The sequence below is a fragment of the Sarcophilus harrisii genome, chromosome 3 (genome assembly GCF_902635505.1).
Source record: "Sarcophilus harrisii chromosome 3, mSarHar1.11, whole genome shotgun sequence".
NCBI classification, from domain to species: domain Eukaryota; kingdom Metazoa; phylum Chordata; class Mammalia; order Dasyuromorphia; family Dasyuridae; genus Sarcophilus; species Sarcophilus harrisii.
In genome coordinates, this window is record NC_045428.1 from 83,716,149 (window position 1) to 83,788,237 (window position 72,089).

General features: G+C 35.6%; 1 protein-coding gene across 6 annotated transcripts; it reads right to left on the minus strand.

The window, feature by feature from the left end:
- Positions 1-1,453: 1,453 nt before the first annotated feature.
- CBY2 (chibby family member 2) lies at positions 1,454-38,819 on the minus strand. Of its 6 annotated transcripts, XM_031958387.1 has the most exons (4): positions 38,715-38,819; positions 38,078-38,271; positions 37,526-37,564; positions 1,454-2,845 (listed from the first exon to the last, which is right to left on the minus strand). In XM_031958387.1, the coding sequence occupies exons 2-4, from the start codon at positions 38,150-38,152 to the stop codon at positions 1,625-1,627; spliced, it is 1,335 nt and encodes a 444-aa protein (XP_031814247.1). In that variant the 5' UTR covers positions 38,153-38,271; positions 38,715-38,819; the 3' UTR covers positions 1,454-1,624. The 6 variants fall into 6 exon arrangements, with proteins under 6 accessions (XP_031814247.1, XP_012401772.1, XP_031814249.1 ...); XM_012546318.2 differs by lacking the exon at positions 37,526-37,564 and having other exon boundaries at positions 38,715-38,816; XM_031958389.1 differs by lacking the exons at positions 37,526-37,564; positions 38,078-38,271; positions 38,715-38,819 and adding an exon at positions 33,927-34,024.
- Positions 38,820-72,089: the final 33,270 nt, after the last annotated feature.

Sequence of the window (72,089 nt, forward strand, 5' to 3'; positions counted from 1 at the left end):
CTTACTAGCTTTGTGATTCCCGGCAAGTCCCTTAACCTCTGTGCCTCAGTATTATAATTAATAAAAGGGAAATATTAATACCAGCTCCTTCATGGAACTGTGATGATCAAATGAACTAAAGTTCAAAGAGTTTTGCAAACCTTAAAGTATTAGATAAATATTACCTATCATCATTATTACTCAACAGGTAGAACAGTTTTGAAAGCTATGGGGCTGAGCATATTAAATACTTCAAGAAGCAAATTTTCCCTAACAGAGAGTTGCAATATTTTCTTTTTTCTGTTTTGTTCTGCATATGGAAATGCCGGTTTTATTTGGTATTTTTAAGTTCAGATTTAAAAAACAAAACAAAATATGGGGATTAAATGGTCCCTCCCACCTCTTCTAGATTCAAATCCATGCTTCCACATTTCTAGTAATCTCTCTTACTACTTTCCATCTGCTTATTCCTATCATTTTAGCAGATGGAATATTGAAGTAGGAATTAGAAATTTAGACTTTTTTCCTTTGCCTTTTTCTTCATAAACTTTCAAGGGTGCCTCCCAATTTATTGGACCCTATCATTTCTATGCTTGTAAACTTAGCTCACATTTATATAGAGCCTTAAGATTTGCAAAGTGCATTATGTAAATTGTCTCATTCAATCCTTCACAACAAAAGTAAGTGCTATTATCCCCATTTTTCCACAAAAGGAACCTGAGGGTCTGAGGAAAGTGACATGTCCAAAGTCATACAGCTAACAAGCATCAAAGGTAAAACTTGAATACAGATATTCCTAATTCCAAGTCCAACACTCTTCTACATTATGCCAATTAATTTTTGTAAATTCTATTGTTTGCTGAACAGTTAACTGTGCTTCCAGGCACCCTCCAAAGGCATCTGCTGAATTGCTTGTTTATTCCAAGGCTTGCACCCTGCTCCCAGTTATCAGGGAGATGCACTGAGCCCACAATGAAGATAGCCTGGCATGGGGGTTAGTGGTATTCAAGAGGACAAGATGGGACAAAAAAAGGAGGCAAACACGTGATTAAATAGCAGAGTTCTAACTAAGACAGGACGACTGGGGCTGTGGAGAGAGTGGACAATATTCTCCGGAGCACAAAAATGACTGAGCTTAGGACTTACTTGGCAAGAATTATTATAAATTATTATACTATAAATTTATTTATAGTATTTATATTTATATATAAATTTAATATATAAAAGTATATAATTATATATAAATTTATTTATAAATATATTATACATTATTATAAAAAAGGAAGCGCCAGGTGGTTCATTTTCTACTCCTGCTGCTCTCTCCTAGGAGAGGCTCTCTTTCCATCTCCTCCACTTCCTCTCCATAGAACATCCCGGAGGGACTCTGAGGGTCATTTTGTGAAGTTTACCCCAAGTGAGAGAAACGCTCGTTACAACTCTACTAGTGAAATAACTCTCTCAGGCCAGTCTCCCAAACTCTTCCTCATGCCTTTATTACTTCTCTGGCATCAAGGGGGCCAATAATATGCTCTTTCCATAGGCTCGAACTCCAGAGGGAAAGGGGCCGGGAAAGGGGAAGAAGTTTTCAAGTGAAGCTCTATTAAGTGGGCGACCCCGAGCTCTGGGCCTTGGGGCCTTCCAGCCCTCACACCCTGCCGGGCTTCTTGGGCTCCTTGTTCTTGGAGGGCATGAAGGCATATAACTCTTCCACGAGCATCTCCATCCTGGCAGTGACTTCTGTCACCGTGTCGATCACCAGTTTCTGCTGCAGTTTCAGCTTGTTGTTCTCCCACAGGGCCTTGTTCTCCTCTTGGAAGGCCCGATGCTCCTCTCTCAGGAGCTGGAGGGTCCGGTTCTCCTCGTGCAGGATCCGGTTCTCCTCCCTCAAGGCGTGCAGACTCTGATTCTCCTCCCGAAGCGCTTGCAGGGCTTGGTTCATTTCCCGAAGTAGCTGCAGAGACTGAGCCTCTTCCTGGAGGCCCGGCACAGCCTTGATGTCCTCGAGAGGGATGGAGAGGTTGTTGACCAGCTCCCGGAGGGCTCGAAGGGCTTTGCTGTCATCGTGGAGGGTCGGCGGCCCTTTGGGTTCTTCGCACGGAGGGATGGTGCTCTCCCCCGCCTGCCTCGAAGCGCTGTGGACCTCGTCGTGAGGAGTCGGGGGGCCCTTCGTTTCCTCCTGGGGGTTTGTTTTTTGCTCCGGGTGCGGCCAATGAGCCTTTCGCTGTTCCAAGAGGAGCTGCAGGGCTCTGTTCTCCTCCCGGAGAAACTGCAGAGTGGCGCTTTCCTTCTTGTGCACCTGCATCGCTGTACTGTCCTTCTTCAGGACCTGGAGGGCCGTGTTGTCCTTTTGGATCAGAACGGACGAAGCCGCTCCGGCCGCCCGCCCCAGCTCCCCTTTGTTCTCTTCCCTGTTCTCCTCCCAGAAGGCCTGGAGAATTTTGTTCTCCTTACGCAAGACTTTGTTCTCCTCGCGGAGGGACTTGTTCTCCTCGCGGAGGGACTTGTTCTCCTCCTGCAGGATGTATTCCTTGGCCAGCCTCTTGTGATGCAGCTTATGATGGAAAGACGAGGTGGGGGAGAAATGCGGCGATTGCAAGCGGCAGTTCTCATTCACCCATCGCCCGTCCTGGAAGACGAACATCTCATCGCTCAGCTGAACCCGTGGCAGGTTGTAGTCCACGTCCAGCTCTGCCTGTGACGTGGGGTGCTCCATGCCGTCACAGATGGGAGCAGAGGAGAATCGGTTCAGTGGGTATGAATGTTGGCTTGCAGTTCTTCGGCTTCCTCTTGGCGCGGAGGCCTGTACTGGGCACCTTGGCACGGAGTACAAATTATGGATCTGGAGAAAAGGCTCAACTGAGCCCCGCTGTGGAGCAGAATAAAGGGACACGTGAGGCTTTGGTGAGGAAATCTGACCCACCCAGAACTGACTGTCCTACCCAGATAAAGGAAAGACACTTAAGAGGAAGGAGAGGAGAAATGGACTCTAAAACGCGAGTTCTGACCCTCAGAACTGTAGGATTTTGCTCTGGAAGGGTCCTTTGAGCTTATTTAGTGCAATCTGATACCTTGCCACTGGACCCAGTTGGCTTTGGAGGGGAAAATACTGAGCACCTTGGCCCGTAGTACAAATTATGGATCTGGAGAAAAGGCTCAACTGAGCCCGAATGTGGAACAGAATCAAGTGACATATGAAGTTTTGGTGAGGAAATCTGACTTCAGGTTGGAAGGGTCCTTTGAGCTTATTTAGTGCAATCTGGACTGGACCCAGTTGGCTTTGGAAGGGAAAGTGACTTTGCAGCCTCCCTCCCTTAAATCCAATTCACATCACCTCCCTGATATCATGGTCCTCCCTTAGAGGAAGGAAGGACAAACAACAGTTCTTTTAACGGATGAGAAAACTGAATGCAAATATTTGGTTCTACCCAATGCTTTCTCATTCTCTTCCTCAACAGATCCACTTCAAATTAAATCTAAGTTGTCTTGAGGAGCAGGAACTGAGCCTTAGCCAGGAGATACTCACCTTTTGCATTGCATTTCCTGTGACATCTAGGAAGGTATTGGGGAAACCCCACATCTTATGGCTCCATTTTACTTCCCAGATTTGTACTCATCACTGCACTCCCTTCTCTTGCATTCTGCATTCTAGCAAATGGAACTCCTTACTTCCCCCTGATCTCATCTTTCCCTTGCCCACCAGCATGATTTTACTGTCCCTCATTTTTGGAATAAACTCTTCATGTCTTTATTGCAATCCTTCTCTTCCTTTAAGACTGACTCAAAAGACTTCCCTTAAAAGTAGCTTCTCCCCTACTTGAAACTTTAATAGCTTGGTTTCACTTATATGCACTTTAAAAATGCCTAATTCTAATTTATGTTATAATTATTAGTGATTATGGTAAACCACCACTACTACCCAATTGTTGTAAACTCCCTGAAAGCAAGGGCTTACTTAGCACAATGCTTTGTACATAGTAAAAAGCAAATCTGAAACCTTCAATAAAAAGTATGCTTTTGGTTGGTAAGGACTGCTTAGGGGTTTTGTCTTTGCAACTCCAGTGCCTAGCATGTTCCTTACATGTAGTGAGTACTTAGTAATGCTTTTTGGGTAGGAGAGAACTGAATTCAGTTACCCAATAAGCACTGAGTAGGAATCTGAAATATATCAGACTCTGAGCCAAAACTTGAGGGTGCTACAAAGAAAAAAATTTAAGTCTTTGCCCTCAAGAAACTTACATTCTCATATAGAAAATAATATTAACACATACATCTATATACAAAAATGATGCATTCTATATAAAATTAAGTCAAACAGGGCTTTGTTGCATGTTGAGATCACCTTAGATGGAAGTACCCACATTGGAGACTCCAGCACTTGCTTCTTGGATTTCTGCATTTCAAAATCTTATCACTTGAATGAAAGTAGCCCCTTTCTATTGGCTATATAGCTAAAACTGCCTCTCTTCTCTCCTCTTCTCCTCTCCTTTCCTCTCCTATCCTCTCCTCTCTTTTCCTCTCCTCTCCTCTCTTCTCCTCTTCTCTCTTCTCCTCTCCTCCTCTCCCTCTCTCTCTCTTCTCCTCTCCTCTCTCTCTCTCTCTCTCTCTCCCTCTGTCTCTCTCTCTCTCTCTCTCTCTCTCTCTGTGTGTGTATGTGTGTGTCTCTGTTGTGTGTATTGTGTCTCTGTCTCTGTCTCTCTGTCTCTGTCTCTCTGTCTCTCTCTCTCTCTCTCCTGTGTGTGTGTGTGTCTCTGTTGTGTGTATTGTGTCTCTGTCTCTGTCTCTCTGTCTCTCTCTCTCTCTCTTCCCTGTGTGTGTGTGTCTCTTGTGTGTATTGTCTCTGTCTCTGTCTCTCTGTCTCTCTCTCTCTCTCTTCCCTGTGTGTGTGTATGTGTGTGTCTCTGTTGTGTGTATTGTGTCTCTGTCTCTCTGTCTCTGTCTCTCTGTCACTCTCTCTCTCTCTCTTCCCTGTGTGTGTGTGTATGTGTGTGTCTCTGTTGTGTGTATTGTGTCTCTGTCTCTGTCTCTGTGTCTCTCTCTCTCTCTCTCTCTCTCTCTCTCTCTCTCTCTCTTCCCTGTGTGTGGGTATGTGTGTGTCTCTGTTGTGTGTATTGTGTCTCTGTCTCTCTGTCTCTCTCTCTCTCTTCCCTGTGTGTGTGTGTGTATGTGTGTGTCTCTGTTGTGTGTATTATGTCTCTGTCTCTCTGTCTGTCTGTCTGTCTCTCTCTCTCTTCTCTGTGTGTGTGTGTTTGTTTATTTCCATATCTCTTTCTTTTGCTGTCTCTTGACTCTCTGTTATCTTCCTCTGCCTTTGTCTATCTGTCTCTCATTTTCCTCCCTACTCAGTGAAATCCAGAATAAACATTTGGTCTTATGCAGCTGCATAACACATGCTAGTTGGGTAGGATAAAAGGCTACCTTCTCCTTCCTTTTAGATCCTAGGGATCCAAGAAATGGATTTGAGATTTTGGTTTGTTTCATTTGTTCTTTTCAGATTTAGTTTCAGGGAGTGAAGTCCCCAGATTCATGCTATCAAATCACGGTGACTTTGAAGAAGTTTAATAAGTACAGTCTATAAGAATATTGTGAAAATATATAAAAATCATCATTTGCAGAAGGGCAGTTTTCTGTAGGATGTGATGCTTGATCTTAAAGTGAATTTTGAAAGAAACCAGGGAGAGAGACAGAGATAAAGAGAGAGAAGAGAGAAGAGAGAAGAGAGAAGAGAGGAGAAGAGAAGGAAGAAAGAGAGAGAAGAAGAGAAGAGCTTACATTCTATATTAGCATGAGAGCATGGGGGTGGAAATTGCAAAGTCACAGAGAAGAGAGATGGTGTGTTACAGATGATCAACAGCAAATAGAGGCTGGAAATATATAGAAAGGTTCCAGGTTGTGAAGAGTTTTAAATGCCAAATGTAACAGTTTACATTTGGTCCTAAAGATAATGGGAATTATTGGAATTTATTGATTGGGGAGGAGGGACAGTCAACATAGTCAGGTCTACACTTTGGGAAAAATCATTTTGGCAGAATAATAGGGGTTGGTTTGAGGGGGTAATATGTGTGGCAAGGAGTTCGACAGCAAAATTGTTGCTATAGTCCAGGTGAGAAATGATGAGGCATAGAACTAGCAAGATGGTTGTATGAATGAAGGAAAGGGGATGGATGTGAAAGTTACTGTTGACAAAGAAACTATAATAGCTATAATTGATTAGGTATAGGAGATGTGTGAAAGTGAAGAGTCAAAGGTGATACTGAGGTCTGGAATTCTTGGTGACTGGAAGGATGGTCATGGCTCTTCAGCAGAAGTAAGGAAAAGGACAAACAAGGAAATTCAGAAGAAGTAGATTTACAAAAAAATAATAATAATAAATTATCTTTTGGAAATATTGAATTTAAGACCTAAGGCCCTTTAGTTCAAAATGACTGATATGCCACTGGAAATATGGACTATTTCATATAGGAAATAGAAAATAAGAAACTAGAGCTAAATATGTAGATCTGGGAGTCATACACATAGAGATGGCCATTGATCCTATAGAAGCTAATAAGATCACAAAACTAAATAGTATGGAGTAAAAGCAGAGCAGAGCCTAGAGGGTCAACCAGTGAGTGCAGTTTGACATAAATATGGATGCATCAAAGAAGATTGACAAGTGATCAAGTAAGTAGAAGGCATGAAAACTCAGAGGGGAGAGAGTATCTTTTGGGGGGAAAGATATTCATCAGTGTCAAGTCCCAAGAGATGTCAAGAAGCAGAAGATTGAGAAGAGATTTTTACTAGCTTAAGAGACAGAAGTTTCAATTGAATGAGGTCAAAAACCAGAATGCAGAATGCATATGAGAGGGATGCACAAATTGAAAATGGAGGTAGAGAATAGAATAGATTTTCCCGGGGGTTTAGTTGAGAAGAGAGGAGAGATATAAAATAAAAGTTATTGAGGGAAGAAGGAAGCCAGGTCTCAGTGAATTCCAGAAAGAGGAGCAATAGAAGAAATCCTATATGGAGTTTGCTAATTATGGTGCACCAGAGAGCACTGTGGAAAGAGCAGAGAGATCTGGAGTAGGACATCAGGAAAGATTGAGGTAGGTGGAAATGAAGGAAATGGCAACTGGGATTTGGGAGAGGGATTTATTCTTTTTTTTTCTTTTTTTAGTTATACATGTACAATCATTTAAATCTATTTCCATATGAGTCATGTTGGGAAAGAAAAATCAGAACAAAAGGAGAAAACCATGAGAGGGGAAAAAAGACAAAACAAAACAAAAAACTGGAAATAAGCTTTGATCCATGTTCAGTCTCCATAGTTATTTCTCTGGATGTGGATGGCATTTTCCATGAGGGATTTATTCTTTAGCAAGTCAGGGGTTTGGTATCACTAGATTGAGAAGAGAATAAAAGGGATAGGATTGCTCTAACCTCTGGGGAAATGAGATCAAGTAGAGTATTAGTGAGGTCTCTGAAAAAAGCTGGTGATTAGATTTTCTGGTTTCACACAGCCCTCTACTATTTAAACTACTGGTATGCTGTGTTCTACAAATTCATTTCACAGTAGGAATGACTAACTGATAATGTATCCTGATAATATCCCATCATTTGGGATAGGATAATGGGGGTAGGAAGGATTATTTGGAAGTCTATTGAGAAGACAAGATTGGTGTTTTCCTAGTCTTGTCTTGGGCAAGCTTAAATAAGGTCTGCTTGAGTTTGGGGCTTTGGGTTTTGAAAGTCTAGAGATGAGGCAGGAAAAGGTCAGCCAGAAGAAAGGACTGGTCTTACTGGCAGAGGTGTTCATATATGATCCTAGAGGTAATAAAAAGTCAGTGAGTTTATTGAAAAAGGTAATAACATGGTCAAGCATGGACATTATGAAAAATATTTTGGTAATCTTTTTGAAGATATATTGGAAGTATTTGAGACAGGGAGACCAAATAGAAAGTTATACAATGATCTAAGCCAGAGGTAATGAGAATTCTTGGTCATGTGCCCAATACTAAGGAGGAAAATACTTTCTTCCATCCTTATAACCTTTCAAACTCTTAAACAGGAATTATATATAAGAAACAAAACAATTTTGGTTCTCTCCATAGTCTATAAAAGGTATCAAGAAACCCAAGGAGGTAACATCTCAATGAGCTAACAGTAGAAAATGCTAATCCTTAAAACCTTACAAGAGAAATAAGAAAATGATAACTGGTTAATAGTTCAAATACACAAAAGTAAAAAAAAAAAAAAAACAGTTTGAAAGGGAAAAAAGCTTAAAGTAGTAATTTAGAAAGAAAATATGATCTGTATATAAATAAAAATAATGATTTAGAAGGCAGGATACATAAACACAACTCAAAAAACCTGAATGGCACAATACAGGAAATAATGAGAAAACTTCCCAGAACTTCTGAACAAAGAAAACAAAGTGCCAATAAAAAAAAATCCATAGATTACCTCCAGAAAACCAAAAATACAAATAAAATAATAAACATAATTATAACAATAAATGCACTATTATTCTAAATGTAATATATTTATATAATTAATACATAATAAAAATAAGAAACCTCTATCCTGCAATCTCCAATTTGGTTGTTAAACTGAATAAAATAAAAAATTCAACTAACTATCAGGATAAAGAAATTCAGAGATGATGGAAAAGCAATATGAATGACACTAGACTAATCTTCACCTGCCAGAAGTTACTGGAATGGATTAATGAGTTCATATAGAACAAGGGCTTTCAAGATTCAATCTAAGATGACATCTTGAGTCTGGTCATTAATGAAAAAAATTGTGGTTGTTCTATAAAAACAGATATAAAGAAAAACAGATCTGAACAGATAATTTGCTTTGCAAACACCCCAGAAAATAAAAATACAAGAAAGGAAAAGAAATACAAAATTAAGTAAAGCATAAACAACAAAATTAATTTTTTGAAAATTAGAAAAAAGAAAAAAAAACTTTAAAAAGGAAGTCATAGATGAGGTTGACTACAATAGAAACAAGAATAAAAAACCACAGAGAGATGATTAAAAGATTTCTTTTTAACAGTATATGAAGGAGATTAGAGTAATAGCAGAAGTCAAATAAAAGAATGGTGGTGCAACAATCCTAAAACTTCATGGATTAAACTTCACACCTATAACACACTGCCGCTTCAAGTGAATCAGTGTTTATAGAAGAACTAAATTGCAAAATGGGAAGGTATATAACAAGAGAGAAGAAAACAACATAGAGTACAATATGTGATGTTACCTAATCAAGTCAAAGATAAATAATGGAGGGATTCTGTATTCTTCCATGAAGGAGAGTCTATAGGAGAATGGGTGAGGAAGCAAAGAGTTGTATTGAACGACAGAAGAAAAGAAACAGGAAAATCTTCTTTCAGTGGTGGGAGGGAATCCCACCAAATATGTTTCCATGAAATAGCAAAGATATTCTATAAATGGACCATGGAATTGATATAATTTTCAGCATGGACCATGGAATTGATATAATTTTCAGCAATCTAGTGCACATAGTGAGAACTCTCTCTAAAACCTATCTCAGGAAGAGGGAAATCTGGGGGCAACTGACAGAAGGAGGTGGGGAGGAAAATTGATCCAGAGAGGAGATTACATGATATACATGGGGGATGGATTATCATGGAAAGGGAAAGGCTAATAATGAAGTACACAGTCAGGGACATGGGAAATTCCTAACATGAGACAATATTTTTACACTTCATATCTGGGTGAATCATTTAGTCTTGTCCACCATTTCATGACCCATGGTTATTATACTGGACTAGTTTATCATATCATTTTCTAGTTCATTTTATGGATGAATAAACGGAGGCAAATAGGATTAAGTGACTTATTCAGGCCATGTAGCTAATAAGTTTCTGAGGCTAAATTTGAACTCATCAACATGAGTTTTCCTGACTATAAAGCCTGGCACTCTTTCCACTGTACCACCTAGCTGTCCCTTTATCCTCTGTATCAGAAGTGTCGAAGACCCATTAGTCTAAACCAATCAAAATATTATTGGTAAATATTTAACAAAAGAAATAAAAATGCAATAGAACATAATGTTAACATATGGTTACTAAGTCAATATGTGGTCTACTGGAATCCTTATATGTGGGTTAGTGAGCCCCATTTCTACTTGAGCGCAGAAAACCTGAAACTGATTTTTCTGAGTGATGCACAAGAGAAAAAGGCAACCAAAGGCCAAACCTATTTAGAAAAGAGGTACCTTAGAAGCTTTAATTTCACATAGCATGCAAGACTAATGAAGGAATAAATAAATTTAAGGATCATTAATCAAAGAATGAAAACAATGAAGAGGAAAAGATAAAGAAAATGAAAGTTTAAAAAGTAACAAAACAAATTGAAAGGGAAAAGAGGCAAAATAATTTTACTTGACTTATACTTAACTAAGAAGGGAAAAAAGAGGGAAGAAATTAAATAACTAGATCAAAGGAATAAAAGAAAAAAGAACAAATAAATTGAGCAAAACTCCAAAAGCTAGAGAGGAAAGGGTAACAAATGGGGAAGGAGAAGAAAGCCATTGGGAATAATAGTCTCAAGTAAATTAGCCTAAAATAACTGAAGGGACAAAGTGCTGTCTTTACAAAGGAAAAGAGGAAAAACACTAACTTGGGGAGGAAGAAAACAAATGTTAGAGACAAATGGAAGAAAAATTAAATCTAACTCATAAGTTTAAATATAAATGGCTTAAACAATCTAATTTAAATAAAAAAAGTAACAGATTGGATAAGAAAAACAAACCCCATAATCTGTTGCTTGCAAGAAATACATCTAAAAAGTAAAGACATATACAGAATAAAAATGAGGTTTTAACACAAAATTTTCTATGCTCCAGGTGAAGCCAAAAAACAGCAGGAGTTGTAATTATGTTATCAGAGTAAAAAATAATAACAATTCATAACTGAAAAAGAGAAGTAAACTGTGTTATACTAAAAGAAACCCTAGAGAACAAGTCAATATAAATATTTAGCTTACATGCTCCAAATTCCTTAAATTCACAAAGGAAAAACTAACAATTACAAAAAAAAATAGATAGTAATACAATAGTGTAATTTTTGTTTGGGGCAAATCTAACAAAAAGAAAAAATATGGAATTGAGCAAATTGGTGGAAAAATTAAAACTAAAACAATTATGAGATCTGCTGAGTGAGAATGCATGTATGATGTAATATGATTTTGTGGTCCCTCAATCTCAGGGGGGCTTCTGTTAAATCAGTAATCCTAAATCTTCTGGTTTTAGAGTCTGCCTTAGGAAACTCCCACACCCAATCTGTCTGATTCTGAATAGACCCCTCTTTGGGCAGATAGTTTCTGGCCTCAGGATAGTCCCATAAATTAAACTCCTGAGACGATAGTGAATAGATCACTCCTCAGTTCATTGCTGACTGTCAGATAATCTGTTGGTCAGTAATAACCAAATTCCGGACACCACTCCTCTTGGTCATAGAATTAGTATGTCAATGATAGAAAGCTGGATAAAGGAGTCTCCTCTCAGGTAGAACTTTGCTAATTTCTTTTGGAATTCAGTCCACTTGTAATGGCATTACAATTATAATAAACCTTGCCCCTTGACTAGGAAATGAATTCAAGTCTGCAAATTCTTGCTATATATATAAGCCCAATCTTTTAGGGTTCCCATTCCCAACCTTAACATGTATATATGTATATATTTCCCAACACTATGTGGATCTTTTACAAAAAAATGACCATGAATTAGGGCATAGAGATATTGCAAATAAATGTTAAAAGACATCCTATAGATACCATAACAATAAAAAGAGTAATGGGCAGTATAAGGTAAACAAAAACAAAAGATACAGACCCAAATGGAGACTTAACAATGAAATACTAAGGAATGAGTGAGTCGAAAAAAATTTTTAAAAAACAATAATTATGTGGAAAACATTGATAATGATTTAAACATACCACAAATTTTGAGTTGCAGCTAAAGGAGCCCTCAGAGGAAAAGCTATATTCTGAAAAACGTACATTAACAAAATAGAGAAGGAAAAGATTAATGAATTAAATATGTAATATAAAAAATTAGAAAACCAACAAATAATCAAACCTAAAATCAACACTAAGAAAAAGATGCTAAAAATTAGAGGAGAAATAGATATACTAGAACCTCTTACTCCCCCCAAAAAAGAATTTTTAGAAATGATTATTAAAAGTAAAAAAGAACTTTAGCTGATAAAAAATGGTAGTAAATCAAATCAACAACAAAAAAAGCAAAACCATTACAAAATCAGAAGAAATGAAAAAAAAGTTACCAGAACTAACTATGGATAATTATTTGCTACTAAAATTGAAAACATAAAAGAAATAGAGGGATGTCTACAAAGATACAAAATACCGAAACTAATAGAAAATCAAATTATCCAATTTCAAAAAAAGAAAATTGGCTTTTAAGGAACTATCAAAGAAGTGATAAAGCCCTGAATTTAAGTAGTAGCTGTGTGAGTGGAGAAAGTTGAATTATGTGAATCATAAATGTCATTAAAAGACAGAAAGGACAAAATTAAATAATTTGACTAAATATGTGGTGAGGAAAAGTGAAGAACTGAGAAATGACAGAGGTAACAAACCTCAATAACTAGAAAGATGATAATTACCTTGATAGTATAAGACGAACTCAGAAAGAAGTGGGAAAAGATAATGAGTTCTATTTTGGACATGTTGATTGAGATTCTGATGGAATAATATACAATTTGCAGTGTCTAACAGGCAATTCATGATGTCCACACATTAAGAAAAAGACTAAACAAAAATATTTCTAGAAGCTCTTTTTTGAAATAGCCAAGAATTGAAGGAATGCCCATTAGTTGGGAAATGATTGAACAAGTTGTAATGTATGATTTTGATGGAATACTATTATGCTATAAGAAAGGACAAGGAGAATGGTTTCAGAAAAACCTGGAAAGACCTAGGTGCACTGATGGAAAATTAAGTGAGAAGAACCAGGAGACCATTGCACACAATAACAGCAATATTGTAATGATTTGAAAGACTTAGTTACTCTAATCAATACAATGATCCAAGATAATTCCAAAGGATCAATGGCAAAAAAATGCTATCCATGTCCAGAGAGAGAATTGATAAATTTTATGTGCAGAATGTAGCATGCTTTTTTTCCACTTTATTTTTCTTTCTTTTGCAACATTGCTAATATGGAAATATTTTGCATGACTTCAAATTTAGAACTGATATCATATTACTTACCTTCTCAATGGGTGAGGGAGCAGAGCTAAAGAGAGGAAAAAAATATGGAACTTAAAATGTAAAGAAAAAGTTAAAAGTATATAATTGCTTTTTAAAAAGAGAGAAACTAAGCCAAAGGTGGATAAATACTCTTGAAAAGGGCTCAGCAAGCCCTCACACCAGAGATACCAGTCCTCCCTGAATACTTCCTACATCTCTGACCATGATCATTTTTCTCAATAAAATCTGATGCTTCCCTCTTACCTATCAGATCAAATCTAAACTTTTCTATTTAGCATTTAAAGTTCCTTATGTGTGGTATGGCAAGTGCAATTTAAAAAATACTCAGGTATCTCAGATGAAGAATAGAAGTGTGTGTTTAGGATCTCATGAGCAACAGACATCCATTAACTGGGATTCCCTAGTAAAGAGGAGGTCACCCCCTCAGAAAGTCAGAGGGATTATGTAGTCACAAATCACAAGCATCTATGATACCCCCCTCATCAATTAATTCTCACTTCCTGCTTAGTGGCACGAATTTGCCAAATTCCACTCAGGCCCATATGGTCAGTTTTACTGTGTGCAGGTGTGTTTTCCTAAGCTTATGGATTTATGGTGGTCAGTTTCACAAGGTTTATAACTGTTTGCTTGAGCCAGTATGAGCATCCTATTTCATTTTCCCAAACCCCTCAAATAAACTGAATTCAAGTTATAGGTTCAATCTACCTTAGTAAATTAATTTTTAAGAAACCATATAATCCCCCACAATAAGGAGATTTGTTTAGAGGTAAATACTCCATTAAACTAGAATAATCAAGGAGACTTAGTTTACCTCAGGCTTCCTCAATCAAAAAATAGAGATTAGTCAGTTCATAGACCTCTTAGAATATCTCCAGGCCATTAAATAGATTCTTCTCTAAGTAGTTAAGTAAAGGTCCAGGAGATCACCTCAGATATTTCTACTAGAAGTCTTCAGTTCTTCCCAGAGCCTTAATGAATAACAGAGCTTTGAAATTGGGTCTAGAATTATCAAGTGATTATTCTGAAAGTCCTCAGTTTCCCTTTACACTCACTTATAGCTTATAATAATATCCCTCTCTAGTCTTCTTATACCTCATTGCCTATTACTACTTCCTTCCATGAACTGCATGTTCCAGTCAATCTGGCCTTTTTTTTCTGTTCCTCATACAGAGGAATTCTGTAGGTTCCTCCCTTTTATGTATTTTCATGCTGATTAACCTTAGGGCTTGACTTGTACTCCCTTCTCGCCTCCATGATTTGGAATTCTGGCTTCCTCCAATACTCAAATCAATCTCTGCATTTGGCATGAGATTTTTCCTAGTCCTCTAGATGCTAGTGTCTCCTTTCCTCAAAAAAAGGTCATTTAGTACCTGATTTATATATATTTTATACATATTTACCCATCTACCTTTTGTCTTCTGTATCTGCTAAAATCAAGGAACTTATGAAGAAAAAAATATTAGATTAGTGACTCTTGAATATTCTAAGTTTATTTAGGTACACATTAAGAAGTTATGACCCTCTTTTAAATCAGCTAATTTGTTCAAAATAACTAGGTGACCCAGTAGAATAAACATTGGATTTGTCATCAGAAGATTTAGTTTTAAAATCTTGTTATTTGTTATTTAACAACTAATAATAATTGTTGTTCAGTTGTGTCCAACTCTTCCCGATTTCATTTGGGGTACTCTTGACAAAGATTTTAGAATAGTTTGCCATTTCTTTCTGCAGCTCATTTGACAGATGAGGAAACAAGGAAATAGGATTAATTAAGTGACTTAATCCAAAATCACCCAGCTAGTAATTGTATGAGGCTAGATTTGAACTCAGGAAGATGGATCTTCCTGACTCCAGACCCAGCCCTAAATCCCCATTATTACTTAGCTGATTATAATAATAGCCAGTATTTATATGGTACTTCAAGGTTTTTAAGTATTATCTCTTTTAATTCTTATGTTGATTCTGTGAACCAGATGTCATAGTGGATAAAGTGTTGAATTTAGAATCAGAAAGACCTGAATTCAAATCCTGTTATCAGACACCTACTAGTACTTTGTGATTTGAGGCAAATCACTTTCTGACTTTGTTTTAATATTTGTAAAATGGGGGGTATATAATAGCACTTGTTTCCAGTATTAGTGAGTTAACATATATATAAAGTACTTTGTAGGAACTACATAAATATTAGTTATTATTCCCATTTTATAGATGACAAAACTGAGTTTGAAAGATATTAAATGACTTACACTGAGATAGCTAGTGAATGTCCTTGGCAGGATTTGAACTCAGATATTTGTCACTTCAGTTCTGATACACTATGATCATGCATCACTTGGGTGAATCACTTAATATCCCTGAACATCTGATTCTTCATCTTTCTTTAAAATAGAGATATCTGCTCATGGGATTATCATGAGAAAAGCCCTTTGTAATCTGCAGAGTACTATAGAAATATTTTATTCTTAGAAGAAGAATAGACCTAAGTTAAGTGGATTTAAATGACAAAAGGATTTTGAGAGGCATTTGAAAGAGGTTTGAGCAGGTGGAATAAGATGGGGAGAGAATATAAATGCTATAATATATTTAAATAAGGAAATGATAATAATTATAGTTACTTTATACCTAATATATTTCATCTAGATACATTGAAATGCTTTCTATATATCAATTCTTTGCTTCTTATACTATTTTCACAATTTTAAAGATTGAAAAGATGTGAAATGAATCATTATCCATAATTATACATATCACACACATTATATATATATACATACATATATATATATATAAAATTCCAGAAGTCTTAGGGCAGTTTTACTCTGTAGAAGTTGTGTGTGTATGTGTATGTGTGTGTGTGTATACACTTCATGGTATATAAAGTTCTCTAGAATCATTTAGAAATAAAGGTGCTAGATAAATAGAAAGCATTGTAATATGTCATTAACTTCGCAATAAAAGAATGTCATTAACTTTGCAACGACAGGCTTAATCTTCCAAATAGCAAGGGTAAAAGGGTATTCTGCAATCAGCATCTTATTTACTTCAAATAAATTCAACGTTCATGTTTTTCAGGCATTACAATCAGTGAGATGCACAATAGGTTTTGCAGGCATGAAAGTATGTCATCATATTGAAACTCAAAGTCAACTTTTCTAAAAAAGATTTTCTTTAATGATGGGGATGGGAGATAGTAGGGGATGAGAAGAATGGCCAGGATTAATGGGTAGCAAATCCAGATGGTTTTCATTTATCTTTGCAATAATAATAGTTAACTCCTCCAAAATCAGGTATGACTGGAGTCAATTCAGTCAATGCTTTCCATGTTAATGGAAAAAATCTCCAGAGCAAAATGTTTTGGAAGATAGAATGAGCCCTGCCCCAGGGAAGTCTATATCTAACTGTATGGAGACTAGCACAAGTTCTGGAAGGGTGTATCAAACTTACATGGTTTGGAATATGATAGTGGTGTCAGGCTATGTTGTCCAAGGACAGATAAGTGGTACAGTGGAAAAAGTTCGGGAAAGAGTCAGAAAGTCCTGAGTTTGAATATGACACCTCAGACATTTACTAGACCTTTCCCTGCCTCCATTTCCTGAACAATAAAATGAGAATAATAATAAACACTTGTCTTCCAAACTTTGGAGGATCAAATGAGATAATATTTGTAAAGTACTTAGTACAATGTCTGGAATATAGTAGGGATTTAATAAATGCTTGTTCCCTCCCACTAAATGTAGAGTTTCATCATCAGTAAGATGACTATGTTGTGAGGAATTTTGAGCCATAGAGAAGCATAGGGAGCATTCTACACATGTCATATAAGAGAATGGAAGAGGTATTAAATAACTGTGGCTACCAATCTTTTTTCTGGTCCCTAAAAGACTAACTCCATGGCTAAGAAGCCACAGAGAGTAGTGGAGAGAAAAAAAGACCTTGGAATCAGGAAGACTATGGTTTAAGTCATACCTCTGGCACATACTTAGCTTTGTGATCCAAGAAAAGTCATTTAATCTATCAGTGTAGCAGAAAACTCTGTAAAACCCTAAAGGGCAGTTTATTGTAGAGTTAAAGGAGTTTCCTCACTAGTGAGCTCTCAACATGGATAGAATCAAAGTATCTAGAACAAAGACAAAAAAGAGGTTACTGATGATTTTTTAACATCACTAATAAATCCAATCATTTTGTTTCAAAAACAAAAACAAAAAGCAAAGGTTAGTGCCCAAATTGATTCCTAAGTTTTGTCTTAACAATGCAATACTAAATAAAAATTTAATATATGTATAGAAAAACGACACTAGGTTTTCTACTCATATTCTAGTATGCTGCTGATCCTGAGTTTCTTGGAATTTTACCTGAAGTTGGTGTTGCTGGTAGCAATGAAAATTAACCTCTTCTACACAGGGATTACACTTCCCCTTCAACTATGACCATGGAGAACTGACTTTGAACAAGGTCCAGGAAGAGGAACCTGTTAGGGAAAATATGAGCTAAAAAGTCTTTTTGAGTTCCAACAGCTTCAGAGTGCTCTAGGAATCAAACCCCAGAAGGGACCCTATAGAACGCTGGTTCTGGGGAACATACACTAGAGCCAAGTGGCAAAGCTCCTGCCAAGTAGGAAATAGCCAGTCCATATAACTTAATGATTCTGGATTTGTAGCAATCTGATACGGACTAGTCCTTGAAGACCTGCAAGAACTCAGTATACTTTGTATTCAGAGGATATGGGCAAAGCAGGGATCTGTCAACTCTTTACCTACAACAGACGTTAGCAGAAGTGAGGGTCTAGTAACCAATAGGGACCATTATCCCACCTAAGAATACAGGATTAGTTGGATCCTGTCCTTGGGAGAAAAAATTCCAGTTCAAGAAGTAAAGTTGGAATATGAAAAATCACAAGACATCAATTATAAAGAAAGTTTACGTATGTAGGGACACCTAGGACAGCTAACTGGAGGAAGAAAATGTCTCCACAGCCATTATGCCAGAGCTTCAGATAAAGATATGGTTTGATCACTATGTTTATTAGAATTCCTGGAAGAAATAAATTGAGAGATTAAAAATGTATTATAAATTAAATAAGAACTCTAAAGGAGAAAAATCAAAAAGATAAGTTATTTCGATTAGGATGTAGAAAATCTTATCCAAATAATAGAATGTCTAGAAATTGGAATGAACCCAACAGAAATCAGTATTCTATGAAACAATGAGAAATGACATAATATCTAAATCAAGGGTTTTTAACTTGGGGTCTATGAACTTTTTTTAAATGTGTGTTTTGATCATTGTATTTCAAGTAAAATTGGTTTCCTTTTCAATGTTGCATCTTTTATTTTTAGCATTTTAAAATCCTATTCTGAGAAGAAACTTAAGGTTCCATGACCTAAAAAGAATTCAGAACTTTGATCTAAATATACAAAAGTTAATCTATTTAACAGGAGAAGTAGTAAACCTTTAACAATTAGAGATCTCTGTGAACCTCCTTAGTCAAATCTAATTTAAAAAATAGAAACTAAAAATATAAACAGAATTTTAGAAAATTTGAACATGATAGAGCTTTGCTAATTAGAAATAGAACAAGGTATTTTTCAAGTTGTATATGGCACCTGTACCAAAAAAAAAAAAAAAAAAAAAAAAACAACAACAAAAAACAAAAAAATGACCATGTTAGGAAATTTTAAAACTTCACAAATGCAGAAAAACACATCCATTAAATAAATCCTTGACTGACCACAATGCAGTGCAAAATATATTAATAAAAACACTTTAAAGAAAGGATTAAAATCAGAGACTACCTTAGGCCTAAAGAATTAGTGGGTCAAAGGACAAATCATAGAAGCGAGATTATTCTTAAAGAAAATGACAATAGTCAGGATTAGTGACACATAGCTCTCATCTCTACTACTGGGGATCTTTTGAGTTTGGGAGTTCAAATGTTCAGTGGACAAAATCTAATCTGTCTGACATCAGTATGGTGAATCTGCAGGAACTGGAGAGCCACTAGTGGACCTAAGCTAAACCAGCCCAAGTCAGAAGGTCAAATTTCCTGTGTTCATCATAGTAGAATCAGATTCATTACTGGCTCCTGCTCTTCCAGTCTGGGAGAGATAGGGACACTCAATCTCAAAAAAGAAAAGACAACAATGAGACAACATGCAAAATTTGGGGGTTGTAGTCATAGCAGTCCTTAGAGGAAATTTTAAATCATTAAACACCACCTTCATTAACAAAACAGAGAAAAAACAAATAAATTGAGAATGCAACTTAAAAAGAAACAGCATATACAAAAAAATTCCTAAACACAAAACCAGAAATTTTGAAAATCAAAAGAAGAGATTAACAAACAAAAAGCCAGAGACATCATTTAATTGATAAATAAAAAGCATCAGATAGAATCCTGGGCTTCGAATCAGGACTGTGAGTTCAAATCCTACTAATTATGTGAACCAGAAGTGTTCTAGCCATTTTCTGCCATTTCCTCAAATATACAATGAGGATAATAACAGCACCTACATCACAGGGCTGTTATGAGGATCAACTGAAATAGTATTAGCACAATATCTAGTACACAGTAGGTACTAAGTAAATACTTATTCCCTTCTATTCCCTCTTTAAAAAAAAATAAGACGGTCAACTTAATCTGATTTTTAAAAAGGAGGAAAATTGAATTGTTGGTATCAAAAAAAGAGAAAAAGAAATTCACAATAAATGGAGATCTAATTTCAGAAAAGGAAATTAAACAAACCATAAATCAACTCCCAAAGAAAAAAATCCCTGTATCAAATGATGGATGTTAACAAACTTTATAATGCAATAACTATGAACAAATTAGTCTTGATAACCAAACTTAAAGAGAGAAAAAAGAGGGAGAGAAAGAAAACTATAGGCCAATATACCTAGTGTTCTATGATACAAAAATACTAAATAAAATATTAGCCCAGAAATCACAATGACATATTTTTTAAATTATTCACTGGGATTGGGTTGGAGCTATACTTGGAATACAAGGTTGGTTCAATATTAAAAAAAAAAAAACTATAAAGATAATGGACCATTTTAATGACAAAATTATCAAAACCACATGTTTATATAAATAAAAACTGGAAAAGTTTCTGAAAAAATCTAATGTCTGCTTCTATTTAAAAAATCATAAAAAGCATAGGAATAAGCAGATCTTTCCTTAATATGGCAATTATCTTTTTAAAAGCAAAGGCCACCATTAAATAGAGAAATATCATTCCAATAAAATCATAGGACAAGGCTGTCTATAATCACCATTGTTATCTGACAAATTTTGTAAATACTAACTATAGAAATAAAGACAGGAAAAAGAAATTGAGAGAATAAGCCTAGATCAAAAGGAAACAATACATTTTTGCAGATATTGTTCTATTTGTAGAACCTTAAAAAATCACCTAAAATTTAAATGAAGTCATTCACAACTTCAGCAAAATAACAAAAAATGTAAATTAACCCACATAAATCATGAATTCTTCCATATACTGCCAACACAATTCCAAAGGTCTATTCCTTTGAAAAAAATTTCAGATTTCATTCAAAATAACTACAGAATGAATAAAATATTTCAGAATCTACCTACTAATAGATACACAACATTATATGCATACAACTATAACACTCAGTTCACAGAAACAACAACAAACTTAAAGAACTTGAAAAATATAAATTGTTTATGATTAGGCTATGCCAATATAATAAAAACAGCAATACCCTCAAACTCATATCTATTCAGTGTACCATACCAATCAAATTATTCAAAGAATATTTTTAGAGAGAGAAAAAAATGGCAAAACTTATGTGATGGAAGAGAAGCTCAAGAATCTCAGGGGAAATGATTATTGTTGTTTTTAAGTGGGAAAGAATTATCTGTTCCACTTTTTACATGAAAATGCTCATTTTAAATTTAGAATTAAAGATTTTAAAGATGAATAATTTTATGACTTAAACAACTCTATAAATGGGTATTTTCACTCATCTGTTTCTTTTTTTAATTTGAACTCTAGACAATACTATTTAATAAAGTTCTATGAGGACTTCTTCAGCTAGACCCAGTCACAGTTATGTCTCAAAGTAATAAAATTAAATATACTTTCCTATTTATGCTATTTCACGGACAATCTGTTGTGCAGAATTTTTAAAAGACTTTTTTTTCTAATGACATATAAATAGTCTATTTTCTTACAATATATCAGCAATCTGTGATTTCCTTGGTATGGGAACATCCTCCACCAAATTGTCCCTAGCTATGACAAGTTTTAAGAGAGTTTAATTATTGAGTTGCTCAAAGTCTTGGAAAAGTGTCAGAGGCTGCATTTAAATGCAGATCTTTCCATACCCAAAGCCAATCCTCTCTATACAATTTCACCCTGCACCTCTATTTGTTGTATTAAGAAAAATGAAGAAAGATAACTTGAAAGAAAAAAAAAAAAGTAGAAGACTCTATAAACCAGAGAAGAAGACAGGGACTTCTTTTCTATTAGAGGAACAATAATGGAAAGTTGAAAAGGCATTGGTTCTTTGCTCCTTATTGCCTATGTGACTTTAGGCAAAGCCATTTACCTCTTTAGATCTCAAGTTTTTGGACTAGACAGCCTATAAAGTCTCTTCCAATTCAAGACTCTTTCCTGTATTACTGCTCTCTGCAATGTAAAGAGTCCTTTTTATTTAAAAAAAAAAATTGTTTTTATTCTAAATTGAATAGACATCAAATAAAATAGGCATTTCCACATATTCTAACATGTTTGTCTGACACATATATATGTATATTTGAAAAAAAAGGATTGTGCATAAAGCTGCAAATCACCTTTACAAACAACTTGCTTCTTTTGGTAGCAAGGAATTAGAAATTGAAGGGATGATCAATTGAAGAATGATAAGTTGTGGTATATGAATGTAATGGAATACTGTTGTGCAATAAGAAATGATGAGCTGGGCAAATCTCAGAAAAACCTGGAAAGACTTACATGAACTGATGCTGAGGGAAGTGAACAGTGAGGAGAACATTGTGCACAGTGATAGCAACAATATGTGATGATCAGCTATGACAGCCTTACTTAGCTCTTCTCATCAATATAGTGATCCAAGATAATTTCATAGATTTGTTATGGAAAATGCCATCCACATTCAGAGAAAGAACTATGGAAATGATTGCAGATCAAAGAATACTATTTTCACTTTTTTTCTTATCATTTTTCCCTTTTCTCTGGATTTTTCTTTCACAACATGACTAATATGGAAATGTGTTTAACATGATTGTACACATATAATTCATACCAGATTGCTTGCTATCTTAAGGAGGGGGGAAGAAAAAGCAGGAAAGGAGAAAAATTTGGAACTCAAAATCTTACAAAAATGAATGCTGAAAACTAAAACTAAAACAAAAACCCCTTTTTTTATTTTAAAATATATAACAAATTTCACATGTAACTTTTGAAAGTCATCCTACTTATCTGAATCCTTTCATTTTCTTCTGTGTATTAAAAAATCCTTCAATGACCATCTTCTTTTTATCTTTCTTTCTTGATAATACTAGACCTAACATTCTTTCTCTCCCATTCCCCCTAAAAATTGGAAATACAAATAAAAATCTCACAACAAATATGCAAAATCAAGTTAAACAAATTTCTACAAAGGTCATTTCTGAAAATGTATATCTTATTCAGTATCTTAAATATTTTACTTCTCTGTCAAAAAGTGGGTAGCATTCTTCATAATCAGTCCTCTGGAATCATGACTGGTCATTGAGTTGTTCAGAATTTTTAAGTCTTTCAAAGCTGATTGTCTTTACAAAGTTGTTGTATTTGTGTAAATTAGTTTCCTGGTTCTGCTCATTTCACTTCGCATCATCATACAACTTTTCTTCCCAGGTTGTTCTAAAACTGTGCTTTGCATCATCCATCATTTCTTATGGCAAAATAATATTCCATTTCATTCACGTATCATAAATTGGCCAATCTCAATTTCCTGTTCTGTGACATTACAAAAAGAGTTGCTATAAATATTTTTGCATGTATGTTCCTTTTCTCCTTTTTTGATCTTAGATTATTGGGCTAGTAGTGAAATCATTAAGTCCAAGGGTATATTGAGTGTAATGTTCAAAGGAGCAGAGTTTCAATTTGCTTTTTTAAATGAATGCATCAATTTACCACTCTACCAAAAATACATTAAATGCCTGTTTTCCTGAAGTTCCTTCAGCAATTGTAATTTTCCATTTGGGGAATCTTTGTCAATCTGATGAGTACAATGTAGAACTTCAAAATTACTTTAATTTACCCTATCTCTATATTAGTGATTTGGAGAATTTTTTTCATATAGCATTTGTAACTCAGATACTTACTTTGAAGATCAAAGCAAAGACTCTAAGATAATGGTGTCAAATGCAAAGATAAAAAGGGACAATTAAACCATATTTAAGGATCACTGAAGGTTGCATAATGATTTAGAAAACTACCAAATAAGATTATCTTGTTTACAGCTTTATTTATTTTGTTAAATAGTTTCCAATTACATTTTCATCTAGTTTGGGGCACATGTAGCACAGAGAATGAGTGCTGGATATTTCTTTTCTAAGATGTATTCCAGACACAGCATCAGCCGAGCAAGGTAAAACAATTGAATTTTTAGCAAATGCCATTGATATAAACATATTATCAATATGTAAAAACACAATACAAGGTAAAATGAGATTATCAAAGCCAGGGATGTTTTGTTTTTATTTTCATGTTCCCAATGTCTAGCACAGTGTCTCATATATAATAGTCAAATAATGTCAATTCTCATTTTAATAGAATATTGAAACTTTAACAACCTTGCTCAGGATCGCACAGATAATAAGTGGCAGAGATGGGATTTGAAACCAGACCTTTTGATTCTAAATAAAATATTCTTTCCACTGTTGCTCTCATATGTTTATTTTTTCTTCCCCAATTAAATTACAAACTCCTTGAGGGCAAACAATCTTTTTGTTTTTATCCTGAACTAAATAGGCATCAAATAAAATGGACATTTTCATGTGTTATAATAATATAGAGTTATATATGTTCTAACATATGTGTGTATTCCTCATTGGGTGGTTTGGGAACTCTGAATTGCTCAAGGCTATTACAACAAAAAATCTGTCATGTCTTACTACCAAAATGAAAAGGGTTCAAAAGTACAGACTGAATTATGAGTTTTTGTCTGGGGACCAGACCAGCTAAGTTTTTTGAAAGAATAGTTTACATTCTCTGCCCCCCAAATTGTCCAGAACATGACTTATTTTCCCACATCAACTCACAAAACTGTCCATTATGGCATGGTAAAATTGTAATCCAACTATATGAAGGGAATACCCATATCAATGAAATCTATATTTTAAAATATTGTGTTTTTGGTGTCCCTGCTCCCAAAAGTCAATTTTCCACACCAGTAGGGGCTTCAAAAAGTCTAGGCAAAGTAAATTATGGAAAGAAGAATTCAAAATATTTTTATGCTTCATATGAGTTTACATTCAAATTTCATTTTGTGTACTTCCCATCATATATCAAAACATACTTAACAAATTATGACAATAGTAACATTGCATTATCACTCTCATATTTCAGTAGCTTTCTATCTTCATTTCATGAAATATACATTTTGAGGGTTCCTTAAAGGAACCTGCACTCCAGGAAATATATTTATTCTGAGTCTATAATTCTACTACTTTGAATATCTTAGAATGGCATTTCAGGATGAAAAATATTTTTTAAAAAGCTGCTCTAGTACTTCAGAAAGTTGAAAATCTCTGGCATAATACTTTGGAACAGGATGTGTGTATAATTGGTTTTTTTTTTTTTTTTCAAGGACTTTTTGCAAGTCAAAGATCCTAAAAAGCATTTTACAATAGCTCATAGGGACATCTGTGCAGCCATAGCCACAACAAATTAAAGAATGTTTGGAATAAATGCCACAAGGATAAACCTCTTAGCCCTGGGCTTTGAGGGAACAACTAATTTTGTGTATTTCTGGCAGACAGGATAGCTCTGGACATGTTTTGCAGTTGGTGTTGTTTTACTTTGGATATTCATTTAATCCCAAGAAAAGCTTTGTGGTCTGTCACAGTACCAGACTGTCCATTCACTACAAATGTTCCCATGCATCAACTGATCAAATATTCAAGCAGTTATAACTAATTATTTTCAAAAAAAAAATCTTAAAGCTAGATGAACCAATGTTCTCTGTTAGAGGTAAGGAAAGCTAATTCACAGGGGGAAAAGACTGTTGTTGAACAAAATGTTGTACAAGGGAATGAATGCTCAATATGCATTCCCCAATTTGGAGAAAAAAGAATAGGATTATGAAGAAGAGGGGTGTTGTCAAATATATAAAAACTATTTATCTCTAAATGTATAGTCATATGTGTATATATATATACACACATGTATATATGCATATATGTATACATGTAGATATGTATAATTTGTATGTAGATATACAAGTTCGTACATATATATATATATAGTTATATGTATACCTATATGTGTTTATCTCTGTGTGTGTATAAAATCGATTACTACCTGGATTTTGAGAGCATCATGCAAAAGACAGACATACTTCCAGTCAGCTTTCAGCCAATCAGGATTATGTAATCGTGGGTTTTGGTGGGAACTTGGAATCAGAAAGAGTTGGCTACATGATGTGACTTGAGAGGTACTCTGTCCAAATCATAACCCACACATACTCTAGAAAGGGCTGGAAAATCCACCATTAGAAATTCATTCCTTTGAGTCATCTTATAAGAAAAAGAGGGAGTTGTCATTAAGTTATTAACATTAGTGCAAATGAGTTTGGACAGAGGAACTTTTTGAGAACCCCTTCAAATCATATTATATAGGCAACTCTTTTGGATTCCAAGTTCCCACTAAAATCCAAATACTTACTAATTTGTGTGACCCTGGCTAGTCCCTTCACTCTGTCTGTCTCAGTTTCCTCACCTATAAAAAAAACTGGAGAAGGAAATGGGAAATCTTTCCATTATTTTTGCCAAGAAAACCTCAAATAAGGTCATGAATTAGAATTATTATAAAGACCACAGCAACCCACTCAATATCACTCAGACATCAGTAGTATCTACATCCCTCCATGCCTTTATGCAATTCATATAACTTTTGCCTAGCATATGCTCTTGGCCCACTTAATTCCTTTTCAAGGTCTAGTTTAGATTCCCCTTCCTTTAGGAAGCGCTCTCTGGCACTATGCTCTTCACCACCATCCTTTCCCTCACTTCCATGAAAGCAATATTTTCCTTCTAAAATTTTCCTAGAGCACTTTAGATTGCTGTTAATAAATTCTACCTAAAAACAAGCAGATTGGGCTTAACATAAGGAAAAATTTCCTAACGATTAGGGCTATCCAAAAATGGAATGAGTTATCTCAGTTAGTTGTGGATTCCTCCTCACTTACTGTTTGTCCTGTCCAAATTGTTATGACCCTATTTGAGTGGTTTTTGTTTGTTTGCTTGTTTGGAGATGGCTTGTTTTTGTTTCCAAAATACAGACTGGTTGCCAGTTCCCTCTTTAGTTCATTTTACAAATGAGAACACTTAGGCAAGTAGGGTTAAATGACCTGCTCAGGGTCACACAGCTAAGTAAATGTTTGAGATGAAATTTGAATTCAGATCTTCTTGATCTGGCTCATTCTCCCTGACAATCTTCACAAGCTTCTAGAGATTAACTGAGTGAGAATTTGTCAGCGACATTATAAAGGAGATTTTATTCAACTATAGTTTAAACTCTTGTAGACTAAATTTTAAAGGTTGCTTATCTGCTTTGCTTAGAGAATTACCTTCACAGAAAGCTACCTTTGCCAAGGAAATCATAAATCCCAATTTTTAAAAAAGCAACTTGGACAAGATGACCTTCAAGATTCCCTTACTAATCTAAGATTCTATAATATCATACTTATGTAATAAACTAATGGGGAGATATTGCATTCTCCATTAGATTGCAAGCCTTTTGAAGGCAGAAACCATGAGTAGTTTTTCATCTTTTCATTCCCAGTTCTAATTATACTACATATATTTTATACATGTCTATTAAACTGAATAAAAGTAAATTGGAGAACTAGAGAGGCTGAAAACTCAGAAGGAAAAACCAAAGATGGCATCAGTTTTCACTCTGGAAAGAGAGATAGAGAATAAGAGAGAGACAGAAAGAGACAGGGAGACAGAGACAAAGAGACAAACACACAAGGAGACTGAAAGACAGAGACAAAAATACAGACAGAGATAGAGAAATAGAAAGACAGATGATCAGATAGAGAGACAGAAAGAAAAATGGACACACAGAAACAAGAGAGAAAAGTAGAGAGACAGGGAAGAGACAGAGAGACAGAAACTGGGAGAGACAGAGTTAGAAGTAGAGAGATAAAGTAGAGAGAGACAGAATGAGAGAGACAGAGTGAGAAGTAAAGAGACATAGAGAGACAAAGTGGGAGAGACAGAGACACATACACATAAAGAGACAAACAGACAGAGCTCTTTCCTTAAAACAGGTCTTTAAATCTAACTTGGCTCCAGGTACAATAACCAAGTCTATATATTAGCAGAAGAAAAAAAATTGCAGACAAGTGAAGGATAATAGGCAATAAACAGCACATGTTCATAAATCCCAGGAAGACAAATTTGATTTCAGGGTGTGTTTTTTCATAGAGTTACAACATAAGCAGCCAGAGGATAGGGATGTCATAGATTGTAGTTTTAGTTAAGCATTTGACACAGAATCTCATGAAATCTTACTCAAACATTTATTTAAATTGGCATGGATATGAGTACTGTCATGGGGGCTCAACGGTGTCTGAAGGACAGACACAAAGGGTAATGAGAAATGGAAATGTGTGAGGAAGCGGTCTAGGAGGGAATAGCTGGTTGTTGTTCATTCCAGTTTTATTTAGAATCTTCATTAAAGATCTAGGAGTAAACAATGCTTTAATGAAATTCGCAGAGCCTCCTCCAATTGGGAAATGTTGCAAATACCAGGGAAAACTGAATCTGCTCTCTACAAAGGGAAGTCACAGGTCAGGCATCCAGGCAAGAAATAACAATGACAGCTTGGGAAAAAAATACTGCGAGTCAATGCACTGGGGGGAAATAAATCAGAAACACAAATATTTAATGTGAGAAAGAAAAAGTGGAAATCAATAAAGGCTGAATAGACCTAGAGGTGATAACAAATAGCAAACTGTGTGAATTTGCAATGTAATAGAGGAGAAAGAAAAGATCTGATGTGCCATAGACCCAGAGGTGCTTGTACAGTGAAATGGAGCACAAGTCCTGTAAATCCTGTTGACACAATAGTGGACACTCTCACCCTCTTAAGCTCCATTGGGCTGGCTATAGATCTAAAGCTGGACAGGACTTCAGAGGTCATTTTGCCCAACCCCTGCATTTTACAGGTGACAAAACTGAAGTCTTCAGCAATTAGCAATTTGACTAAAGTCACAAAGGCAATAATAGCCAAGGTAGGATTTGAACCCTGAACTTCAAACCTTAAATTCCAAGCTTTTCCCACTTTTGGTATATTGACTTCCTAACATACTGGAAACACTTTGAAGCAGAGCAGTACCAATAACTAAGGAAGAGGAAAATTTAACCAGGGTGAGATAGGAGGGTCTCCCTTAGAGCAATTTGGAAAGATGCCCAAAGGGCTATCAAACTGTGCATACCCTTTGATCCAGCAATATCCCTACTGGGTATGTATCCCAAAGATACATACATACATACATACACAAAGGAGGGAAAGGGACCCACATATGTAAAAATGTTTGTGGCAGCTCTTTTTGTAGTAGCAAGGAATTGGAAATTGAGTGGATGCTGGGAAATGGCTGAATAAGTTATGGTATATAAATGTAATGGAATATTATTGTTCTATAAGAAATGATGGGGAAGGATTCTGGGAATATGTAGGAATAGGTCAGCAATCTCAACCTCTCCAGATTTCCTCCACAAACAGAACAAATTTGTACTTCAGAGCAAACACTGATGAAAAATTAGGAAGAGCTGGAGCAGAACAGAGGTACTCCTGATAAAACCTAGGCTGGGGATTTACCTGTGTGAAGTGCAAACACCTTTCGGTTAACTGCAGAAACAGCCAGTGGGAGCCCTAAGAGAACTGGGTTTGGCTGGAGCCTCAGTAGGAACTACAGGAACTTCTACCTCCCTACTGCTTGGGGAGTCAGGAGACTGAGTCCAGAACGAGTGAAGGAACCTTGGCTGATTAGGAACACCAGACCCAGTTGTGTGGCCCTGGATCGAGAAGGAGCCAGCATACCCAGTGAGTGCAAGTGCAATGGTGCAGGGACACTATTGGTTGCAGGCACTTGCTGGAGGGTGGAGCCTTTGGTTTGGAATTCCAGGGCATTAGGAGAGCTGAAGTGAAGCTAGAGGAACCATGCCCTTCCCCAGAATTAGAGATACTTACACTAATATTTCTTATTTTAAAAAAACGAACCATTACAGAAGAATCCAACCATAGAAAGTTACCATGGGAACAGGAGAGATCAGGGTTCATCTTCAGAAGAGGATACTGAAATAAAAAAGGCTTCTTCTTCTCCAAAGAATAACATTAAATGACTCCTTGCCAGAGAGAATTTATAGAAGAACTCAAAAAGAATTTAAAAACCAAATGAGAGACATTGAGGGAAAAAAAATAAGAACCAACCAAAAAAATCAAGAAGACTATGAAAAAAGTCAATTAGAAAAGGAGATACAAAGTTTTAAAGCTGAAAGAGTTAAAAATTAGAATTGGGCAAGGGGAAGCCAGTAAAGCTACAAAGGACCAAAAAATAAGAAAACAGAATAAAGAATGAAAAAAAAAAAAAAGAACAAAATGTGAAACATAAGAAAAACAACAGAAAGAACAGATCAAGAAGAAAACATATAAGAATAATTGGATTATCTGAAAGATGTGACCCCCAAAAAGAATCTTGACACAATAATACAAGAAATAATCCAAGAAATTTGGCCTGGAGTGATAGAACAGGAGAGAAAAGCAGAGAAAGAAAAAATTCACTTATCACTACCCAAAAAAAATCCTTTATGAAAAACACATAGGAATATTAAATTATTGAAGAGAAATTTCTGCAAAAAACAAGAAGAAACAATTCAAATATGCTGGAGCTACAATTAGAATTATATAGGACTTATCAGCCATCATAATATAGCAGTCCTAGAATCATATATACCAGCGGTCAGAAGAATTAAGCCTGCAGCCAAAAAATATCATATCCAGCAAAATTATCCATAATATTGAATGGAAAAATGGACATTCAAAGAGTCTGCAGAATTTCAGGATTTTCTTTAAACCAAACTTTAACTCAATAGAAAATTTAACATAAGAGCCAATATCAAATTGTATATTTTTTTACATGAAAATGTTAATCATGTGTTTAAGATTGACACCAGCAACTGGGTAGCTCAAAAGAAAGATTGGAGCAGAGTTGAGTATAATCTGATTCTAAAAAGCAAAAAGGCCTAGAAAAAGGCAAAAGTAATAATTATATTATACAAATGAGGTGCAGAAGAATAGACAGAGGTATTAGAGGGGGGAGGAGGGCTTGTGATTCTGAAAACCTGCTCACGTGGGGAATGTATTAAATAGGCAACACTACATACATACCATCAAGGGTATAGTATGCTTCAAAATCTACAAAGAAATAAGGAGGAAGCAAAAGGTGGGGGGGGGGGAGGAAGTTAAGTAATAGCAAGGCAAGCAAGTTAAGGAGCAGAATTAAAGCAAAAGAATTAGCAGGGATAAAAAAAGAAGTGATAAGCCAAACTTAAAGATTCATTTAAGAGAGAAATGTATATTATATGTCTGCCATACTAATGTTGTTTTAGATGCATATTTATATATAGGTGAATGTGTGTATATTTATGTGTCTGAGTATATATGTAGAGATATATGTATGTTTCTCTATGCGTGTGTGTGTATATGTATGTATGTGTGTATGTGTGTGTTTGGGGTGTTGTGTGCATGTATATAACATATCTGGGATTAACTACATTCCCCCCCCCCCCCCACCAAGCGAGGGGAAAGTGGAGAAATGAAAAGGAGGAAAAAGAATAAAGTAAAAAAAAAATGCATAGTAGAGAACAAAAGAATAACCTATAAGGAAGCAAAGGTGGACATTCATGAATATAATTCCTTCTACTATTATTCTTTCTTGAACTAGTAATTTATTATATATTTTGAATCAATCCTGCCTGATGTTCTGCTGGGCACTTGAAAATTTTCTGTTCTGTTCTGTTCTGTTTTTAATAAAATGAATTTTTTTAAAAATGATGAGGCAAGCTGATTTCAGAAAATCCTGGCAAGACTTACATGGACTGATGCTGAGTGAAGTAAACAGAATTACTGATCACAGCAACAGCAAGATTATGTGATGATAGAAGGTGAAAGATTTGGCTTTTTTCAGCAATGTGATCATCCAACACAATTCCAATAGATTTGGGATGGAAAATGCCATTTGTATCCAGAGAAAGAACTATGGAGACTGAATGTGAATCAAAGCATAGTATTTTCACCTTTTTGGTATTTTTTTTTTCATTGTTGTGGTTTTTTCCCCTTTGCTCTGTTTTTTCTTGCACAGCATTTATTAAATGTCCACTATGTACAAGCCACTGTTTGCTATCTGGGAATAAAAAGTTAAGGTCAGGATCAACTAGATGCCTCAGTGGATAGAACACTAGCCCCAAAATCACATGGACCTGAGTCCAAATGTGATCTAAACACTTAAACACTCATTATGTGTGTGACTCAATCTCAATTACCTAAAAGAAATAAAGCAAAAATTAAAGGCACAATCATCCCATACTTCACAGAGCTGACATTTTACTGGAGAATGAAAGGAGAGGAAGGATGGGTTCAAAATTTAAACCAATGAATAAATATAATTTGAGGTGGCAAAGATACATACTAAGAAAATCAGGAAAGAGGTGTCCTCTGAGCTAAATCATGCTTAGGACAATTTAAAAAACCCCAATAATTTGGCATTTAGAATCATGGGTTTGAATCTTGTACTCTGCAACCTGTGTGATTTTGGGGGCTGTCATTAACCTTAAAAGGTCTCAATTTCTTTATCTATAAAATAAAAGATTGAACAAGATCCCTCCTAGTTCTAAATCTATGACTAGGATTTATATCCACAAGAGTGTAACTCTTCAAATATATATATATATTCTAGTCATCTTACAAAATAAATTTTTCCCCTGAAAAAAATTGCTGGTTCCTGATTTAACCCAGCTCTTTCATTTTCTAAATTGGGAGCTGTAAGTCTCTGAGATGACCTGATGTGCCCAAAGGCACACAACTAGTTATTGATGGAGCCAGGACCAGAAATTCTACTCCAGCTGTTTTCTATACATCAGGCAATTTTTTGCTTAACACAACACAATAGTAATTCAAAGCATTTTAGAAAAGAGTAACCTCTCTTTCTTAGAAGTATTCCTTACACAGCAAGAGGACAGATTATCTCCTGTTTGTGAAAAAGAACATGAATGGCAAAGGAAAATAATGTCAAATGCCTAGGACACCACCCTGTCCTCCCTGTCAATGAGCCCTTGGGAAGATGTAATCCTATTCTCAGCATTTATCACCAGAAAACATTCTGAGAGTTCCACACCTAATCCTCCATGGATTCCTATCCTGTAGAGAAAAGGAAAGAATACTTCCTTTACCCCAAGAACAGGATCAAAACACTCCCCACCTCCCATTCTTAGGTTTGTCTAACCACCTACAAAATCCTTCATCAGCTTTGGATCCTTACTCCCTGTGAATTGGCTGCCAAGTTAGAGAAAAAGTTACTATCCAGGATAGCTTTCTGGTAAAAATTGTTCTAAATCATATCATTTCCCTTCCCTCTTCTGGTTTCCATGAGTATCTTATGCTTTTGTCAACTGTCAATAAATTGTTGGGGGGGGGGGGGGAGAAGAGAAATCTGAGAGGACTTTCTCTACTAAGGCAAGTCAGCAACTTCAGAGAGTTGCTCTCCTGTCAACACTAAGCAGTTAATTGATTTGAGTAGGATTACATCATCAATCAAGCTGGACTTGAACCCAGTTTCCTGACTCTGAGGCTGACTGTATTTATCACATCATGATGCTTCTCAAATATTGCAGAAACCGAATAGGGTAAGTAGACAGGAACCCCAAAGAGTGAGCTACCAACAGCAAGATTCTTCCAGGAGCTGCTTGCCACTTCTCCAAAACAAACAAAAAAACTATCAGTATTAAAATTCTAGTCATAAATCTTCCCACATTCCATACAGCCATTATGGTTATTCCATCACCAGAAGCAGTAGCATCTCCTCAAAAGGAGATGAGATACAGATGAATTCTGATTAATCAGCAGTTCATGAAGTTGGTAGATAATTAACTATTCAATGTGAATAGTCAATGTAAATAAAATCTGAATCTTAATGTAAATATAATTTGAATCTGAGGATCATGAATAGCCAATACTCTCTTGGTATGTTGTACAATCCAACCAGTCACACTCGCCCCAAATTGTAACAATTGCTTCTACTAAGAGAGAGAATTTTAATCATTTTCCTCCTATTTTCTACCTGTCTTCTGAAAATTCTCTGGGAGAGTCAGCTTTAGAAGTCGCTCTCTGCCCACTGAAAAGTTGTTTTGACCCCGGTCATTCCTATATCAATCATTTTAAACTTTACCTCCTCGTTTGACTCCTTCATTCCACATTTCAGCCTGAGTGGCTAAGATTTTGCAAACAGGGTGGAGGGCAACAGCAGAGGAATAAGGCAACCCCCATTGTGACATAACAGGAGACAATCCAAACCTCTGATGGCATCTACCAGCAACCAAATGGAGAGTACTTTGGTAATTTGGGAACCAGAAATACTTTTTTACCAGCTCAATAGACTTTGATCTCTCCATAGCTGCCAAAGAATCTGCAACTCCCATTTCTTCATCTCGGTAAGTAGGCATGAAGAGAGTGACTTGACTTGACTTATCAAAATAAGAGTCCCTTTAACATTAGCTTTTACCTTGTGTTCCTAAAATGTCTTCACATATATTTATTCTTTTGTAGTTAGGCAAAAGTTAAGCAAAAAGTTAGGCAAAAGACCAGTTTGACCCTCCCCTTACTCAAGTTTCAGATAACTGTTTTGAGATGATAGTCCACTTTATAAAATGATTAGAAATTTAGAGCTGGAAGGGGACTATAAAGAAACCAAGGTTTCTTTGCCAAGGAAACATTGCTCCATCTAATAGCAGAAAAATGATGGATTCTGGGTAAGCAATAAGGCATGTCAGATGTGCTGTCAACATAAAGATGTTGTGTTGATTTGTTTTACTTAATTGTGCCTCTTTGTTACAAGGGAGAGTTATAATGAGGAGGTGTCACTAAGAGGGAACAGTGATGTTTAAAAACTGCTAGATAAAACATTTATATTATAAAGTAAGTTATCCAGTCCAGTTTCCAAACTTTTTTAATTGTACTCTTCCATCAGTAAAAAAAAAAAAAAATCTGTGCATACTTCTATATAATTGCCCATTTATAAATTATATACATATGTTACTATACTGAAAAATTATATACACTAGCCAATTAATCAAAAAGCATTTATTAATCATTTACTGAGGATATAAAGAAAGGCAAAAATTTTCATGCCCCAAAGGGTTCAGATTCTTATGTGGAAAAATGTATGTACATATATGTATACAACGAAGACATATATAGAATATGTGGTTATATTAAAGGGGAAGGCACTAATGGCTGAGGGGATCAGGAAAGATCTGGAGAAGGGGAGTTGTGCTGAATCTTGAAAAAGCCAAGATTTAGAGGTGAGGAAGTACAACTCTTTGTGGATAAAAGTCAACCATCTAATACACAGATTCTTTAGAGATAAAGTATTGTGTGTGAATAGGTCAACATAGGTAGGTCATAGAATGGAGAGCGAATTAAGTGTAAAAAAAGATTAGAAATGTAGGAAGGGGCAAGGAAAGAAGAGTTTTAAAAATGCCGGAGGATTTTATACTTGATCCCAGAAATAATAGGGAGCTGGTGAAGCTTAATGAAAGAAAGAAGGGGAGAGACACATAAGCTGACCTAGAAGCTTTAGGAAAAACATTTTGGCAGCTGAATGAAGAATGGGTGGGACTAAGAAGTGATTGGAGATAGAGAGACTATTTAGAAGCTATTGTAATAATTCAAGCAAAGTGATGAGAGCCTATATATAGGATGATAGCTGTGTGAATAAAAAGAAAAGGAAATCGATAAGAGGTGTTGTTGCAAGGGTAAAAAATAAGATTTGGCATTGGATTCATATGTGGGTTGAGAGAGAACAAGAGGTCAAGGATGTCACTAGGGAAGTGATCTTAGGGGAATGTGGGATGAGACAGATAAAATAACATTTGATCCTAAAATCAATAGGAAGTCAGTAGAGTTAATGAAGAGTAAGGAAGTGACATGGGTAGACCTATGCTTTAAAAAATAAGAAGTCACTTTGGTTGCAGTGTTGGGGCTTTATTAGAAAAAGGATAGACCTGAGGCAACAAGACTAAATTAGGAAACTTAGTTTAGGTGAGAGATTATGAGGCACTGAGCTAAGGTAATGGTTGTGTTATTAGGAAGAAGAGGAAAAATACAGAGATGTTAGGGAGGTAAAAATGCATGATTTCAATATCTGAGGTGAGAAAGAATAGGAAGAAATCAATAACACCAGGGCAGAGCCTAAGTGACTAAATGAATGAGATTGTATGCTCAAAACAAATAGGGATGTCCAGAAGACAGGTAGATTGAGGGGGGAGGATGGACATGGAAAAAGGTAATGAATTCTCTTTTGGACATGTTGACTTTGAAATGCCTATTATACATTATATATTTCATCAGTATTTCATGACATAAGACTGAAGTTCAGGAGAAAGATTATGACTGGATATATAATATGTGTGTGCATGTGTTTGTGTATGTGGAGGGGAGAGACAGAGAGAGGCAGAGACAGACTGACAGAAGGAGAAAGAGAAAGAAAGGGGTGGGAGAGAGATAGAGAGAGACAGAGAGAAGGGGGGGAAAGAGGGAAGGAGAGAAAGAGAGAGAGGGAGGGAGGGAGGGAGGAAGAGAGAAGGAAACACCTATTGTTAGGAAGTAATATGATGTAAGTAAAGGAAATTAAGGAGGGGTCATAGAGGTAGAAAAACAGAGATAGCAGTGTTCAGACAACCCAAAAAAGTGAGAATATTATTCAGAAGGAAAGGGATGATTACATAGTCATAAAAGACAGAGAAGGTAGAGGACTGAAAAAAGACCATTTGATTTGGCAATTAAGAGACTGTTGATAACTTTGAACAGAATAGTTTTAATTTAATGAGAAATCAAGACTAAGCTGGAGGTTGAGAATCTAGGGGGAATACAGGAGTTCAAAAGAGGGATATTATTGTAATCCAACTATATCTGTTCATTCTAAACTACTTAATCTTTCCCACTAAAAAACGAAAAGTTTGTGCAAGGGTGATGGTGCATAGTTACTTTTCCCAGAGCTCAAAGACTGCAGTGCTCACAATTCAGAAGATAACTGATGCAGCCAGTGGGTGACAGGGAATGATGGAATTTTGCCAGCACAGAAATTACCTGATGCCTAGATTTAAGTTATGATATTATAACCTCCATGAAGGATCAAGGCATTTGTGTATAATCATCTAAGACTAGATTGCAAGGAGGTGAGTAAAGTTACTCAAAAAAATTTTAAAGGAAGTGGTTGAACCATGTTAGAGATAAATTGCCCCATTATCTGGAGACGAGAGGAGACAAGGATGGGACCCATCATTTTACTTGCCGACTCTTTGATCAACTCACCCCTTAAGGTCAAGTCACAACCCTCTTGGGGTCAACATATTGGGAAACCAGTCATCTGGTAGCTGCCTCATTTCACAGATAAGAAAGCTCAGAATCAGAAAGATTTAGTCCCTTTCCCAAGGTTATAAAACAAAGTAGTGGCAGAAAGAGTTAGGACTGAAGTCCCCAAATTCTGATGATATTCAAAATTATTTCCATGATACTACATAGTAATTTTTGAAAAAGAAGTGTGTACAACTAAAAACCACATACTGCATTTTTCTTGGATCTGTCAATCATAAGTGAAACAGAAAAGCTTCTCAGATTTGACACCTCCCCTTATACCCATCTTCCTCTGAATTTTAATTTGTCCAAGAGAGATGCTCAATGGAGCAAGTGTGATTTACTTTTGCATCCACATATGCACTCAAACCTCAGTAACCCACAAAAGAAAAAGAATATTGCCCTTTTGCTTACCTCTATACCTTCAAGTATTTGTCTTCTAAGAAAGGAAATCTGAATGTGAAAGAATATGCATATCACTCTACCTCATCATCCAGACTCTTGCTTTAAATAATCAGATAATCTAAATCCTAAAATGATTCTGCCATGAACTGCTTGGAGGCATGAGCTATATGAATTCAAATCAAAGGTATTCCAGGAGACCCGGGAATAGATGTGGGAATGAGGTGTGTCTAAATGGAATTATCCATCCCCCCTCTTCCAGGAAAAAAAGGCAAAGCTTGAGGAAAGTTGGGTGTTAATCCAATATTTTTTTCCCAAAAAAATCACTATTTTAATATATATAATTTTATATTTCATATTTTAAAAGAAAAAGTACTATTTTCCTATGACCCTCTCATAGTTCCCTTTAGTCAGAACACTAGGGTTCCATGGTACGTGGTTTGGAAAATGCCAGTGGACTTAATTTTTTCCTATACCTATATAATATTTTGGAGCAACTATCTTGGTGCCTACATGCTTATGTTTTAGATAATATTTTTTCCAAAATGAAAGATAATATCATACCAAAGTGAAATTCCAGGTGCATCTTCTTTGTAGGTATTGGTCTCCCAAGCACTCAGAACATTCTAGAGGTGACATCACAAACAACTACCGCACATTCTCAGGACACATTGTTTTTCTCAGAGCCACACAGACACGGATATGGCATATCAGTTTAGTGATGGGCAGACAAGTAAATTGTCCTTGGGCATCTTTGTCTACACAGTTGAACAGAGCAATATGACACATAATGAGCTCCAACAAATGGCCCCCTGGTTTGGTCATCTCTGCTGCCAGTCACACTAGACAAAGGATAATTTCCCTCCTCCGGCAGGATGGGTTTAAAATTGCCTCATATATCAAGCTTATTTATTATGTGGGAATCTTGGTTATGTCTTTGCAAGTGGTTATTAGCTCAGGAAGATCCCAAACCTAACTCAGTCTGAACAAAGATAAAATACAAAAATCTAACAGTCCCCCCTCACCAATTAAACATTGCTTTTTAAATTCTAACACCCATACACACTATTCGGTAATTTTGCTTCGTGACAAAGCTCTAGGCTTCCCAAGCTTCCATTCCTCCACTTCCCTCCTCAATCAGTCCAAGAGAGGGAAAAAAATGATCCCATTTAGTTGTTAGGATACTTAATCATAGACTCACAGATATTCAGAGCCACAAAGGATATAGGGTCATCTAGTCTCAGGCCCATGAAGATATGGGGGAAGACCTCCTGCCTCCTATCAACAAAGAGAGCATAATCAGAATAGATAAGACTCCTGGTGTTTTCATATGACTAATTCCCTTGCTCTCTAGACAGATGTCAAATCAAATCCCAGGAAAATTGGGTCTTATGTGCTCCTAGGGCGGGCCTTAGAATGCTATGATCCAACAGCTCATTCAGAGCTTATTTTTCCTGATTATTTTTAAAGAGACAACAAAATTGAGTCTTTTGCAGGCTATACCAAGCTCAATATAGTATATCCAATTATTCGTCCCTTATGTTCTTTTCCCTGCTGCAGTTATCAGGAATCAGATATCCCAGCATGCATATGCCCAAAATCTTGTCTTACATATAATAATCTCCCTATAATCTTCATACTAACATCTTCATCACTTCTATTTTCTATGAGCAAGCCCTGTTAAATTTGCACTAGGGGCCTAACACTGAGAGTTGAACTAGTTGTGCCTAGGAGATATGAATCTATGCAGGAAGGAACATCAGAAGCAAGAAGAAAGATGTCCATCCATTCTAGGAGCACTGTACTTCACCCTCAGATTGGATGAAAAGATTAAGAGATGTGCAAAAAATCCAGCCTTACTTATGATTAGATGAGAACATGGCAGAGAAGAAAGCTCTCCCCATGGGTTTCTTCTTCCTTTTGCCATGGATTTGTAGAAGCCCCAGTGAATATTCATAGCAACCTGTAACCAACTCTGGAAATAAGAGATTGTGGTAGTTGGTGACCTTTTGCCTCCTTTGCTTTAAGATAAAATGTTGGATCAATTATAACGGCAATTTGTCAGATGCTGTCTGATACAATAAAAAAGACCATTTATCAGACCAATCAAGATACCTGAGTTCTAGTCTATATTCTGTCATTAACTCCCTTTGCTAGGTTGCTAATTTCTTTAAGCCTCCTCACCTATGGAAAGAGAATATTGGATTAGATGATCTATAAAGTTCTCCACATTATAATGGTTGAGGATTCCACTTCATCCTTTATAGGGCTCTTTCTTTCCCCAATTCCCAAACTACACACAAAACACCTGGGAGTATTTGTTACCTTATTGGTTTTATAAGGGCAATATTGTTTGGCTTTGCAAGAGTGGCAGGCAACTGCAACTCTCTAATCCTAGGATTTACAATAAACATACTGGTATATGTTTTTAAAAGAGGTCAATGGGAAACAGCCAGTTTCTATTGAGACTTTAAATTTCCCTTTTAGCAATTATATTGGGAATATGCTAAGATAATGGGTAGTTAGGCTGACTCCATAAAATAATAATAATAAAAATAACAATAAATAATAATGTATAATCGACTTTGTTCATGCTGAACTCATCAGTTGAATGCAGTAGATGACCATATATTCAACACCATGATAAACATTAAATAGAATACAGAAAAAACATAAGTCATAAGCCATGACTGATGTCATGGAGTTTCTTTTTTTTTTTTTTTTTTTTTATTTAATAGCCTTTTATTTACAGGATATATGCATGGGTAACTTTACAGCATTAACAATTGCCAAACCTCTTGTTTCCAATTTTTCACCTCTTACCCCCCCACCCCCTCCCCTAGAAGGCAGGATGACCAGTAGATGTTAAATATATTAAAATATAAATTAGATACACAATAAGTATACATGACCAAAACGTTATTTTGCTGTACAAAAAGAATCAGACTCTGAAATATTGTACAATTAGCTTGTGAAGGAAATCAAAAATGCAGGTGTGCATAAATATAGGGATTGGGAATTCAATGTAATGGTTTTTAGTCATCTCCCAGAGTTCTTTTTCTGGGCATAGCTGGTTCAGTTCATTACTGCTCCATTGGAAATGATTTGGTTGATCTCGTTGCTGAGGATGGCCTGGTCCATCAGAACTGGTCATCATATAGTATTGTTGTTGAAGTATATAATGAACTCCTGGTCCTGCTCATTTCACTCAGCATCAGTTCGTGTAAGTCTCTCCAGGCCTTTCTGAAATCATCCTGTTGGTCATTTCTTACAGAACAGTAATATTCCATAATATTCATATACCACAATTTATTCAGCCATTCTCCAACTGATGGACATCCATTCAGTTTCCAGTTTCTAGCCACTACAAAAAGGGCTGCCACAAACATTCGTGCACATACAGGTCCCTTTCCCTTCTTTATAATCTCTTTGGGATATAATCCCAGTAGTAACACTGCTGGATCAAAGGGTATGCACAGTTTGATAACTTTTTGAGCATAGTTCCAAACTACTCTCCAAAATGGTTGGATTCGTTCACAACTCCACCAACAATGCATCAATGTCCCAGTTTTCCCGCATCCCCTCCAACAATCATCATTATTTTTTCCTGTCATCTTAGCCAATCTGACAGGTGTGTAGTGGTATCTTAGAGTTGTCTTAATTTGCATTTCTCTGATTAATAATGACTTGGAGCATCTTTTCATATGACTAGAAATAGTTTCAATTTCTTCATCTGAGAATTGTCTGTTCATATCCTTTGACCATTTTTCAATTGGAGAATGGCTTGATTTTTTATAAATTAGAGTTAATTCTCTATATATTTTGGAAATGAGGCCTTTATCAGAACCTTTGACTGTAAAAATATTTTCCCAGTTTATTGCTTCCCTTCTAATCTTGCCTGCATTAGTTTTGTTTGTACAAAAACTTTTCAGTTTGGTATAATCGAAATTTTCTATTTTGTGATCAGTAATGATCTCTAGTTCTGCTTTGGCCATAAAGACCTTCCCCTTCCACAGGTCTGAGAGGTAAACTATCCTATGTTCCTCTAATTTATTAATAATTTCATTCTTTATGCCTAGGTCATGAACCCATTTTGACCTTATCTTGGTGTACGGCGTTAAGTATGGATCAATGCCTAGTTTCTGCCATATTAGTTTCCAATTTTCCCAGCAATTTTTATCAAACAGTAAGTTCTTATCCCAAAAGCTGGGATCTTTGGGTTTGTCAAAGACTAGGTTGCTATATTTGTTGACTGTTTTATCCCTTGAACCTAATCTATTCCACTGATCAACTAATCTATTCCTTAGCCAATACCAAATGGTTTTGGTAACTGCTGCTCTATAATATAATTTTAGTTTCTAATTAGAGCGATTTCAAATGCTGTCTCACCAACAGCTCTTGGACATTTCAAACTAGTTGCACTGTTGATATCTTAAATTCAACATCCAATGTAGAAATCATTATCTTTCCCCAAAAAAAACCTACTCTTCTGAATTTCCCCATTGACCCTAAAGGTACTGTGATCTCTCAGGTTCACAAACTCTGTTTTAATCCTTGACACCTCATTTTACCTCACCTCACATAACCACTACATTGCCTAGATATATCTAAAACAATTGGTAAAAGAAAGCAAAGATTTAAGAGTGTGATGGATCTGAAATCAAGAAGATGTAAATTCAAATCTGGACTAAGCCCCTTATTGGCTATGACTTAATAGCCAATAGCTTAATAGGGTATAGGCAAGTCTCCCTTGGTCTTCATCAGTTTCTTTATCAGTAAAAATGAGGATTACAATAGCACTTATTTCCTAGGGTTATTGATAGGATAAAATTAGTATTTGTAATGAACTTTGTAAATATCAAAGAATTATACAAATGAGGTAATAAAAGTAGTGGTAGCTGTAGTAGTAGCAATAGCAGTAGGAGGAGGAGGAGTAGCAGCAACAGCAGCAATAGTAGTAGTAGCAGTAGCAACAACAGTACTAATAGCAATAGTAGTAGCAGCAGCAGCAGCAAAAACAACAATAGTAGCAACAGTAGCAGTAGCAGCAGTAACAACAGTACTAATAGCAATAGTAGTAGTAATAGCAGCAGCAGCAACAATAACAAAAGAAGCAGCAGTAGCAATAGCAATAACAGCAGTAGCAGCAGTAGCAGCAGCAATAGCAGCAGTAGCAGCAGCAATAGCAGCAATAGTAGTAGCAACAGCAGCAGCAGTAGCAATAGTAATAGCAGCAATAACAATAGTAGCAGCAGCAGCAGCAGTAACAATAGCAACAACAGCAGCAGCAGCAGCAGTTAACTTCCTAAGGATTAGAAATGTCCCAGAGCAGAAATCTACCCTAGGAGGTAGTGGATACTTGGTGTCTGAAGGATTGCAAGAGAATGTAGAATGGCATTCTTTTTGGATACAATTTGGACCAGATGATCTCTAATGTATGAAATTCTGTGCTTCTGTAACGAGAAAAGACTTAGCAGTGAGACAATGAAGAGACTGGATTCATTGCAGTGAAATTTGGCTTGGAAAATAATAAGAAATTAAGGTTGCATAGGTAGGATGATGACTGATTATTCGGACGTTGGTGGGATGGGAACCAAAACATTTTAAATGGGGTCCTCAAACTTTTTAAATAGGGGGCCAGTTCACTGTCCCTCAGACTTTTGGAGGGCCGGACTATAGTAAAAACAAAAACTTTGTTTTGTGGGCCTTTAAATAAAGAAACTTCATAACCCTGGGTGAGGGGGATAAACGTCCTCAGCTGCTGCATCTGGCCGAGGGCCGTAGTTTGAGGACCCCACAGGTCTCAGAAAGGGTTTACCTGATTCAAAAGGAACAGAATAGATGAGATGAAATAGGGTATCAAGAAGGTACACTAATGAGATGAAATTCAAAAATCAGAGGGGGAGGCAGAGATTAATGGAGAGAGAAATAGAAATACTGTGATATGGATTTATGCTTCAAACCACCTGGAAGGAAGGAAGAAAATAGTCCAGTTTGAGGAATGAATTACAACAGAAGAATGATGTAGCAGTGATACTTTTCTTTGCCTAAAACCCAGCAGCTACATTCCTAGATTGCCATAATGATCATTTCATTCTTCAAAAATATATCAAGTGACAAGAAGAACTGCTATTCTAAACCTAATTTTAGACAACAGGGAATAATTATTAATGTAGAAAAATGGAAAATTTGAGAACAAGTAACCATTCTATTTTAGAATTTATTATAGAAAAGGAAAGCCAGGCTAATCTGTGTACTACTGTAAGGAAAAATTTTTGAAATGAACAATTCATAATGGGCAAATTGAGAATACTCACATTACTGCATCTCTCTCATTTTCTTCAGCCTCCGTATGGCAGATCTTATCCTTTCTGGTAAAATTAATTATTTTAATTGTTGCTTTTGCTGGGCCTTTGTATTTTAGGAAACTGAAGAATACAATTTAAAACCTAGATTAGTGGACAAAAATTATATATAAGAAATATTCCTAAAGGAAAATACCATGTATGGACCCTACCATCAAGCTACCCAAACCTATTTAAAGTACAATCAATCAATTAACAATTATTTACTGAGGATGTATAAAATATTGTCCATGATGGCAGAAATATGAGACATGGTGTTTGCCTTCCAGAAACTTAAAGGAGAAGTAATATCTGTATGTCCTTCAGTGATTTCTTTTCTTATAACCCACAGATATGGGCAGTCTTAAGATTCATCCCCACACAGAGATCCTTAGCCTAAAATCTGGTGATAGATTTCCAGGATATGGGGAGGAGAAGTTTGTGAACTTGGAAGAGGAAAAATTACATCTTTATTTGAATATAAATAGTTTTCTTTGTAATCCTATATACTTCACTTTATGCATTTAAAAACTTTTTTTTTTTTTTCTGAAAAGGGATACATAGCCTTGACAACACTGTTAAAGGGCTCCTAGACAAAAGAAAGATTAAGAATATCTTCTGCTCTAGAGAAAGAAGAGTGTTACTGAATCTTAGGGAATACCCATATTATAGACAGGAATAAGAAAAGTCCGTTGGATGGCTAGGTGACATTATGGTGTACAGAGCATCAGGTCTGGAGTCAGGAAAACTCACCTTCCTGAGTTCAAATCTGGCCTCCAACACTTACAAACTGTGTGATGCTAGACAACTCACTTAATCCTGTTTGTCTCAGTTTTCTCATCTCTAAAATGAGCTGGAGAAGAAATGGCAAACCATGCCAGTATTTTTGTCAGGAAAACCTCAAGTGGGGTCACAAAGAGTTAGACATGACCAAAAAACAACCAAACAATAAAAAAGAAAAAAAGTTACTAAAGAATACAGAGGAATAGTAACATAGCATCATAAATACTAAAAAAAATAAAAAAAGTTTCCAAAAGAAAAGAATAATCAACCATATCATACAATAAGTGAGGCATGAAAAATGTTATTTCATAATTAGAAGGGCATTTATGAGCAAAGAAGTGAAAAGTTAGTCATATTGTAGACTGTAAGTTCATGGTGCAAAAGTGTTTTATAGAATAAGTTGTTATTCAATCACATCCAACTCTTTGTGATCTCTTGTGGGGTTTTCTTGCCAAAGATACTGGAATGCCTTATTATTCCTTTTTCTGACTCATTTTACAAATGAGGAAACTGAGGCAAAATTGAGAGTTAAGTGACTTGTCCAGGATCACACAACTAAGAATTGTCTGAAACTGCATTGGAACTCAATTCTTCCTTACTCCACACCTGGTGCTCTATCCATTACATCACCCAGCTGCCCAGTTTTATAAAATATAAACCCTTAATTCAATCAAAGAATCATGGACCCTGTAAGTGAAAAAGTCCTTTTCCGGTTTCTATCCAGCTAGGACTCCCCTCATGAAATTTTTGGCAAATAGTTCATCAAGCATTTACTTGGAATGCTTCGAGTAATAAGGAGACCACTTCTTTAGCTACTTTCCCAATTCTTTTACCTTTATTATGTTGCAGAAGCTTACTCCCCCTGAAAATCCACCCTATCCATGGACTTCCCCTTCCTCTGATTGGTTGGTTCCTCTTAGAACCTATACTTTTAAGAGAAAATATCCATACCATCCATGATTCTATTCCTCTCCAGGCTGCCCACATCTGACTCATTTCCACAAGACTTTGTCTACCATGTTCCTGTACTAAGTATCTCCATTTTTCCCCTTCCTCCCCACCTTTTTACCTCCTCCCTTGTCCCCATTTTTAAGCTTTCTTTCATGAATTATCTATCTTGCCTCATTAAACAGTGAACAGTGATTATCTTTCTGCTGTATTTGTATTCCAAGCACTTCTCACAGTGCCTAATGCATAAGTTCTTTAAAATGTTTGCTGACCTGATCTGACTCCTCCCAAATCAAGAGACTTGGGGAATCTTTCTTTTCAAAATTATTAGTATATATTTATCTGTTATCTGTTAGGATATGTTATATGCTATCTGTTAGGAAAAATTGTGTAAAATAGAGATTTCTTATAACTAGCAAGCGGCAATTAGCCAGCAAAACTCCTGAGTATGCTGAATTAGATTAAAATGTAATTGGGAAATATTTAACAAAAAAATAAAAACAACATAGATAATGTTGATTTGTAGTTTTCTAAATAAATATATTGCATTATAGAGAAAGGATCCCTTTCTATTTGATTTTGATATGTCTGTGTAAAGCACTGAAAAAAAAGTCCCTGTCAAATCCCTATCTTCAAGAAGCTCATAGTCTATTGGAAGAGACAATATGTAAATTACTTAGTACTTCTAAGACAAGTAAGGAATAGAGATGGAAAGTAAACTTGGCAAAGAATTCCTACGAGTATTCTGGGAAATGTTTAACAACGGGAGAAATGTACAAGACACATTTTTAAGTTGCATCTGAATTACTCACATTTTCCTATCATTTTCTTAAATCTAGACAATAAATCAAAATGATTTGTATCATTTGTCAATTTCTGAAGTGTAAATGCTCACACTGAAAATTTAACAATCAATTCTCACAAGCCTGTTCAAGCTGGCTCCACAGAATTCCTTGGAAGACATTTTTGCCTTACACACCTTCTTCAAAATTAACATGACCAAATTATTAAATTTATTTTATTATCATAAACTAATAATGATGCTGCTGCTGATAAAAGCCAGCATTTACATACTGCTTTCAATTTTGCTAAACACTTTACAAATATTATCTCAAAATAGTGTAAAAAAAAAAAACAAAAAACAAAAAACAAACCCTGGGAGGCCCATTTTACAAGTTTAATAAAGAAATTAATAGACTTACCAGTCATACAGTTTCTAAGGGTCTGAGTCAGAATTTGAATTCAGATCTTCCTAACTCCAAGTCCCCCACTCTTAGTAATAGAGCCATCTAGTTTCCATAAACTTTATTATGGATATTATTCAAACTGTTTCAAATCCACCAATTGATTTTGACTCAAAAAGGAAAGAAAACTATGAGATGATAATGAGAGGTGATAGCAGAACCAGTCTAAGATCTTTTTAAAAGTCCCAGTTTAGCATTTAGTAAGCACCTACTCTGTGTAAGAAGCATAATGCTAGAGATGTTGTTTATCCTTTGCTCTTGAAGAGACCTATGAGTTCAGGGAAGTGATACCATGACATAAAAATGAATTGGATTTAAAATCAGGGAGGGCTATGCAAAGTTACCAGTCTCACTTTCTCTTTCAGAACTATTTGGATCCAATAGCAAGAGAAAAATCAGCACTGGATACAGTGGGAAACCTTGGCCTTTTTAAACCAAGATCTTTATCATGTCTCAGTTTGAATGAAGGAACACCCAATCATGATTAAGTGTAAGAAAGAATGAGTCAGAGAATGGCTCCTTTATCTAGTTTAAAAAAAAAATCAACCCGGGAGGGGAAAATCTCAGAATTTATGGCTAAGACAGAAACAAATATTATTTGCATTCATTATGAGCCAATGGTTGTGTCCTTTATTCTTGAAGGGACCTAAAATGACATCACTATGTTAGAATCAAGTTATCCTGTATGGAATTATTACATGTGGCTGATCAGACCAATGTGAGCTCAGAATGCTCTGCCATAGGTCAGGGACACTAGTCTGTATGAACATCTGGATGGATTCTCTAATTCTGTACATCTCTGGTTTCTTCTGAGCTACTACAGTTCAGTTTTGCTCATAAAGCATCACACCTGTGCCCATACAGTGACCAAGTGAAGCTTGGTCTGGGATATATTGTGAATCAGTGTGAATCAGTGAAAAGGAGAGTGATTTGGTTTTAAGTCACAGTCTATTAAAAAAAATCTAGTGGTAAATCGCAAGAAATCTTGGTAGGTAGAAATACGAAGATTGAGAATGACATACTCCCTAACTTCACTGAATTTACAATCTAAAACAGGAAATTAGAAACACTTACAAATGAATGTGATGTCAAATCAAATGTGTCAGAGACAAAGGAGAGTCCCCAGATGAAAGAAAAGAACAAATTTGATGAGAGATTACTTTCAGCTGAAAAAAAAAAAGTTAAAATTTCATTGAGATAAAAATATAATTTTTTTTTCTGCTTCAAATTCACAGATCCATGAAATCTTATCTACAAATCTAAGGTTAGGGATTTCTTTGCCTTAAAGGAAGAGAAGCTTCCATAGAGGTATGAAGAAAGGAGTGTAACTCAGCTGGGGAGAAGGGCCTGAACAGATGCATAGGTGGTGGGGAGGGAATGGATAGATGAGTTCAAGGAACAATCTGACAGGATCATAAAATACATTTAGGGATTAAGGCAAAGAAAGGGAGGGGGGCCTGCATATTTTAAAATAGAGGGAAGGAGTCAATAGAGAGTGTAGATGCTAAGGAGAGAAGTACTACTTAACATTTCACATGGAAAGGATCTCTAATTGGCCAAATGTACCAGAATCTCCCCAGAGCAGCTCTTAAGTTTAACCATGGATTCATTCAGCAGTCTGGTGAAGTCTATGAATCCCTTCTCAGAATAATATTTTTATTCAATTCCTAATTGAAAGAAATGTTTAATTCTATTGGCCAGATCTACCAGAATCTCCCCAGAACAGTTTTTAAGTTTAACCAAGGGTTCATTTAGCAGTCTGGTGAAGTCTATGGATCCCTTCTCAGAATAATATTTTTATTCAATTCCTAATTGAAAGAAATGTTCTATTCTGTTAAAGGTTAGTGAAAATAAAATGTCTTTTTTCCTTATCTATATCACAGGCTCCCTGAAACCTGCCTTCACGTTAAGAATCCCTGCCTAATATGACTCCTTAATTCAGGATCCAGAAATCCCTCAGGTTTTGACTGTCCTCTTCCAGATTTGATCCTTTTGGTTTGCAGATCTAGGAAGAAATTTCCCACGGAAGATACTGAGTGTCAGGGATATCAAACACTCTTCTGTATGAGAAAGTCAAAAATGGTACCAGAATACCCCCCCCAAAAAAAAAGACACCTGGGAGAAAATAATTAACAGGATAGTGACAAGAGCAGAGATCATATGTCCAGTCTAAAGCTCTCAAGAGGCTTCCTAGGGGGACATATATGTGTAAATGATGAGCCAACCCTCTATTCCATTTCTGAGTGACAAGGAGAAAATTGAGGGTTTCGCTTATTAGGGACAGCCTAATAGTGATTTATGTGATCCTGTATATTTTAATCTAACCAAAATTAAAAATCATCAAATTAGCTAACTGTATAATCCCTTAAATTAATTGCCCATTAGTTACTTCTTAATGATAATGGAACGCTTACCAAATAACATGTGATCTCTGGATAGTGCCAAATGAATCCATTAAATTATTTTTTGAAAAAGCAACAAGAATCCCATTTGCTCAAATTTAATCATTGGCTTATAAAGGAGGCCCATGCTCAGATAAATGGTGCAAAGCAGGGACTGCCATCAACCCAGTGAAGGACATCTTTTAAGGTTTAAATAAAGGGGAAAATATCTCACCTCCACACCTGTGTACCACTGGAGACTCAAAGAAAGGGGGGGGAAATAACAATGAACAGGAATAACAAAGGAAGAAAGGCGAAAAAATAGGAACCTAATCTTTGAGTGGCCAATTCTTTATGTTGCTGAACAGCAGTTAGAGAAACACATGATATATACCAGAGAAATGTTAATATTTTTATAATATCTCAAGGAATAAGAAAACCTGGAGCTCATCAAAAATTATAGCAGGTAGCAATGAGCATTTTCCTGCAAATTTTGCCCTCTTTATGGATCAAATTTAAAAGTAAGATTTTAAAAAACGTGACAATTAGAATGTCTTTTCCTCAATAAAAGCTTCCCTTAAATTACCCCATTTGAACGGTATATTTTCCAAGTAGAATGTAAACTCCTTCAGGATAGGGATTATTTCATTTTTTCTTTCCCAAGGCCTAGCATGGTACCTGGAAAATAGACACTTAATAAATTACTAAAAACTAGTAAAATGGCACTTTTTAATTGAATCGAATTAAGTCTCCCTCATTCATAATGATCTCTCCTCTAGTCACTGAATCTCAGAGTATTTTGTTTGTACTCTTAAGGAAATTGCCAGATAATCATTCAACTGGCATTTATTAAGTATTTAATTCAGTGCTGAGCACTAGACTTCCCTTTCTTATGAAAGGGAAAGAAAAGTATCTGACTTTAGGGAGAAATGGGAAGACAACATGAAAATAACTAGACACAGAGAAAATATTAGATAAGTTTCTTGAGGGTAAGAGTTCTGACTTGTTTATCTTTGAAATCTCCATAGCTCCTAACTAGATCTGGTAGATATCATTCAAGAAATATAGTTGAAAGAATGAATGAATGAATGAGCCAAAAGACATGGCCAATTGAAGTAGAGATCCTATAATATTCCTTCAGCATCCTAGCCAATATGGTTCTTTAAAAAATAAATAAACATGTGTATTAGGTCTAAATCTTAGCTCTGCCTCTTATTGCCTGTGGGAACTAGGGCAAGTTACTTTCCAGTATCATAAAATTTGAACTGAAAGAGAAATTAGAAGTTATGAAGACTAGCAACCTCATTTTGCAGAGGAAGAAAGTGAGTCCCAGAAAAGTCAAAATTATAGGGCTGAACTGGATGACTCCAAAGGTCTGTTTCAGCTCTAATTCTATGGTCCTAGTATAGGATGTTTTAGTACATACCAATTTAGTTTATACTTGTCAGTGAAGAAATAAAAAAAAAATAGTAAGTTTGTTCCACTCTAAGAAAACTCAATACATTAAATAAAAACCAGAAGCAGAGGTTAAATTAGGTATTATTTATATTACAAAAGGATGCTTCATTTTTCAAAATAATTTTCCAAGGTTACTCCAAATAATGAACTATATTCATACATTTAAAAGATAATTTGATTTTCCAAAATTCAGTTTTATACACAACTCCTCATGAATCTCTCTACTATAGAGGAGAAACATGAACATATCTGCAATATAGGAAGGCTGGGTTGTCTTGTCACTGATACATAGTGACTGTATAAACTGAGGAAAGTCACTGGATTCATGTGTTCCCTCAAACAACTCTAAAGCTACAAGAGCAGAAAAGTTATCAATCTGATTTGGCAGAGGAAATTTTCAAGCTACAAGTTCATCAATATTGTTGAACACACGGACAATGCTGACAATGATGCAGACAATGATGTTCACCACCATTACCCCCCCAAAAAAAATCCCCACAATTGTGTATAATTTGAAATATCTCTGTTGGTTTCAATATTCATGTGCTTTGAGAGTTTGGTTTAAGTGGTGTTTTTAAAAAATCTGAGACAATATTCACTGGGGGATTACTCAGGGTAAATATGGGAAGAAGCAAAGAAGGAAACCAGAGAAAGGCAAAGACAGAGGGAACAACCAGGAGAAAACAACCATGAGTCCTAGATTTGTTCCAATCCATATATTGCTGAATTTTCATTCTGTAGAGGGACATTCTGATTCAGGGATAAAAAGGAAAAGCTCTTTTCTGTCAGAGAGGGAATCTGTTTCAATAAAAACAATCCTAGGTAGAATCAAAATAGGTGAGCTAGGGTTTCCGCTCTTCCATTTGCTAGCTTTGTGACATTGGGTGAATCACAGAATGTCCCGAAGCTCTGTTTTCCTTATCTGTAAAAATAAAAATAAAAATATCAATGCTGTCTACTTCACAGGAATAATGTGAGAATAAGACAGTATGAATGTTTGCTCCTTAGTAATTTTCTTTAGTTTTTCCTGAAAACATTACTGAAAAAAGGAGGAAGAAGAAAAAGAGGAGGAGGAGGAGGAAGAAAAAAGGTTTTTCTAAAAGTGTTCTTTGCCAATTTTTCTCATCTAACCCATCTAACCATTCCTTCTTTCTCCTTTGCTGCATCTTCATCCAACTCATGCTCATTATCTGTGGATGTCCCCTAGGGCCCTATTTTCTTCTCCCTATGTACTATTCTACTTAATAATCTCATCAGTTCCCATGAATGTGATTATCTTTATGCTGATAATTCTCATATCTATTTATTCATACATAAACTCTCTCCTGACTGCCAGTCTCACATCTCCAGCTGCCTATTGGGTCTCATAGATATATTAAACTCAACTTAAACAAAACTGAATCTATGATTTCCTCCCCAAAACCTTCATTCTTCCTAATTTCCCAATAACTATCAAGAGTACTTCCATTCTCTCAGTCACCCAGATTGCTACCACATAGGTAGGTATTATCTTGACTCCTAACTCCCAATCCCCATATCCAATAAGTTGCCAAGTTACATTGTTTCTATCTTTGTAACACTTCTTCCATATGCCCCCTTCCCTCTTTTGGATGGAACTGTTGCCACATATTCTTCTTATTCTTGGTTGGTCTTCTCAACATATCATCCTCCTCTCTAGTCCATCTGTCATTCAGTTGCCAAATTTATCTTCTAAAATGCAAGTATGACTATCAGAGAGAGACACAGATAGACAGAGAAATATAGAAGCAGAAACAGAAAGGGAGAAAGACAGAGGGAAGGAGAGAAAGGATGGAAAGAGGGAGAGAAAGAGAGGGAGGAAAAGGGAAGGAGAGATAGAGAGAAAAAAGAGAAATAGAGAAAAATGAAAGAGAAAAGAGAGAGAAAGAAAAATGAGAGGGGGGGGCAGGGAGAGAGAGCCTTTCTATAAACTCCAGTGGCTTCCAGTTATGTTCCGGATCAAATTTTTAAAAATTATCTATTTGGTTTTTAAAGCCCTCCTTAGCCTGTTGCCTTTCTATCTAAATTTTTTACCCCTTACTCTTCTTCAAATATTCTGCAATCCAATGATATCAGACTCCTTGATTTTCCTCATACATGGCTGTCCCATTTCCTAAATGGGCATTTGACATTTCCACTGGCTGTACCCCAAGCCTAGAACTGTTTATCTGCCTCCTACTTTTCCCAATTTATTTCAGGACCTGCCTTCTACAAGAAGTCTTTCTTGGTCCTCTTTAATCTTAATGTCTCTCTCTGATAATATCTCCAGTTTTTCCTGTATATATCTTATTTGTACATCGTTGTTTGCATATATCTCCTCCTCTAGATTATAAGCTCCTAAAACAAAGACTATTGCTTTTTTTCCCTTATTTCCCATTGGCACTTTGACCAACGAATGCTCAGAAGAAATGCCTATTGACTTGACATATCATAAAGTATATACTTGTAATAAGCCATAAAGAATGTATACAGGTATAAAGTCATATTATCATTATATTCTCATATACAAATATCCTATGTGGGTGGTTAATCTAAATCCTTTTTAGCAATCATAGATCTCTTCCAAAAGCCTCTACAATGGCTTTCATCCACATTGAAAAAATCAAATGACTAAAGAAAGTCTGTTATCCAAATTATGACATAGATTATAATCTTTAGAATTTAACCATCAGTTTATATACACGTGTGTGTGTATATAACATGCATACAAATTGGCTTTTTTTGTTCAGTCATTTTCATTTGTCTGATTCTTCATGACCTCATTTAACGTTTTCTTAGTAAAGATAATGGCGTGTTTGTTTATCATTTCCTTCTTCAGCTCATATTATGGATGAGGAAGCTGAAGCAAACAGTGTTAATTGACTTGCCCAAGATCACACAGCTAGGAAGTATCTGAGACTGGATTTAAATTAAGATTTTCCTGACTCCAGCCCCAGTACTCTAGTCATAGTATCACCTAGCTGTCCTAAAAATTGGGTACAAAGAGTAAAAATGAACAATGAATTAGATCTAGAATTAAATAGGAGGAGGATTGCAGAGCTCCTTAGTCAGGAGTTCAAACTCAAGTTCTGCCATGTTCTGCTTCTTTGAACTTAGGTTCGTTATTTAAAGCTCTGTCTCAGTTTCCTTACCTGTAAAATGAAAAAGTTAAACTAGATCTGGGTTCTTAAACTTTTTTAATTCAGAACCTCTTTTGACCCAAGAAATTTTTATATGACCCTGGATAAATAGGTACATAAAATAGGCATATAAATCAAATATTTACTGATAATAAATTAAAATTCACAACCCACACATTTATTTATGAGACTATATGGGGTCACACCCCACAGTATAAGAAGCTGGGGACTGGGTGACTTTTAAATGTCCCTCAAACTCTAAATATATAATCCAATGCTTTTAGGACCACATTTCTCCTCAAAACAAAAGCCCCTATTTTACAAATACCCAAATTCTCCCTAGAGTTCTGAAGAATAATGGAATCCTAGATTTTTTTAGGGATTTGAAAATGAGTGTCACGTAAAAGAGACAAAACTAAGTAGATGAAAATTTACATTTGGAGTCCCTATAGAAGAAAGGATGAGCTATGGGCCAGAGTTACTGACACATGTGTTAAAATTTCCTGTATTGTCTCTTTCTGATTTGTACTTTCAAGCATCAATTACTCTTGAAATGAATGATACATGGGATAACTATATACATGGTGAAGTGAACAATTATTCTGCTATACAAGTAGATTGATATGAGACAAAGAAAGGTCTAATATGGTTCACATATTATACAAAACAAATGATAATAAAGACCAATTAGTACTGAGTCATGTTACATTAATATTGATTAACATTTAATAAATTAGAATTATGAAAACTTTTATCCCAACAATGAATGGTAGAATAAGAACTACAAAATCATTTGATAAGATTATTGAAGCTCATCTGAAATTAATTTGGTTAATTTTCAAAGATATGATCATTGGGCTCTACAATCTTGTTCTAGTTTTTGTTAAATCTTGAAGTTTCACTGGTATAGGAAAACTCTACTATCAATTCATTGGCAATTATTCTGCAATTAGTGAACATAGTGGATAGCAAGCTAGGTTTGGAATCAGGAAGACACGAGTTCAAATGCTACCTTAGATATTTTCTAGTTATGTAACTCTGGGTAAGTCACCCTTTCTGCCTGAATTTCTTTAACTATAAAATGGGGGTATTATATTTTAGAGAATGTATTATATCATATGCCTCCTAGAGTCCTTGTGAGGATATAATAAAGTGATATTTATTTTTTAAAATAATAATAGCTTTTTATTTTTCAAAATATATACAAAGATAGTTTTCAACATTCCTCTTGCAAAATCTTGTGTTCCAAATTTTTCTCCTTCTCTCTCCCTCTCCCCTGGACATCAAGTAATTCAATAGAAGTTAAACATGTGCAATTCTTAAATATTTCCACATTTATCATGCTGCACAAGAAAATAAAGATTAAAAGGGGGGAATGAGAAAGAAAAAAAAAAAGCAAACAAGAAAAAGGTAAAAATACTATGTTGTGATCCACATTCAGTCCCCATAGTCCTCTTTCCAGATGCAGATGGCTCTCTATATCACAAGTCTATTGGAACTGATCTGAATTACCTCATTGTTAAAAAAGAATCAAGTCCATCACAGTTGGTCATCATATATTGTTGCTGTGTACAATGTTCTCTTTTTAATCCTCTGAAGTGATGTTTATAAGAACCCTTATTACAGTGCCTGACATATAGTAAGCACTTTTTAAAAAAATGCTTGTTTCCTTCCTTAACAATCTTAGAGAGTTGCCTGGAGACCTAAGAATATAAGTGACTTGCACAGAATCACACAGCAAGTATATGTCAGAGGTATCAGTCTTGAACCCAGGTTTTCCCTCCATTCACCACACTACCTTGTGTCTCTATAATGTTAGAGTTGAACCTGAACTTGAACTCTTCTCTTTGGGGAGCTTCCTATAGGCTTTTCAATATGAAGTAATTAAGCATCCCATCATCACCAAACACTGAATATCCCAATCAGGATTCATCTGATTTTATTCAATAGCATAGAACTAAAATAACATTATACACAATGCCTCCAGCTGACATTTTTAAAAAGTAAACATGTATATACATGTGAATGGATGATCAATAGGATCAGAAAGGAATATAGAATGAGTAGTTGATAAACTGTTGCTATTTGTATGTTAAAAAATTTTTTCTTCAGTGAATGGTTTTGAATGTCTATTCAAAAAGATAGATTTTTTTTCTCCAGCAAGTTAAGTCTGAGAGGAAAAAGCATCTTTAAAGTAAATACATAAACATTTTTATAGAACACCAAAATTGGCAATTTCCCCTCAGGGAGAAGCTAGGGAGTTAGCAAGGAAGTTGATCTTGTCTACCCTACCTAGCAAGCCATATCCTATTGTTTCTAAATGAAGTCTGAATTTTGAGAAGCTGGCAAGAAAGTGTTTTACCCTCACAATGCATCCCCTTCCAAATTGTTTGGCAGGGGAGCAACAAAGGCTGTTCTTTAAATGTAGGTTCTATTTCCCAATCATCCTTTTCTCTTCCCAGAAATGAAATGCTCATAAAAACCCTAAACTAAAAACACATTCAATAATCTGCTTGAAATTCTTTTGTGCTGTTTTCAAATGAATCGGTAAGTGCCCAATCGTTTGGAATTCATTATGCAGTGCTCGTGCTGAATTAATTTGACATCCAAGTGAGTCACACATCTGTCCAAGTTTTCTCTTTGCAGTGGAATTAGTTGATTGGACACACAGGGATAAAGTTGTAATGAGTGGCCCGAGGCTTAGACCACCTAATGTAGGGCATAGGAAAAACTTGCATTAGCAAAAGCCCCTATAGACCAACGGGAAATAGCTGAAAATATAATGATATACAGGTAGTACACATCCCACTACCTTCTGATCAACAACAATGGATCTCAGTGAGGTTTTTTAAGAGCTGGAAGGGACATGAAAAGTGATCTATTCTCACTGCATCATTTTATAAATGGTGTGACTAAGTTGCAATAACTTATTTAAGATGGCCCAGTTGGTTACTGTGATAGAATTAGAACTCAGATCTCCTACTTCCAGTAAAATGATCTTTCCACCAAACTAAATGTCAAGTAGCTCTTACTTCTCAGAGCTACTTCTATTCTGATATTTTTCATCGAAGATTCTAAAACATCAAAGACTAAAGTGCTTTAAAATGCCTATATTTGCATTCAGAATTAAATTCTTGAGAAGTATATGGCATAATGGATAAAGGGGGCTGGCTTTGGAGTCAGGAAAACCTAGGTCCAAATTTTTATCCCGGCAGCTTTTTAGGCTATAATTACATAGAAGTTGGCAATCTGTCTCTTTGGAAAGATTTTTATTTGGGTCAAAATCAGAGGTCTGGAGCTCTACCACTCCCCGAACTCCCATTCTCTTCTCCAACTAAGAAAAATGTTAAGGACCATGCCTGGGTGAAAGGGCAGGTCAATTCTCCAAGTACGTCCACAGCTGTGGATTGTGACACTTGAGGGAGTTGTAGGGCAGCCTTTACTAACGCAGATGTTGCTTATGGATTGTGAATGAAATAAATTGGAGGCAGAAGGAAGAGGAAAGAGGTCAGATAACACAACTACCTCTCAGTCTCCTTGTATCATCATCATCATCATCATCCTCTCACAGGAAGAGATCCATTCTACAGGTCTGAGTTAGACCTCCAGCAGCCACTGGCAGGTAGCTCCTGTATCACAACAGAAAAATGTAATCATTTTGGAGATTTCTATGGCCTTGAAGGAAAGGAAGAAAGAACACAGGATACAAGTGACTACAGAACTCTATAACACTTTAAAGTTTACAAGACACTTGATATAATTTCATTTGACAAGCTAGCAACCCTGTGAAGTAGGTCTGAGAAGTTGGTAAGCATCTAAATCAGAATTTGAATTCATGTCTTACTGACTCAAAGTCCAGGGCTCTATCCATTATATTATCCAGTTGTCTTAAAATGCTTTCATATACTATTCTTTCCATGGGAAAATAAAACTATTGGGTGGGAGGATTGTCCAAGTGTCTTTGTAGTGTACATGGTTCAGCTTGTGTATAGATAAAATAATGTTTTGCTTAAATTATTAATTGTATGACTCTGGGCAAGTCACTCAACCTTTGTCTGATTCAACTTATTGTTGTAAATGTTATGTAAAATGGAGATAATAATAGTACCTAAGCCCAAATGTGTTCCTAAGGTGTTATAAGGATCAAATAAGAAAATATTTGTAAAACACTTAGCATATTTTAAAAGTCTTTCAAATGTTAGCTATTATTAGTATATATAAGATTATAGTATATTCTGCATATAATTATTATTAAATACATATGTACTGTTATATAATACAATATTGTATATTATAATGCATATATCATAACTTTGTATTATGATATTATCTAATATATAATAATTATAAGCATATACAAAATATATATCATTTCTATTAGAGAAATAATATTAATACTGTAATTAAAACTTACTTATATAATGGTTTAAGGTTTACAAAGGATAAGGTATGGTTTAGGAAAGGACACTTTTCTTTTAGATAAACCTCCTAAGTAGTAAAATGATTTCATTCCATATTACAAAGAAAATATTATCTACTGTTCTCTCCCACTTGGGAGCATTAGAAGTCTATAGAAAATATCCATGGCCATGGGTGGAATCAGTAGAGACCAGAAACTGCTTGTCATTCAGGGGCTATCCCCATCATTAGTCTAAGACAGACCATGTTCAAATGACACATGCCTTTTTTTTTTAAATTTTTAATATTTCCCTTTATACCACCTACATTTCCTAATGTATTTCTCTTCCATTCTCCTTCCAGAGTTATACTATAATATTTGTAAAGCTCTTAGCACGGTACATAGTAGCCACCATATAAATACCTATTCCTATTTCTTTATACTAAAGAATAAAAAAGAGGAGGGAGAGGGAAGCAGTTCCACAAAATTAAACAACATGCCAACCAAATCTGACATTACATATAAAGTAACACACTTAATAATATGCAAAATCTACAAAGATAAGGAGGTATATTCTCATATCCTTTTGCTGGGACCAGGCTTGGTCATTATAATTTCACAACATTCAATTTCATTTGTTCTGTGGTCATTTTATTTATTGTTTTCCAGCTTCTGCTTCTGTCACTTTGCATCAGTTCATATAAGGCTTTCCAAGCTTCTCTGCTTCATCATATTCATCATATCAAAGAGTACATGAAATTCATGTCCTGTTACAACTTGTTTAGCCATTCTCCAATTAGTGGAAAGGAAGATGACTTTCCAATATACAAAGATGAAGACTGTCAACTCTCCTGGCTTCTCTGGAAACAACATTTGGGAGTAAGGCAGATTTTTTTTTTTTTTTTTTTTTTTTTTGCTGAGGCAATTGGGGTTAAATGACTTGCCCAGGGTCATACACCTGGGAAGTGTTCAGTGCCTGAGGCCAGATTTGAACTGGGTCCTCCTGACTTCAGGGCTGGTACTCTATCCACTGTACCACCCAGCTGCCCCTAAGGCAAAAAGACAGAATGATATACCACAAACCAAGGCAGAAGGGGGCCAAGAAACCTTTATTTGGGAAAGACGTAAGAATTTGTAAAACAGGAAAGCAAATGAAGATGAGAATATCTCACCCAGGGATCTGGAGCAAAGACACTTTTAAGTGACTGACAGGCTGGCCATAACTCAACAGCACGTCTACCAAAAAAGGGCAGCTGGGCTTGTGCCCCAGTGATGAAAAAAGCATGGAACTCTTAATAAGATTTTCAAAATTTCTCAATATTATCATCAAATAAAATCCTCTACCCACTCAGAGTTCATCTAAGTAATTAGATAATGAAAGCTCCCTTCCTAGACAAAGCAAGACAAGACTGTTAAACCATGAGTGACGATTTTAAGATCATGTGCCATGTGATCATCATTATCATAAGTACATATTCCTGCTTAATTTTATCTTAAGCAGCTGCTACCATAGCAGAATATATCTTTGGCTTGTGTGCTAGATATCTTGTAAGATTCTTTCCCACCGAAGATCTGTGGGTTATTCTTTAGCATTTATCTAGAAAACCTTGTCCTTTAAGGTCACCTTCCACATGTTTTGCATATATTTTATAAATAAAATGTTAGTTTCTTAAATTGTGTGTGTGTGCATCTTTCTTCGTATCCTAAGCATTTCACACAGTACCTGGCATGAATTGATTGATTTGTCTGGGACCTAAGGCATTAAATAGAAATAGCCCTGGATTGGGAATCAGGAGATCTGCTTTCAACTTCTAATAGCTGCTAATGAACTATGTGAATTTGAGCAAGACACCCATCTTCTCCAGACCTTAACTTCCTCATGTCTAGACACATAATTTTAATGTTCTAAACTCAGTCGGCTATTTTCAGATTCAACAAAACCTCATGGTATCTGGCAGAATAATCTGGGTTTGGGATTTTGGAGAAAGGAAATACTCTTTCAGAGTATTAGAAATGACTTAGTAGATAAGAGTTTCTACCACACCACATGATCCCCTGATGACCTAAAAGAGTTCATCTGCTTAGAAGCAAGTTATAACTCCTTTTCACCAGCAATATCAAGCCCTTATATAAAGATGTTTCATCCCACCTATAGTTTTTTTTGTTGTTGTTGTTTTTGTGAAGTCAACTAAAGGTGGAAGGACTGATTGAATACCAAGCTTACTTCCCAGTGGTCCTACTTCTTTGGGAAGAATTGATATATCCAAACACTATTTCTGGTACAGTTGGAACCAATGATAAAACCATATCATTCCAGGTTTTCTATCTGGTTATTCTTATCCTTTTAGTTTCCCAGTGAAAAATCAGAATAGCTTTGCCTCTTTAAGAAAAAGAAGAAGAATATAGGAGAAATCTTATTAATAAGCTGACCCCTGAACTTTAATTTCTGATCAGGTGGTAAAGAGTGGTAAAGGAAAACCCATTTTTCCATGAAAATTTTTCATTTGTATGGCATATGGTTCAAACATTTCACTTAAAGATCATTTTTTCCCATTATGATCATTGAAGTGAAGCCAAGAAGAAGAAAAAAAGATGATCTGGGCTCTAGAATCTTGACTTCAAAAATGTCTATTAATTCAACACAAAACTTACAAACTCCTGATAATTCTCAAAGTGCTTCTAAAATTGAAATTGATTTTGTGAAATTGCTTTCATCTACCATCATTAAGGAAAATCTTAACCCTTAACAGGGAGGGCTCAGTGCATAGGAACATTTGCAGGGGCAAGGTGGGGGAGGAGATAATATAGTTGGGGGCAGAAGATGATGAGTACTCACACACAGAATTTGAGTTTGACTGTGTTTCTAAGAACAAAATTTAATTTGTCATGGCAGATCAAATGCCCTAGATTCTGGGCCTACTAACTGGTCATTTTCTTAGGGAATTAAATGGTAGCTACTCCATTATTCCCAAGATACATTATACATAAGTGAAAATGGTCATTTTACTTCAAACTCAGCTCCAAATAGATCTTTTTCGTTTTTAAGATCAGAAATATTTACTATTGGGGCTAGTAAGTTTCAATAAACAACAAAATTCAGACTTTGGAAAAAAAAAGAAGTTAAAGCTGAAAAGGTATAGTTTGGGTTGCCTCACATTGGAAGTTGAATTCAAAAGCTGTTGTCTGGCATCTAGGACCCTTCAGATCTCTTCTCAAACAGGTCATTGATTTACTATTTGACCTTGGGCTAATGATCTTAAATGTTTCTCTCCATCAACTTCTCAATATAGCAAATTAGGATAACAATATTATTTACTTGCAGGCCCCATTTAGATATAAAATTATGTCGCTGAGGATGTGTTTTACATTTTGTTGCAAAAATAATAGAATGTTAGCACTAGGGAACACATTAGAATTCATCTAATTATACTCTCTTATTTTACAGATAATAAAATTAAGGTCCACTGAAATGAAGAGAGTTAAGTAACTAGTTAAGGACAGAACCAGTACTAAAATCCAGGTGTTTATACTATGCTACCTCTCACTTACTTGAAAATCAAATTTGTATAAATCCAATCATATCTTATATGCTAAATCACCTGGTTGTGAAACCTCTTGCAAAGTAAAGAATCCCTCTAAAGCAGATTGCTATAATCTAATTGATATGCTTTGTAAATCTGGATTTAATAATTTTTTGCTATTGTGAATACTTATTGTGAATATTGAAAAATTATGTTTTCAAACCTGCAAAAACTTATATGAATTGATGCTGAGTGAAGTGAGCAGAACCAGGAGCACATTGTAATGCAGTAACAGCAATATTGTGCAGTGATCAACTTAGGCTCTTCTTAGATCTATAATTCCAAGATTCATGCTGGAAAATGTGGCCCACACCCAGAAAAAGGCTTGTAGCGTCTGAATATAGATTGAAGCAAATACTTTCATTTTTGTTGTTGTTGTTGTTGTTTTCCCCCACAATTTCTCTGATTCTTCTTTCACTACATGATTATGATTATTCACCTATAATGTATGTCAAATTTCTAGTTGTCTTGAGGAAAGGGGGAAGGGAGGAAGAAGGGAGAAAAATATTTGAACTCAAAATCTTATAAAAGTGAATGTTGTAAACTATCTTTACGTGCAATTGGAAAAATAAAATATGATTAAGTGCAAGAAAAATCTGTTTTCAAAAATTCCCATTTTGTCAGAAGACCTTAGTTCAAACCATGGTTCTGTCCCTATGTGAAATTTTAGGGAAAATTATTTTTCCTCCCTGAAATTTTATCATCTGTAAAGTGAGCAAATTGGGTTATATCATCCCTAAGATCTCTGTAAGTGCTAATCTGTGATCCCATTATCCACTTACTTCTATTGAGAATGGAAGGAAATAGTTCCCCAAAGATAGGTCATGCTTTGGCAAGGGATGCTTTTTTTTTAGAGAGGATATTAAGCCATTGATTGAAAAATGGATGAATAAATTGTGGTATGATCAGTAAGTGAAATAATATTATCTTTGCTTGTCAATGGCCATAGGCAAACAGTTTATAACATGGATGGTGTTGTACTGATGGTATCAATCCCTGAGACTCCTAGCAGAGATCTGCAATCATTCAAAGGAGTACTAGATGTCAGCATGTTTCTGAATGTTCAGCTGCAGGAAAGATTGGAGTAAGGTACTACTGGACTATATGGGATAAAGAATAGATGTGACTGTGTTGAAAATAACATAATGATTAGATATTATTGCATATAGCATGGAGTCATACTTTAGATCACTGCTTTCCATAACTTAACTTTCAAGGAACACTCCAATACTAAGACTCCTTGGAATCCTGACGGATTTAAATTTTTTATTGTTTTTTTTTTTTTTTTCTCAAAAAGAGAGAGTCAGTCACAGAAAATGTAGGAAACTGCATGGCAAAAGTGTGTGTGTAAATTCCCAAACTTAAGTCACCACTTAACTGACAAAGTTTTAATGAAACTCCTCCTTTTAAGTGAAGATTTTGAATCAGTCTAGATTATAAGAGATTGGATTTCCATACCCAAGACAGGAATTAACTAGAGAATGAATTCCATATCAAAAGAATCACTTTTTTCTTTTTTTCAGTAAGCACTTCATTTCTTCTCAATTCAAGGTATAATCATTGGTACTTATTGAAAGATTAGAGCAATTTTTAAGTGTGTGAATATACTTCCCTCCCCCCCAAAAAAGCACAACCCTGTTTCAACTGAATTGTTAGAGAACTTTTAAAAAAATACTAATGATTCAAAGTTAAAGCTAAAATAGATTTAACCAAAAGAGAAAAATAGGGAAACTATATTATATATCAACCATATTAAACAATATTATTTGACTATTTAAAATAATTGGACAGTATAAAGTTGGAATATTGCTGCAGTGTAGCAAATGATGAGCTAGCATGTTTAGAACAATGTAGAAAGACTTGAATTAATGTGAAGGAAGATACTATCCACCTTCAGAGAAACAGAGGTCAAGTGGAAAAAAAGCATAGTATGATCTTACACGTATGCATATGAATGTATATGTGTATATGTCTGTACGATTATAGACACATATGCATATGTTTATGTGTTTATATATGTATGTGTGTATGCATATATACATATGTGTATATAAAAACAAAACATAAAATTGTATGTTTTATTAATTGTAGCCTTCTGGAGGGGGACAGTGGGGACAGGGAGAAAAATAAAAAGGGTACAACAGAGGGAAAAAAAGAAAACTTACAAGGAAGCAAAGATGGACAGTTCTGAACACAATGGCTAGTATTTTTATGTAGATTTTTTTGAAATGAAAATCTATTGCTTTCTATTTTGAATCCTCTCACATTCTGTTGTGGACATATGTTTTTTTCCCTTTTTTTGTATTTAAGTTTAAAATAAAAAATAGTAATTAATTAGGGAAACATGGAAAATTTGACCTAATAGATCTATGGATAAGGGAAGAATTTATAATCAGACAAGAAACATAATCTACAGGAAGTAAAATGGATAATTTGAAATTACAAAGATTTTGCACAAATAAAGATAATGCAGCCAACATTAGAAGGAAAGCAAAACTGGGGGAAAATTCTTACAGCAAGTGTTTATGATAAAGGCTTCATTTTTCAAATATATAAAGAACTGAGTCAAATGTTTATGATCCATTAGATAAATGATCAGAGGTTATGAATAGGCAGTTTTTAAAAGGAATTGAAACTATCTGTAGTCATATGAAAAAATATTCTAAATCACTACTGATTAGACAAACACAAATTAAAATAACTCAGATATAATTTCACACCTAACAGATTGGATAATAAAACAGAAAAAAATGACAAATGTTGGAGGAATTATGGAAAATTAGAACACTAATACACTATTAGTGGAGTTGTGAACTAATCCAACCATTCTGTAGAATAATTTGGAACTATGTCCAAAAGGCAATAAAACTGTTCATACCCTTTGGCTCAGCAATACCACTACTAGGCCTATAGCCAAAAAAATCAAAGAAAAAAGGAAAAAGGATTATATTTACAAAAGTATTTACAGCAGTTCTTTTTGTGGTGGCAAAGAATTAGAAATTGAAAGAATGCCCATTAACTGGGGAATGGCTAAACAAATTGTATTATATGATTGTTTTTGTAATACTATTGTGCTATAAGAAATGACAAGCCAAAAAAAAATTTTTTAATTAAAAATAAAAAAGACAAGCCAGATGGTTTCAGAAAAATCTGGAAAGACATATATGAACTAATGCAAAATAAAAGGGGGCAGAACCAGGAGAACAATATATATATCAATAGTAATATTATATAATGATCAACTGTGAATGACTTAGCCATTTTGATCAATACAATGATCCAAGAAAATTCCAGAGTATTTATGATAAAAATTGTTACTTTCCTTCACAGAAACAACTGATGAATTCTGAATGCAGATTAAAGAGTAATTTTTTCATTGTATTTTTCTTGCTTTTTTGAGAATATAGCTAATATAGAAATGTTTTGCATAATTTCCCATGTATAATTGATACCATATTTCTTGCCTTCTCAAAGGGTCAATGAGAGGGAGGAAAAGAATTCAAAATTCAAAAAAATTAAAATGTTAAAAAAATAATATTTTTAAAAATAAAAATACTGATGATTGGTATAAAGGAAAAGATAGGATTTCTTCATACACCGAGAAAGAAAGCAAGTGAGAGATGAAGATACAAAGACAAAGAAAATTAGAGGCAGAGATGATTAGATAGAGACATAGACACAGTCAACAGAGGCAGAGATCAAGAGAAGAGAGAAACAAAGACAGAAGTAGACAAACATATAGACAGGAGAAGAGAGAATAGGAGAGGAAAGGAGAAAAGACAGAAGAGGAGAAAGGAGGAGAGAGAGGGGAGAAGATTGGAGACAGAGACAAAGAGAGACAGAAAGGCACAGACAGAAACAGAGGCACAGAGAAAGAGGGGGAGAGATTTAATTCTAATTATACATCAATGGTTTGTGTCTTTAACTATTTAAGAAGTTCCCATTGTAGTTAATAAGAAGTTTTGGTGAGGTCACTAGAAGAATGCAGAGCAGAACTTGGAAATTTCAATCTCCTAAAAGACATTTAACTCTTCAAAGGAATAGACTTGAAGACGGATGGGACAGGTCATTCACTGTGCACCTGCTATTGTGGGTTTTTCCTAAAACTTCTCATAGTCCCTGAGGTGCCTGAGGTATCCAACTATCTTTTGGGGAACTTTCACACAAAGTATAATATCCTGAATGCTTAAGTCTCTCTCTGTGGACTTACTTCCCACATAGGAAACACAGTTTCCCTCCAGGTTTAATCAGCTTCCAAATGGAATCTCTCCCTTACTGTCCGCTCCCAGTCTCCAAAGCTTATTTTGTGCCATATTCTTGACCTGCACTCAAGAGGACAAAAGGAGTGAACTAGTTATATGGCAGTACTCATTGTGCCCCACAAAAATAGCCTCCATATGCAAACCTCATTTGTTCCACTACAGGAATACACCTCATTCATCATATAAACTTCCCAACAGTACTTAAAAACTATCTGTCTCATTGATTGTTAAAGAAATTTATCATTTATTGAATTAGAATTTGGGGTTGCTAATTTTCTGAGCCCTTTTTTTCCTCCTTCCTTCTCTTAAAGATAGGTACTAATTTTATCCTTATAAAGGATAAAATCACTGTGCTGGTTGGATGCCCTGATGGTGATTAGAGAGTCCTAGTTATTTATTTGTTAGACTTAAAAAGCACACGGGTTGCCAATATGCCTCTGGCTGGTGTACAGAAACAAGATAATGCAATAACAGCCTGTCAAAGTGAAGGCAAAGGCTAGGGAAGAAAACAGGCATCTACTAAGCAGAAAACGCCAAACCTGAAGAGATTAAGTCTTGCACTGTGCCCTGAAGGACGACAGATCTGGGCTTTGTGAATAGTGGGAAGGGAGAGAGGGAATTCCAGAAATGAAGATTACATACAGGAAAAGTGTTCTGTCTCCCATGATTCAGTTCCACAAGCTGTGTTCCATTCTATCCGAAAGCATTAACAGTCAAAAGTGCCCTGCTAAGGAAAGCCAAGTACTAATAGGAAACTGGGATAAATGATCCTCACACAGAAGCAAAATGCCAGCCATTGCTGCCTTTTGCTCCTCTTAGAGGGTACTGGGCAAAGAAATAAATACCACATTTCTGAAACTGAAAGGCGGTATCATGGATCAATGAGTTGAGAGCTCTTCACCCAAGCTAAAAGTGATAAAAACAAGCTGCTCATTTTTAGCTAATTATCTTGCCCTCATCACCTAGAAAATGGAGACTGAAGCTTCCTAATGGGGCTCTCATGACCTTAGAAAGGAATCCTTATCTCTTTTTCTAAGCTACATAAAAGTATTTTCCAGAGAAGAAGAAAAATCTTTTTATTTTCCTCTCTAACTTTTAAGGAAGTAGATCTTTTTAAGGCCTGGCAAATGATTTATATTTATTTTTTATCAAGCTGAGTAAAAATTAGCCTTATTCATGGACAAAATAGTCTGTGGGGAGATGGACTAGGCTTGGGTGAAGGTATTTAGAGACCTAATGGAAGATTCCTCTCATCTGGAGGATGCCTGAAATTCCTATATTAAGAGAACAGAGCCTATCTTTCTACATGGAAAGAATCGGCTTAAAATGTGAATAGTCCCAAAAGAGGAAAAGTGATTTCTGATTGATGTTCCTGATTTTTCCCAGCTCTAATCCATCCTATATGCCAATGGTATTTAAACTCAAACAGATACTAAACTGTACATAAGGATTCCTATGGGCTGCATATTGACTTATTAACATTATTATTTTCTGTTCCATTTTTGCTTATTTTGTTTAATATTTCCCAATGACATTTTATATGATTCTAGCACCAAGAATGTTGGGGTGTTCCAGTAATAGGTTTGATACATCCACTGTACAGTTTCCAATGAGTCTGTCTAGTCATACTCAGAGATTTCTCAAAAACCTTCTTGGGCTCGCTATTATCTCTAGAATAAAATGCAAACTCACACTTTAAAGTCCTCCACAATTTCACCTTGCAGCTATATTTTCAATCTTTTCTTATTTTACTTTCCTCTTACATTTGGCCTCCAATCTTAGCATTCAACTGAAACTTCCCTCTTCAAAGTTACCTTTTAATTGCCAAACTTAGTGACTTTTTCTCAGTCCTGTTCCTTCTTAACCTCTACAGCATTTGGCATCCTTAATCACCTTCTCCAAGCTTTTATGACATTGCTCATTGTTTTCCTCCTAACTGCTTGGCCATTCCTCATCTTCCATGAGAATTCTTCATCCTAGTCATGTCCACTAACATGAGTATCTCCCAAGTCTCTGTGCTGAGCAGTCTCTTTTCATTCCATCCTAACTCACTGGGTGATCTCATCAGTTTCTGTTGATTTACTTATGATCTTCATGCAGATGAATATGCAACCCTAGCCTCTCCCCAGAGCCTCAGTCAAACAAAACTGCTTTTTATACATCTCAAAGTGGATGTCCTACAGCATCTTAAAGCACTCATCATCTTTTGCCTTCCAAATCCTCTCTTCTTCTGAACTTTATTATTGTCCAGAAGAGAATCATTAACCCAATCACCCAGGCTCACAATCTTAGTATCATCTTCAACTCCCCACTCTGACTCACCCCACAAATCCAATCCATTGCCCAATATTACAATTTCTTTTTTATTTAATTGTGGAAATTGAAAGAAAACTTCATTGTATTGTTTGAATCCAGCCCTACATGGTGGGCCCACCTCTTATCTGCTTCTATGAGATGATTAGCCAAAGACCTAAGTTATGTCTACCAGAAACTCAAGCAGATCTACATCTCAAGCAACCCCTTACTTTCTGAACTTTCTTTTACAGCTCACCCTGAATTGTGGTTCCCCAAATTTTGAGCTGAATAGAGTTACTTTAAGGCTAGTGGCTTCTGGGGAGTTATGTGGTCTGTAAATATTTAGATAACATGTTAAAAACAATTTCACGGGCCAGAGTTTCCTCTTTTAAACAACACAAACAAACAAAAAAAACCGTGTCCCTGAAATGAAGACTTACTAAAGTGAAAATTGGCCTTGTTCTGGTCATTTGGTTGTTGCGTTTCCATGTTTCATTATTTAGGGTAACTTTGAGTGAGTGGGACACTTCCTTTTTTGAATTCAGAGAATGGTATCTATTCTCTCTGCCCCTCATTGGAAGATCTCTTATTTTTTGTTCATTTAGAAATCAAATGATCAAATGTATGTATCCTTTTAACTAATTGGCTTTATTTGATTGTTTTTAACATATAAAAGTCTATCTCCTTCTGTATTAGGTATCTATCCCTAACCTGAGGAAGGGGCCTGGGCCCAATTTGTTAGGCAATTGCCATGCATTGTTTAATAACTCTATATGCTCAAAAATTTGTTTCCTCCATCATTTCATCTTTCACTCACTACAGAATATCTTTCATATGTATCTTCTTCTCTCTACTCACATAACTACCACTTTTATTAAAGCCCTCATCCCCTCTTGTCAGAGCTATTGCATAGCCTTCTAATTAGAGAACTTGCCTCAAGCCTATTCCCCTTCCTACCCATTCTGCTGCCAAGATAATTTTTTTTAAATAGGTCTTATCATGTCACCACCTTCCTTCCTCATCAGCTCAATGAGATCCATCAGTTTCCTCAAGGATTTGACATTGGCAGCTAAGTAGCACAACGTATAGAATATCAGTCCTAGAATCAGGAAGATTCATCTTTCTGAGTTCAGATCTGGCCTCAGACACATATAAGCTCTAGGTACTACTCACCACAGTTTGCCTCAGTTTCCCCATTTGCAAAATGCACTAGAGAAGAAAATGATAAACCACTGCAGTATCTTTGCCAACAAAAACTCCAAATGGTGGCACAAAAAGTCAGACAAGACTGAACAACAACAAAATGTTTCACTTTTTAGAGATCTTCATAATTTGGCCCCTTCCTACCTTTTTGAGTCTTTTTATATTTTATTCCCCTGCCCTCACTCAATGATTCAGCTATATTCACCTACCTGCTATTACTCAAACATAGCACGTCAGTCATTCTCTGTACCTTTGTCGAGGCTTCCCCTTGCCTGAAATCTGTCCCTCTTCATGTTCATCCCTTAAAATCTCTGGATTTCTTCAAGATGCTAATTAAAAATAACACCTTCTTCAGAAGTCTGCCCAGTTGATGAAGCCTTTTCCTCTAAGAAATAACTTCCATCTACAATGTATGTGTCTTTTATATAAGTATTTTTACATGTTTTCCCTCATTGGAATATAAGACCCTTGCAGCCAGGGACTAACTTTTTTGCTTTTCTTGTTATCCTCAGCCCCTACCACAACACATAGGAAACACTAAGTTTGAATATCTCTTGACTAATTGACTTGTTAATCCTATATCTGAAATGTACTCCACTCTGAGCTCAATTCAATGGGGCTTTCTCAGTGAAACCTTTCCCAATTAACCCCCCTCTCACCTCCTTCAGTTATTAATCATCATAGTTACATAGAGTCATAAAGGATTTGGGGCTGTTAATTCCAAACCCCCTGTTTTACAGATAAGAAAACTGGGCATAAGAGATTAAGTGACTTAAGGTTAACTATGTAGTAAAGGACAGAGGTGAGATTTTAACCCAGGTCCTCTATCTCAAAATTTAGTCTTTCCAAATCCCATACCCATCTCACCTCAAATTATCTCATGTTTATTCATCTTTTTGAATACTATAATCCCCTAATAGAATGAATCCAGCTTTTTTGAAGGCAGGAAGTGTTTTGGTTTTATGGCATCAATTACAGTAGAAAATTGATTAATGTTTATTAAAGGCTAACAGGTCTTTCTCTAAAACCAGATTTTGATATCAAAATGGAACTGGTAGCAGGAGGGAGGAGATGCAGAGAAAAGGAGACACATGATCTACGATCCAAATTGCTGTTTTTATGTGAAAGGAAATTGAGAGCTGGCAAAATTAAATAACTTTTTGAAGGATGACATAGATAGTAAATAAATGTCAGAGGTGGGATAAGAATATACAATCTCATTCTAGGATAAATGACCTTTTCACATACCCTGAATTTGGAATAAAACAACAAAAATAATAGCTAACATTTATGTAGTACTTTTACTACATGTGTAGTATATACATAGTATGTTTGTGTACATTTAAGTATGATTCAGTCTTTACAAGGAAGCTGTTATTATCCCCATTTTACAGATGAAGAGACTGAGGCAAACAGATTTATGTGACTTTCTTAGGACCATACAGCTTAGAGAATATATTTGAACTCCTATCTTCCTGACTCCAGGCCCATCTAGTAGACAAAATTCACCTGCCTCTGGACTTTGCATAGGGCTTGTCCGGTAGATAGGCAATATCTCTGAGACTGGATCTTCCTTTAAAACAGCATTAATCTCTTCCCCTGGTTCTAAAATTCCTGCTTCTCCAATCCTATGTCAATATTCTATGATTTGGCAGGAAAAGTCTCTGGATAAAATATCTTTTAACTGGGAGAAGGGAGAAGACCATACAAGCAACATTTTGATTTAAACAAATGAAGGCTTCCTCCCTCCCTTTCTGTCTGATTCTCCACTTCCCACTGAGCTCCTGGGTGGCACCAGCTTTTCCCTGTGGAGTTGGGTCATAGGCCCCCATGCACATTACCCTCAGGCTTTACTAGCCTACATTCAGCAATTAGCCAGGAGCATGTTAGACTCATATTTTTCTTCCATCTCACCCTGATTGATTTCCTAAATTGTGTGTCAGCACAAAGGTGGTTGAAAAAACACTTAACTCAGCAGCAATTAACTGGGAAGCTTCCAAAGCTGAATTTTTCATTCCTAGGCCTTAAGAGTCAGAAATTATATCAAAAACTGGCCAAATCAGGTTGTATTTTACCCAAAGTTAAACAAGTTGCAAATGGTTAGCAAAACACTGTGCCTGCTTTTCCATTCCATCCCCATCTCTAGTATCTTCCCTATCATGTATCTTCACTGAGGCAAAATTTAAATTTAAAATTTAAATGGACAAAATTTAAATTCAAGGGCTTTTTTGAATAGAAAGCAATGCTTTATCGAGCTCTGGGGGCTTCCTGAGGCTTTCTTAATGCTTATGTTTTTATTTGGGTAATGTTTGATGTTTTGACAAATTTTAAGAATTCAATGCTGGGGAAAGAGTCTTGGATCTGGAGAAAGGAATCCTGAGTCCCTTTCAGGCACTTATAGCTATGAGAGCCCAGGCAAGTCAAAATTTCAGCACCTGTAAAACCTGGATAACAAATATTTGTATTTCCTACCTTACTGGGTTGTTAGGAGAGAGGTGCCCTTTGCAAATTACTATGCTCTACAAATATGAATCAAGTATC

Bases quoted from the DNA above. Each gene is read 5' to 3' on its own strand.
- CBY2 (XM_031958387.1), bottom strand. From the start codon at position 38,152: ATGTCACCTCTAGAATGTTCTGAGTGCTTGGGAGACCAATACCTACAA. The intron at 37,565-38,077 runs GTATGATATTAT...TTTCACATTCAG, and splicing joins GCACCTGGAATTTCACTTTG to ATTTCCTTTCTTAGAAGACA. The intron at 2,846-37,525 runs GTAAGCAAAAGG...TCTGCTCCACAG, and splicing joins AAATACTTGAAGGTATAGAG to CGGGGCTCAGTTGAGCCTTT.